Source organism: Barbatula barbatula, assembly GCF_947034865.1.
Source record: "Barbatula barbatula genome assembly, chromosome: 9".
In the NCBI taxonomy this organism is placed as follows: domain Eukaryota; kingdom Metazoa; phylum Chordata; class Actinopteri; order Cypriniformes; family Nemacheilidae; genus Barbatula; species Barbatula barbatula.
Genome location: NC_136772.1, coordinates 983,977 through 1,047,829, shown reverse-complemented (window position 1 = coordinate 1,047,829; position 63,853 = coordinate 983,977). Strand labels below are relative to the sequence as shown.

The 63,853-nt window shown below is 39.6% G+C and overlaps 8 protein-coding genes across 16 annotated transcripts; 5 read left to right on the top strand and 3 right to left on the bottom strand.

The window, feature by feature from the left end:
- Positions 1 to 3,653: 3,653 nt before the first annotated feature.
- bbs5 (Bardet-Biedl syndrome 5) lies at positions 3,654 to 7,768 on the top strand. Of its 2 annotated transcripts, none has more exons than XM_079464683.1 (12): positions 3,654 to 3,863; positions 4,314 to 4,396; positions 4,667 to 4,732; positions 5,096 to 5,145; positions 5,249 to 5,376; positions 5,843 to 5,978; positions 6,061 to 6,156; positions 6,228 to 6,290; positions 6,378 to 6,512; positions 6,700 to 6,783; positions 7,010 to 7,033; positions 7,220 to 7,768. In XM_079464683.1, exons 1-12 carry the CDS (start codon positions 3,802 to 3,804, stop codon positions 7,319 to 7,321), a joined length of 1,029 nt encoding a protein of 342 aa, XP_079320809.1. In that variant the 5' UTR covers positions 3,654 to 3,801; the 3' UTR covers positions 7,322 to 7,768. The 2 variants fall into 2 exon arrangements, with proteins under 2 accessions (XP_079320809.1, XP_079320810.1); XM_079464684.1 differs by lacking the exon at positions 3,654 to 3,863 and adding an exon at positions 4,047 to 4,200 and having other exon boundaries at positions 7,220 to 7,766.
- Positions 7,768 to 12,255, top strand: klhl41a (kelch-like family member 41a). Its single transcript, XM_079464681.1, has 6 exons — positions 7,768 to 9,808; positions 10,938 to 11,095; positions 11,174 to 11,281; positions 11,368 to 11,553; positions 11,648 to 11,794; positions 11,908 to 12,255. Exons 1-6 carry the CDS (start codon positions 8,717 to 8,719, stop codon positions 12,017 to 12,019), a joined length of 1,803 nt encoding a protein of 600 aa, XP_079320807.1. The 5' UTR covers positions 7,768 to 8,716; the 3' UTR covers positions 12,020 to 12,255.
- On the bottom strand, positions 12,173 to 17,927 carry fastkd1 (FAST kinase domains 1). Its single transcript, XM_079464680.1, has 15 exons — positions 17,618 to 17,927; positions 16,866 to 17,304; positions 16,470 to 16,538; positions 15,897 to 16,022; positions 15,322 to 15,720; positions 15,142 to 15,252; positions 14,788 to 14,919; positions 14,197 to 14,683; positions 13,957 to 14,071; positions 13,751 to 13,879; positions 13,414 to 13,545; positions 13,132 to 13,245; positions 12,895 to 13,039; positions 12,693 to 12,807; positions 12,173 to 12,547 (listed from the first exon to the last, which is right to left on the bottom strand). Exons 2-15 carry the CDS (start codon positions 17,198 to 17,200, stop codon positions 12,455 to 12,457), a joined length of 2,502 nt encoding a protein of 833 aa, XP_079320806.1. The 5' UTR covers positions 17,201 to 17,304; positions 17,618 to 17,927; the 3' UTR covers positions 12,173 to 12,454.
- Positions 17,928 to 18,154: 227 nt separating this feature from the next.
- Positions 18,155 to 22,659, bottom strand: cfap210 (cilia and flagella associated protein 210). Its single transcript, XM_079463654.1, has 9 exons — positions 22,416 to 22,659; positions 22,103 to 22,314; positions 20,848 to 21,021; positions 20,551 to 20,756; positions 20,298 to 20,454; positions 20,079 to 20,218; positions 19,251 to 19,443; positions 18,932 to 19,096; positions 18,155 to 18,853 (listed from the first exon to the last, which is right to left on the bottom strand). The coding sequence occupies exons 1-9, from the start codon at positions 22,480 to 22,482 to the stop codon at positions 18,500 to 18,502; spliced, it is 1,668 nt and encodes a 555-aa protein (XP_079319780.1). The 5' UTR covers positions 22,483 to 22,659; the 3' UTR covers positions 18,155 to 18,499.
- Positions 22,660 to 23,118: 459 nt separating this feature from the next.
- phgdh (phosphoglycerate dehydrogenase) lies at positions 23,119 to 30,074 on the top strand. The gene is made up of 12 exons (XM_079463833.1): positions 23,119 to 23,390; positions 24,175 to 24,326; positions 24,486 to 24,551; positions 24,959 to 25,013; positions 26,483 to 26,581; positions 26,663 to 26,795; positions 26,881 to 27,029; positions 27,137 to 27,289; positions 27,523 to 27,661; positions 28,196 to 28,323; positions 28,557 to 28,773; positions 29,146 to 30,074. Exons 1-12 carry the CDS (start codon positions 23,253 to 23,255, stop codon positions 29,298 to 29,300), a joined length of 1,584 nt encoding a protein of 527 aa, XP_079319959.1. The 5' UTR covers positions 23,119 to 23,252; the 3' UTR covers positions 29,301 to 30,074.
- A 225-nt stretch (positions 30,075 to 30,299) lies between these two features.
- LOC306898712 (thioredoxin domain-containing protein 6-like) lies at positions 30,300 to 37,862 on the top strand (the record flags this gene model as incomplete). The annotated part of the gene is made up of 18 exons (XM_079464456.1): positions 30,300 to 30,332; positions 30,425 to 30,482; positions 31,445 to 31,548; positions 31,632 to 31,703; positions 32,455 to 32,571; positions 32,652 to 32,727; positions 32,797 to 32,879; positions 33,106 to 33,198; positions 33,299 to 33,453; positions 34,089 to 34,291; positions 34,598 to 34,742; positions 35,019 to 35,126; positions 35,236 to 35,381; positions 35,588 to 35,729; positions 36,144 to 36,400; positions 36,484 to 36,582; positions 36,789 to 36,905; positions 37,843 to 37,862. 18 exons carry the CDS (start codon positions 30,300 to 30,302, stop codon positions 37,860 to 37,862), a joined length of 2,028 nt encoding a protein of 675 aa, XP_079320582.1.
- On the bottom strand, positions 37,775 to 48,073 carry LOC306898265 (SWI/SNF-related matrix-associated actin-dependent regulator of chromatin subfamily A-like protein 1). 8 transcript variants are annotated; one of them, XM_079463597.1, is made up of 18 exons: positions 47,549 to 48,060; positions 46,994 to 47,023; positions 45,885 to 46,152; positions 45,721 to 45,771; positions 45,378 to 45,638; positions 45,090 to 45,140; positions 44,675 to 44,855; positions 44,408 to 44,558; positions 43,654 to 43,815; positions 43,379 to 43,444; positions 42,675 to 42,815; positions 41,990 to 42,208; positions 41,623 to 41,693; positions 41,399 to 41,501; positions 40,611 to 40,793; positions 39,882 to 39,982; positions 38,672 to 38,768; positions 37,781 to 38,456 (listed from the first exon to the last, which is right to left on the bottom strand). In XM_079463597.1, the coding sequence occupies exons 1-18, from the start codon at positions 47,759 to 47,761 to the stop codon at positions 38,370 to 38,372; spliced, it is 2,436 nt and encodes an 811-aa protein (XP_079319723.1). In that variant the 5' UTR covers positions 47,762 to 48,060; the 3' UTR covers positions 37,781 to 38,369. The 8 variants fall into 8 exon arrangements, 7 of the variants coding, with proteins under 7 accessions (XP_079319725.1, XP_079319723.1, XP_079319728.1 ...); XM_079463599.1 differs by lacking the exon at positions 46,994 to 47,023 and having other exon boundaries at positions 37,775 to 38,456; positions 47,549 to 48,073; XM_079463602.1 differs by lacking the exon at positions 46,994 to 47,023 and having other exon boundaries at positions 45,885 to 46,090; positions 47,549 to 48,056.
- Positions 48,074 to 50,088: 2,015 nt separating this feature from the next.
- Positions 50,089 to 62,249, top strand: LOC306898548 (E3 ubiquitin-protein ligase MARCHF4-like; the record flags this gene model as incomplete). The annotated part of the gene is made up of 4 exons (XM_079464113.1): positions 50,089 to 50,421; positions 60,025 to 60,180; positions 60,264 to 60,456; positions 61,813 to 62,249. 4 exons carry the CDS (start codon positions 50,089 to 50,091, stop codon positions 62,247 to 62,249), a joined length of 1,119 nt encoding a protein of 372 aa, XP_079320239.1.
- Positions 62,250 to 63,853: the final 1,604 nt, after the last annotated feature.

The following is a 63,853-nucleotide window of genomic DNA, read 5'->3' as shown; positions in this document are numbered from 1 at the left end:
ATTTTTAACTTTTTGTTAGAAAACTGATTTTCTAGATAACTTTTATCTTATCTTAATAAGCTGAATTTTTACTTCATGGTGGTAGCATGTAGCTATGAGCAGCAGGCAACCCCCCAAGTGTGCAGAAATGGTTTGACCCTATTCGTAGGCAGCCAATGATATTGACCCGTTTAAACTGGAAACCGGCGTCTGAATCACGCGTTGTTTACGTGTATTCTACGTGTACTTGACGTGTATTTAACACGTGTTAAATACACGTAAAGTACACGTTAATTTTTCACGCGTAAAGTACACGTACTTAACGTGTTGTTGACGTGTTAAAATTCGAGCGTTTTTGACCCTATTGGCCTTCCATATGTATGCCTGAATACCAGTCACTCCTGCCTCGCTGCCTGGGACTGTTTTACGTGCCTGCCTGTAGCGCGATTATGTTATAACACGCATGCGCACTTTTGTATTTTGACAACGTCATCAACGAATATTTGTTACACAGCGTTTAAAGTCTTATTTTTATGTTGTTTATGCTATTTATTTCGCTGTGTTATCATCCTTGGGTCCATAATTTTGGGCTGCTTTCCTGTATTAAAATGTGATATATAAATACAGTTTCATTAAAGCTAAACGTATTAACTAAAAATGATAAAACCAATTATTACATTTAAAATGCTAAATATAATTTCAACACATTGTGGTGAACACAGACAGTATGGAAAAAACTTTTAATAGCTAGCAAGCAAAAGTATATTACAATTGTTAAATACATTTTCCCAAAAATAGCATAGAATGATACTATAATAGTTACATATGTAACATGAACCATATTTATGAACTCCCATCTGCTCAGAAAGGTCTGTGTTATACACATATTTATAAACTTATTTATTAAACTTAATTATTTATTCTTTTAAAAAATATTAATTGATATTTGGGGAACATTTTACGTTTAGTTTTCTAATTTGTTAAACATGAAATACATAAAGTTTTGATGTTTAGAATGTTAAACTGTTTCTCTACAAATGTTTTAATAAGGTAATGATTAGACAAACAAAGCAGTATATAATATGTGTTCAGTGCAAACAACTCATTTCAGTGTTAGACAACTTCAGTTTCATAGTTATTTTACAGTTCATAAAGCCATAGCTTTTGGAGCATTCATTTGTACTATTTAATACTACAAAACAATCCAACATAAGTAATGTAATGAGAGGAAGCAGTGAAGCAGAGTATACAATAAAGGCCTGTTTTAACAGATTGGATAACAAGCAGAATCAGAATGTATCACACCCCAGAAAATTCACACAACTTCTTAGAACAAAAGCATCAATCAGCCCCCAAACCCCCCACCCAAAGACAAACACCACCACTCATCCTCATGATGACATTGAATTGGAGAGGTCTGTGAAGTTAACACACTAATATATGAGAGAGATTTTCATAGTCAAGTAGTTTATTGTCATTTGTCCAGCGTGACAAAAGAGAGAATAAAACACACCAAGGACAGTGTGGCGAGCAGGGCGGGACGAGAGCCGTGAGGGATAAGCGCAAGGATCGGTCGCGTGCGTGCACCGCTCCGGAAGCATAAGAGAGGAGCGACATGAGTGTATGACCAGAGAGGACCAGGCCCGAACATGTTAAGTTGTAGTTATCTTCTTTTACGTCCGTGTTTATTGTTTATTTTATTTTATTTTATTAAAACGTTCGTCGGTTCCCGCCTCCTTCCTTCCTGTTTAATGTTCAATGATGAGACCAAACACGAGCGTGCGTTTCAGTAGTTGTTTTACTAGCGAACCCCGTAGCCCGGGACTGGCAGACCAGAACAATCAACTGTCGATCACAGCCCTTAACACTTCCCTTTTATGGACCTTTATTACAGAAAGTTTAACATTAAAGTGTAATAGATCTAACTTTAACAATGACATGTAGCCTACAGTAGGCTATATGAAAGATGCTACAAGTTACATAACATTTTGCAAACATATCTAGGCTATGACTGTTTTTAATAGTATTTACAATTAGCTAATTTTGCAAACTTTTGTCTGTAAATAAAATATTTAACTGTAGATTTAAGAAGTTCAGAATCTTTCAAACATTTCCAAGCAGCATAACATGCGAAAAAAACAGTGACAGGTAGCGAGGCAGGTGAATAAAACAGTGACAGGTAGCGAGGCAGGTGAATAAAACAGTGACAGGTAGCGAGGCAGGTGAATAAAACAGTGACAGGTAGCGAGGCAGGTGAATAAAACAGTGACAGGTAGCGAGGCAGGTGAATAAAACAGTGACAGGTAGCGAGGCAGGTGAATAAAACAGTGACAGGTAGCGAGGCAGGTGAATAAAACAGTGACAGGTAGCGAGGCAGGTGAATAAAACAGTGACAGGTAGCGAGGCAGGTGAATAAAACAGTGACAGGTAGCGAGGCAGGTGAATAAAACAGTGACAGGTAGCGAGGCAGGTGAATAAAACAGTGACAGGTAGCGAGGCAGGTGAATAAAACAGTGACAGGTAGCGAGGCAGGTGAATAAAACAGTGACAGGTAGCGAGGCAGGTGAATAAAACAGTGACAGGTAGCGAGGCAGGTGAATAAAACAGTGACAGGTAGCGAGGCAGGTGAATAAAACAGTGACAGGTAGCGAGGCAGGTGAATAAAACAGTGACAGGGGCAGGTGAATAAAACAGTGACAGTTAGCGAGGCAGGTGAATAAAACAGTGACAGGTAGCGAGGCAGGTGAATAAAACAGTGACAGGTAGCGAGGCAGGTGAATAAAACAGTGACAGGTAGCGAGGCAGGAGTAACGGGTCACGTGGCAGACTGAAGGGTCGCTAGGCAGCAAACGGGAAATGGAAAACCCGGAGCGGAGTGAACGGGTCTCTGGCGGTACGGATATGAGTCCATTCCACTTCACTCATACAGCATATCGCGCAGTTCCTATTGCGTGCGTGTTCCGGGTCTTCTTTTGTTCCTATTTGGCAGATTCGTTTCATCAAACGCTAACGGAAAGCTAAACTTTGATGCATAATAACAAGATGATTTTTAAAAGTCAGACACATTTTTTAATCTTGTACGTATAGTGCCGCTGTATGACTATATGCAGTATTTCATACCAAGGAACTTTAATGCACAAATACAATGTTCATAATAAATCACGAATAACGTTTGCACTTTAAGTAAACCCTTAGAAAGATAAACCAGAAACGGTGGATAGATCATTGCTTCTAAGATCGCAATATGTTCACATTGTTTTTAAAAAGAGAATCTTTACCACCAGCCCAGCCAAAACAAAGCAAAAAGTAAAAAACCAACGAATGAAATATTAAATAAAAGTTTTCAGGCGCCATTTAAAAAAGACAAATCGCCCTTACGAGAAATAATACGATAAAAAATGGTTTGATTAAACTGAGGGAAGAAGCAGCCGATCCTGCGCTTTACTTTAACGCACTACCCGTATAAAGAAAGTACATAAGAAAAAGTCACTTAGTGAAACAATAAATAATACGGAAGTGATTATATATGTTTATAATAATAATAATGATATATTTTAACTGTGAACTGAAAATATTTCTACAACATAGATGTGAATCAGAACAATATTTCTGGATCTAATGCGCATTTTACATATTGCACAATTCCATTTATAAACGCGTTCAGAATGAAGTTTGTCCCTCAGGTTCTACCGTACGCGTGTTTGCCGTACTGCCGTTACCGTGGTGACGCTCAGCATTAAATCCTCTTAACCGAGCGTTTGTTTTATTGAATTTAAATCTCTCTATATAGTTTAAAAACCTCTGTGCGCGTGTTTATTGATCATGGCGTCAGTGTTAGACGCTCTTTGGGAGGATAGAGACGTAAGATTTGACATCACCGCGCAGTAAGTCCTCGCGCTGTTTACGTTTAATAATGAAATTATTAGTTGCCATAAGCCATTTTACAATCTATAAATACATTTTCTGATATTTTACTGTGCACTGCGATAATTGTACAGCCTTGCTGAAAAACACTGTGTGGTTCCATCACATTTATTAAACATCAGCTGTTTATCATTAAAACCATTACAAACGTGTTTTTAGTCTCTTCTGTTGGTTCCCATCCTCCAGATGACATCCCTCCATCAGAACCCATCACATTACCCACAGAGACCATTATAGTTTCCAATAATAACCATTACACTCATTTATGTCTTGTTTTTCAGCAGGGATGGTTATATAGTATGTGTGTATATGTTCACATTAATCTTGCATGTTGATACAATGTTGATTTTCACTTTCATGCATCTCACAGCAGCCTGTTGGTCATTTAAGGCTTTTATGTATATTTTAAGGCAGATGAAAACCAGACCAGGTGAAGTTCTCATCGACTGCCTGGATTCAATAGAGGACACAAAGGGAAATAATGGCGATAGAGGTGCGAGAGCTTCACATTCAATGTTGCGGTTATTTTCACTTACTCGTTTAGCAGAAGCTTTTATCCAAATAATTTCATTGGTTACTGGAGGTCATTGCCATATTGACATCCCACCATTGACCAAAACATTAAACGCGCTCTCATTTGTAATTTCTCTGGATAAAAGCGGCTGCTAAATGCATCAATGTAATTGTGACCTTTGTGGGAAATGTCATTCATGTATGTCTGTATTGCTTTGCTTGTTCTAAAGAAATGAGTGTATTTTTATAGGTAGACTCCTGGTGACCAATTTAAGGATAATATGGCATTCACTGGCTCTGCCAAGAGTTAACTTGTGTGAGTATCTGAAGATTATTAAATAAGAATGTTGCTCGCTATTGAACTATATGGAATAAACCCTCCGATTCACTGTATCTACTACAGTAATCCTTCAATTAAAATAAATTCTTACACATTCGGTGCGTGATGATGATGTTACATCCAAACCACATTTGATCATTACCCATGATTCTGTATAAGTGATGTTGTATTATTATGTATTTAAAACAGCTGACAAAAGCGAAGCATTAGATAGCTTAACTACAGTGGACAGATGTAAAATTGATTTAAGAATTCTAACATGAGAGGGTTCAGTCAGTGTTAAAGCAGGATGAGCTGATCATGATCTGAATCGGCTTGTTATTGTGTGTTTATTAACAGCAGTGGGATACAACTGCATTATTAATATCACCACAAGGACGGCAAATTCAGTGAGATGCTATCATTCTTTGTTCAAGCTATTATTATTATTACAGTGGAATTGTTTTATTTCACCGCTCATCTGGATGATGTGAAATTGTACCTTTTTTACAGAAATTAAGAGGTCAGACGGAAGCGCTTTACATATTGACCAAATCAAATAACACAAGATTTGAGTTCATATTCACAAATGTGGTTCCCGGAAGTCCGAGGCTGTTTACATCTGTCATTGCTGTACACAGGTACTTTTGTTCTATTACTGCGACCCAGTTTAAAGGACTAGTTCACCTTCAAAATGAAAACTCTGTCATCATTTACATGCCCTCGTGTCATTTCATTTCCTTCTTTTGCAGAGCACAGAAGAAGATATTTTGAAAAATGTTGGTAACGGGAACAGCACAACCCCCCTATTGTGACCAATGCAAGTGAATGGGTGTTAACAACACTATTCAATATATCTTCTTGTGTTGTGCTGAAAAAAGAAAGGCATACAGGTTTGAAATGACCTGAAACAGAGGGTGAATAAATGGCGACAGAATTGTATTTTGTAGGTTACAAAATAGTTTCATTTATATACATGAAATATCATCCAAGATATCTTTATTCATTGAAAATAGAAAAGAATTGAAATGATTGCAGTGTCAGTAGAATGCATCAGAAAACGGAGTACAATGAGGTATATAAAACTGAAATTTGTGTGTGTCGTAGGGCTTATGAGACCTCGAAAATGTATCGTGATCTGAAGCTGAGAGGAGCTCTGATTCAGAACAAACAGTTGAGACTCCTGCCACAGGAACAGGTTTATGATAAAGTCAATGGAGTCTGGAACCTGTCCAGCGATCAGGTATTAATGTAGATCGTGTTTCTGCTCTTCTTCTTCATTAACAATCGCTTGTCGTGCCATTCAGCATTACGTTATGTTTTAGGGTAATCTTGGAACATTTTTTATCACCAACGTGAGGATCGTGTGGCATGCCAACATGAACGAGAGCTTCAACGTCAGCATTCCATATCTGCAGATTGTACGTTTCCTTAAAGATAATAGAATCACTCCTCGATAATGATTCGTGGGTAATTGAATCCTTTATTTCAGCGTTCCATACGGATTCGTGATTCCAAATTTGGACTCGCTCTTGTCATCGAGAGCTCTCAGCAAGTAAGTTCATGATGCACGTCTCTAGAAATATCTTGTGGTTGTCTACATGCATGTAACCAACTTTTATACACTTTTCTTTTTTTATAGACCGGAGGATATGTGCTGGGGTTTAAGATCGATCCGATGGACAAACTACAGGACGCAGTGAAGGAAATCAACTCGTTGCATAAGGTGTACTCGGCAAATCCCATTTTCGGTGTGGCATTTGAGATGGAGGAAAAGGTAGTCACACACATCTAACATGGTGACAACGTAGAACATTTTGTCACAGATTTATAAGCATTTGCCTTCAGCTTTAAAGTTCTTTGAATTCAAGGCATGAAACCAATGAACGAGAACTGTATTAATGACAAAATATATTAATAATAACCTTGAATTTATATGAATATTGACTAATATGTTTCGTTAGCCTCAGGCGCTGGAGGAACTGACTGTAGAACAACTTCCAGATGATGTAGAGATTGAACCAGATGAACACACAGATGCTTTTACTGTGAGTTTGACCTCATCTGTTACTCTCACACATCATGATGCTTTTACTCGTGTGTGTCTCAAAATAGATGATCACATAAGCCATGAAACACAATGTCCCACACACTTGTTGATTGGCTTCAAAAATATTTTTGTGTTGTGATGATTGTAGTTTATGGAGAGGAATGTTAGTTGTGACATGTTGTATTACACGTTTAACTCTTTACGTCTTCTTTTTTTGTGTCAAGGCTTACTTTGCAGATGGAAATAAGGTAATAGATTATAACTATTGATTTCTGAGTATTGAAAATGTTAAAGTAGTATAGCAGCTTGTAATACTAATAATTAAGAAGTTATGAGAGCCAAAATAAAATCTAATAGTAAACCCTTCGTTCATTCATCCAACCGTTCGAAACGTTTCAAGCCTTTTGTAGTGATGCATTATTTCTCTCTTTAAGCAACATGATCGTGAAGCGGTGTTCTCTGAGGAGCTGGGTCTGGCTATAGAGAAACTGAAGGATGGATTCACACTACAGGGACTCTGGGAAGTCATGGGATAAAACTGAGAACCCTGTTGTGACAATTAGACACACAGCTGTACAGTAAATATAGAAAATGCAACATTAAGTTTGTTAAAAAAAAACGTTATTTATGATAGTATATATTTGATAATATCAAGTTTACAAGTCAGATAGAAACCCCATGCAGGACCAAGTTAGGGGTACTTTGGATCATGTGTTAAAAATGCTGAATATCATTTGTACATTAGAAGCTTTTGTGCTGTAATAAAACGTTGTGTTTGTGTTGAGATGGACCTTAGCACTTGCTATTTATTGTCAGAGGAGCTCTTATGTCTCTTCTCTGTTGCTGTCCGGGTGCTTACAAAAGTAAAGAAGTTGGCAAAACCATTCAAATGAATAACAATCCAGACGTTTGCTCACCCACATTTGGCCCAAACCTACAGTATACACTGTTTTCTGTAGAATATAAAGAGATTTTGCTGAGAGACTGATGGTTTTTGGTATTAATGACATCAAAGCTATATTGTGATCCGATTATGGCAGTTTTGCTATGAGTGTGAATGGAATCTGTGAGATTTTAGGGGAATACGTAACAGTTTTATGATTATTTTTGTGTCATATAAATTTTGTGAAGTCCAGGATCCATCGAGATAAAACAAGTTTACTGAAGATTCTCAAATAAGTCAAAACAAAATACAACGGTTCAATGAAAGAAGAGAAAATAATAAAGCAAACATTTAAGTCCATCTTGGACTTTCTACTCCATTTGGAGCCAGTACACGTGGTTAAAGCTTGAAAAAAATATAAAAATCGTACATTCTTATAGACAACATTCTTATAGTTATTTAACATTCTGTCTAAAACGCTTCTTTATTGATGCCCGACGGAATTTATTTGTTTTTTGTTTCTTGTATTATGTGAACTGACTTCTAAATAATATAATTTGGTGCAAACCGTTTTTATTTTTACTATAAACTATCATTGTAATGGAAAGCTGGTTTTGTGTGAGTAGATGTTTCAAATTCTGTTCTGGTGTGAACAATCCCTTTCAATAGAAACCCTGACGTGGATGAGAGAGACACGAGTGAGTCACAGAACGAAGATGTATAAATGACATGAGGTAATGATGCCCACCCACCCCAAATCCCATGTACACCCCTTCCATCTGTTCCTCCCCTGACACCAAACTTTCATCTAGCTTTAACCAGATAAATGTCTGACCCCTGAGTGTGTCCAAGGTTCACAGTTGTCTTTTTCAGTCTGTGACAGCTGGCCGATGCTCTGTGTGTCCCGTTTGGTCAGTCCAAATTCTTTCTGGTACTATGGAGGGTCTAAATTTAGAGGGACGAGCTTAAATTGCAGAGGTCTTGTGTTGGGCTCAGTATTATTTCAGCAGAGACGAGAGGACAGAACGCATCTCTGAGAAGCTCTGCGATGGACCCCATGACTTTGAAAGAGGACCTGAAGCTCTTTCAGAGCACTCTTCTCCAGGACGGTCTGAAGGATCTTCTGAAGGAGAATAAATTTGTTGACTGCGTTCTGAAGGTTGGCGATAGGAGCCTTCCCTGTCACAGACTCATCATGGCCGCCTGTAGCCCTTATTTCAGAGAGCTTTACTTCTTTGAAGATGGATCCGAGAAAAAGGACTCCCACGAAGAAGTGGTGTTAGAGGACGTGGATCCTACGGTCATGGATATGGTGGTGAATTATCTGTATTCTGCCGAGATCGAGATCACGGACGACAACGTGCAAGACGTGTTCGCAGTCGCCAACAGATTTCAGATACCATCTGTGTTCACCATCTGTGTGAACTATCTACAAAACAAGCTATCGATGGGGAACTGCTTGGCCATCTTCAGAATGGGACTGGTCTTGAACTGCCCGAGACTCGCCATCTCCACCAGGGACTTCATAGCCGAACGCTTCGAGACTTTGGCCAACGAGGAGGAGTTTCTCGAGTTCAATGCCCCTGAACTCTTCGCTGTCATCGGATGTGATGCTCTCAACGTAGAGAAAGAAGAATTGGTGTTTGAGCTACTGATGAAATGGGTGCGTAAGAACAAGGAGAACCGGACGAAAGCTTTGGCCGATGCCTTCGACCACATCCGATTCCGTCTGATGCCGGAGAAATATTTCAAGGAGAAAGTAGAAAAGGATGACATCATAAAGGCCGACCCTGAGCTGGTGAAGAAGCTGAAGGACATCGAGGATGCCTTCGCCGGAAAACTGCCGCAAGCTAAAGACAAAGGAGAAGACGGAGAGGACGGAGAGGACGTGTTGCCCGGGTATCTGAATGACAACAAAAGATTGGGGATGTACGCCAGAGATCTCATCCTGATGATAAATGACACGGCGGCTGTGGCCTATGATGCTGATGAAAATGAATGTTTCCTAGCGGCGATAGCGGAGCAGATACCTCGAAATCACGTCAGCATCACGTCAAAGGACAACGTGCTGTACATCGCTGGAGGATTGTTCGTGGATGAAGAAAACAAGGATTCGCTGTTGCAGTGCTACTTTTATCAGGTTACACATTCATTTAATTATCCAAAACTAATTGATAACTTTAGATGTATTTGTTTATTTATTTATATGTACTCCTGTAAATCCTTGCTGTAATTTTGCAGCCGGTTTGCCGGTAACTTACTGTAGATTTAATCTTCAATTTTGTTTTAAACATGATTTTGCATAGTTCTCATATTTGCTTTCATAAAACAAGACGAATTTATCTTAGCTCACTTTTATTGTTATGTAAATGTAGCATAAGTTTGAAATATATTCACCAGAAAACAAAACAAAAATGCTTAGGATTGCAGTGTAATGTTAGTAATGAGACCAGTCTCTTCTTGCTCATTTTGAAATAAAAGTAGTAAAGTTGAACTCAAATTAAAAACAGTACTAATAGGAAAAATATTGAGTAGTAATCAAATCTACAGTAAGTTACTGGCATGTTTTACACTGTAACTATTAACCACATCAGTATAAGTCTTTTTTAATGCAAATGAAATGAAAATGAAACAAGAGGGGGAGTAAATGAAGATCTACGGTATATAAGAAAAACACTCTTTATTACAGTTTTAATTTCTATCATAGAAATCAGAAACGTTTGCTTAAAGCGATAGTTCACCCAAAAATCTAAATCCTGTCATCTTAACTCACCTTCCTGTCATTTCAAACCTGTTTGACTTGCTTTCTTCTGCCGAACACAAAAGTGAAGAAAGTGAATAACTGGAACCCATTCACTTGTGTTGGTTTTGCATCCGTACATTAGAAGTGAATGGGGTCCGGTGCTGTTCAGTTACCAACTTTCTTCAAAATATCTTTTGTGTCCTGCGGAAGAAAGACACCCAAACCGTTTAGTAATGACAGGAGGGTGAGTAAAGATGACAGAATTTAGATTTTTGGGTGAACGATCACTTACAGTCTCATCTGTTATCTTCTGAGTCTGAAATCAAAAAATGTCATTCATTCTACATTCATTTGACACCTCCAGACTCTTCCTGTATCATTTATTTCTGTTTTTATTTCTCCTGAACAATAGTAGGAGACGCATCTGAGACTAAGTTGATACCTAAAGGAAACAAAACTCCTGAACCAGTAACATTTTCTTCTGGGCAGGACGTCTGTTGGTCTCATATCTCTATATGTTTTGCAGTTGGACAAACATTCTCCAAACTGGATCGCTCTTCCTGCGATGCCGTCACCCAGATGTCTGTTTGCTATGGGAGAGTTTGAACATCTCTTGTTTGCAGTCGCTGGGAAAGATCTACAGAGCAATGAATCTCTCGACTCGGTGCTGTGTTACGATACAGAGTACGTTTCTCCGTTTCTTTTATACTGTATATCCCACCACATTCTCAAAATAACCAGATATTGTTGTGTTCCCGGCAGAAAGATGAAATGGCTGGAGACCAAAAAACTTCCCTTGAAGATCCACGGTCACTGTGCGGTCTCACAGAACGGACTCGTTTACTGTATAGGAGGAAAGACTGACGAAAAGTACCATTTTGAGTCTTTCTTTCATACATTCTATCTCATGTAAAGACTTCGACGTGACACTGCTTGTTTTTTTATCTTCGCAACAGTAAAACCATCAACAAGATGTTTGCATACAACCACAAGAAATCTGAATGGAAAGAGCTGGCGGCCATGACGACACCGAGAGCAATGTTTGGTGCTGTGGTGCACAAAGGAAAGATCATCGTTGTTGGAGGAGTAAATGAAGATGGCCTTTTATCTTCTTGTGAAGCCTATGACTTTGAAACAAACAAGTATGTCTAGCTGTTTTGTCATTTTGATGTATGAAATCTTTATTAGTTATGTAACTAATAAAATAATAGTTTTTATCATGTGATGATCTTACAGATGGGAGACGTTCTCAGAGTTTGCTCAGGAGAGAAGTTCTGTGAATGTGGTGAGCGCCAGCGGTGTGCTGTATGCTCTGGGTGGATTCACCATCAAAGAGAACGAGAATAAAGAATGCGTTCCTTCAGAAATCACAGACATCTGGCAGTACGTTTCTCTTTTAACATTACATTGTCTTTCTATTGCCATTCTTTGGTTTTCCAGCAAAAAATATAAATATGATTAAATAAATTGTCATTAAAACAATATTGCATCGACAGGTATGAAGAAGACAAGAAACTGTGGGCCGGGATGATAAGAGAGATGCGTTACGCTGCTGGAGCTTCATGTGTTTCTATGAGACTCAACGCAGCGAAGATGCCCAAACTTTAAGAGTTAAACCTCTGTTATCAATGTGTCTGAAATGTGCGACTGTATTTGATAGAAGCATAAACCGATTCAACATGAAATCAAAACAGATCTGATCATTTTCCAAAGCATTTGTCTTTTTGTAATATTTTAAGTAAAGAACTTGGAAACATTTCTAGAAGTGAGGATGTCAAATAGTTTTATTTGTCTGTGTTTATATATCTCTTTTATAAAAAAACAATAAATACATATTTTAATCCAAACACGCATATGATTTCATCACTGTAAATCAAAACAGTAACAATAATATTTCATAATGTATAACAAACGTTTTCTGAATTGATGAAGACTTGTATAAAACGCTATATGAATGAGTGTCTTTTGTTCGCAGCTCGGCTAAAAGATCACCTGATGTAGTCCTGTGAAACACACAGCATGATGTTTTGTGTAGATACGAACTCATGGTAATTCACTGAATATTTTCTTCCTCAAATAATCTCTCCATGCGTCTGGTGTGGAGAGCTCCATTGAATTCCATTCAAAGTGAGGAATCTGGGTGAGAGAACACAAATCATTAAATCAGTATCTACAGTATGAAGAAATAGCTTTAATGCCTACAAAAGCAGTAACCTTAGTCTGCCGTCTGATAATTCAAACAAGCAAGGTTTTGCAGAAGAGCTTTTTTCTTTCTACTGACCTGCAACACGTGATATCCTAAAATCTCCAGATGTCTCTTTCTCATCATGGCCTCGCCCTTCATCTGCCGAGAATTTCTGCAGAAGGATTTGAAGTCGAGGAAATCCAAGGCAACTCTAGACGGAAGAGGAGAAAATGAGACTAAATTCAATGTTTGTTTATTAACATGCATGCAATTTTAAGGAGTTTATTGTGACGCGTACCGGCGAGCACCAGGCGGCAGCTCCGCTCTCTCTCTGTCTGCAGATTTAGATTCCCATCTCACTTTTCCGTTCTCGCTGATGTGCAGCGGAGACGGCTCGCTGTACGGAATCGGCTGAAGGCGACGGTCCAGGACGAATTCGAAATCTGATTGGGGAAAAAAACGAGTTACTCTTCATCTTGCCGAAAAATCACTCATCCAAATGACCAATTGTAATTTGTGATGGTTTACAACGTACCGACGGTATAAAAGTACGGAGTCAAGGCTCCCACCCGGGCACAGCCGATGGAGCCCAGCACTTCACCGAGCATCTTATGAATCTGCTGCTGAGCTGCACTTACAGAGCTGTTGACTATACACCACAAGACAAACATGTTGTGCTTTAAAAGCAATTCATTATTTACAGATCAAACACCTCTACACAAGCAGTTTCAACCCATGAACTGGTCTCATGGTACAGAATGCTTTTCAATTCGAGTATTTAAAAAGCACTGCGTAGAAAGATGTGTGATTCGCTCACCTCTCTTCTGCAGTTGTGCGCAGTAGCGCTCGTGAAACCAAGGCACCTGAAACTCAGGACACTCCAGACACACGGCTCGATTCAGCTCCATCAGACGGAGACGCACACGCATGTTCAGAGCATCCGGCAGAGCTGACGGTACACAAAAGAACAACTTCAACAAGATGTAGATTTTTGTTTTCAGATGTTAGATTTCTTTTGTCTGATAAATCTGATCATGTCTGATAAACAAGCTGAATAAACAACACAGAACGGTCACTCGGGCAGTTTCTTGGTGTCTAAATCTTGATCAGAACGAGCTCATAAAAACCACATAAACTACAAAATGTCGACGTACTCTCCAGCTGGGCATCCAACTTGGCAAGAAAGTCCACAGTGAAGATCTCGCGGATCACATCCTCTTGGAAATAATCGGCCATGGCCAAAGCATAAGCCAGAAGAACCAGCAGATGTGGATCAAATGAACCTGTAAGATTCAGAAACGAGTTCAATACATTTATAAACGAAATGTTTGTGTTTCGAACAATGTGGACAAAATCTTACTTATATATGGAGTGAAATGTTGAACACAGACATCGAAAAACTCTTCTGCTGTTGGTGGGTCATAGTTCAGAACGGCGAAAGGCAACAGGGTGGCGTAAGTCGCTGAATAATGAAACTGTTCAGAAAATAACACACACATTCATTTTCTAAACAATTCACTTTAACAACGAAATAATGTGATATGCTGTAAGTATATACATACAAATAAATCAAAATAAAATACAATTCGAGTCATCTGACCTTGTCTATATTTGCGATGGTCACAGCAGCGATGCGGTCCAGCACGGTGTCACAGTGGTAGTTGATTCTGGTGAGATAAACGGCCAGCTCGGGTACATTGGTCCAGGATATCTGATCTATGAGTCTCCTTGTGGTGACCATCGACGCCTCCAGCAGCATCTCCTCAAACCATTCGCCCGATAAATACTTCACCTCCTCCAGCAGCGCGTCCAGCCGGTCGAACTGATAAAGACGCTCGTGTCCGCAGCGGTTCAGACTCTGAAGGAGCCGCACGTATCTGCTGGGGGTGTTGTGACGGTACGACGGGTCGTTGCGGATCCACTTGGCCACGACCATGGCGAAGGTGTTGAGGTCGTTGAGGTTGCACTGAGGAATCACGGCAATGACCCGGGACAGGACGCCCTCATCGAGACGGGGAGAAGGGAGCATGGACAGAACCCTAGTTAGCATGGTCACCTCATAAGGGTACACACTGCCCTGCAGATAACTAGGGGTGACAGGAACATGCTCGGATCAAAGACGGGTTAAGATTTCAACGTGCAACAGAAATTATTTCTTGTCAAAATTCTACGATAATTTCTCAACACTCACTGCAGGAGTTTGATTCTCAATCTGGAGAAGATCTCAGGATTTTGGCAGTGTAGAAGAATGAGAGTCTGCGTGATCCGAGCGATCTCAACAGCCCGATACGTCTCCAGATTCTTGAAGATTACTCCTGCCATCCTGGTTTAAAGATTTTGTTTTTAATTCAAGTGTTTTTCTAACGTGAAGCTGTTTATGCACCAATACCAGTTTTCAATTATTTCTCAAATTCTTTTGGTTTCATCCATTTAGGTATAATTGAAAAACAAAATAATTATCCGAGATATTCATTGGATTACTAAGAAACGCATGTTAAAAAACAGTCCTGTGATGGTGGATATAATCGTGGATGACTTCTCTTACTTGTTGATCAGTTGAAGGTTCCTGCATTGCATCTCTTCCATCGTCTCCAACACGCCAAGAGCCTGATGGGCATTCAGCTCGTCAGCCAATAGCAACGCAGTACTCTCTAACCTGCAACGCCAATCCAACGTCACAAAAACTGCACTGACAAACTGCACAAGATAAAAGACGCTTCCTCACCCCTCTCTGATTCCCTGTCCTGCCATGGGTCCTAAAGAAGCGAAGAGTTTGGTGAAGGTGGCCGGGTCTGCGCTGGTGTCCACCAGCTCCATCAGTCTCCGTTTAGCGGCCAGTCGGAAGTCACAGTTATTAAACTGCAGGGACTGATAGAGACCCAGAACGATGCTGATGTGTTCTGCGTCCAGATGAGGAATGTTCTGCAGCAGAATCCGGTTACATTTCTCCAGCAGCGGCCGGTGGATGTGTCGGATGTTTCGGAGGAACTGCACCACCCTTCTGGGGTTGTTGAAATGAAGCGGGTCCATGCGGTCCAGAAGGGTGTCGGCTTTTAAAATCAGAGCATCCCGTAACGGTGGCGACACTAGAGACGATATGCTGACCATTAATGTGGTGAGCACTCTGTGAAGACAAAGATGATGAAACTAATTCACATGTTTGGAGTATAACTTTGTATAGGAAGAAGTGACGTTCTTTACGCATATGTATTTAGTTTGAACCCATTTGGTTTTCTTTTTCAATTGAAGACAACAGGAAAACTTTGGATGTGGTTGACAGGAGGGTTACAGAAAACACACCTGGCGTCTTGAATGGAGTTCAGCCTCTGACTCACAATGTCAGTAATCTGTCCCATCAGCGGACTGTGCTGGAGAAACTGATCACTCAGACAGACGGCAAATTTTGAAAGCGTGGGCATCTGGAACCTGTGAAGCAGACCACGAGAAAATCTCTTTAATATCTCTATTACTTCTACTAGACATCAATGAGATTACATGGACAGCGAATGGAAATTTAAGCTTAAATCTCATCTGCGTCTCAGATGTTTCTCCTGAGAAAAAGAGTCAAAAATATGACAAATGCGTCTGTCATTTGAATTTGGAAAGAGATGTCAACAATGGGTCAAACTGAGCTCAGTCAATATTAGTGAAGATCTCAATATAAACTCAAACATTTCTCATCACATTTCCTCAAATCCAGATTATTGACCTCAATTATTGACCTCTCATTTGATTCTCTTTGAATTTCTCCTATTTTAGCTAATCTTCTGAGCTGTGCATGACTTGAGAAACAAGGTTTATCATTAGTAGAGGACATTTGTCTTTACAAACACGAGTGGAAGTTTTATTGCAGTGGCTGTTTTTCTCGTGTACCTGTCGAGTCTGTTCCAGGCCTCGGTCACCAACTGCTGAATGAGAGAGTCGTGTTGTTCCACATTCAGCCTTAAACCAGAAGACACAAATGGAATCAAGCAAAGCAATCCAGCAGCATGTATTTTTGCACATGTCAAGAAATGACACACTTTTCATCACACAACCAGTAGAGTTGCAAAAGGATGATCAATATCTGAAAGCACTATAGAATTTCTTGAAGGTGTAGTGTAGATAATGTATCCATCTATTCTCGCTCACATGGTTGTAAAGAAGATATTTCAAGAAATGTCTCGGTGTTCTTGTACAATGGAAGTCAATGGCGTTCAGTGTTGTTTGATTATCAACCTTCTACGAAATCTCTTCTTTTGTGCAGAAAGAAAGTTTCTCACAGCATACCTGAGAACATCATACAGCATGTCCACAACCGACACGTCATCCATGAGACTGATCTTGTTTTCAGCCAGAACTCGAAGCGTCAGGAACTGGGGGTGGTTCCGCACGAGCTCGACCGTCCGGAGCATCTGCGGTCTCTCTCTCTGAAACTGCCACAGAAGTCCAATAGCACAGCCCACGTGACTGGCCGAGAGTTTGGCTTTGTTCCGGCCGACCACATCAAACACCTGGTCCTCGGTAGAACACACCTGCAGCTGGTCCAGGACCTGGCCCCGGGACACAGCCCCGCTGTGAAATAGCCTGCGGGAATGGACCCCAAAGGACCGGAGCCCGAACATGACAGAGGACGGCCAGAGTCAGGAGGTTCTCCGCATACCCGATAGATTTCCAGCGACCTTATAAATCAGCTCAAGGTGACTGAAGCGTGCCAGGACAGATGCATCTATGAAGGAAATTGCAACATGAAGAATGCAGTTTAATTCTCTTACACAGTGTTCTGGACAGTGATGTACATTTTGTATTTTACCAACCCAACCAGAACTCTTCTGTGCTTTTAAATGTGCATTATGTTGGATTATTTTCTGTTTTTAAGCCATAAAGAGTTGTTTGTTTTTAGTTGCCCAGGCAAAGCATCTCAGTAGACATAAGGAAGCATCACACTCAAGAGTCAGATCATCTCGACCGAGCTGAAGTCAAAGGGTTGTATCGTCTAACTTCACGAGTTAATAGAGCAGAAGAAATATAAGATAGTATACCTTTAACAAGTTGCCATTCATCCAGTATCGCGTGTAAACAGAATCCTGAAAGACTGTTATCAAAGCACGAGTGACCTGTGCCGCGCAGACCCATGTGTTGCACGTGCGCATGCGCAGACGAGATTCCCGCTTGTGGACGGAAAGGAGCAGCGGCTGCGGCTTGAGTTTGTTTTCCACATACACGTGAGGGCACAATGTATACGTCATGTATGTCTTTTAACAGAAACACGTGAATAAGAAATAACAGCTAAAGTTTGTTAACATCTAGGCTGCTTGTTTCTGGCTTCACTTCCTGTTTAATGACGCGAACAGCCAAAAGTCACGGATGTCAAAATAAAAGCTGCGAACGTGTTGCGTACTGTAGGTGCTTGATGGACACAGAAAATAGTACAAATTGTGTTTATATCACTTTGAATATAACTATAGATGAATAAAATCAAATGAGGGCAAATGTATTTCTGAACATATATATAAATGACAATAATATGTAACATATTTTGTATATTTTTTTAATGTAATGAAAACATGCAATATTTTACTTATCTTAAATGATCTTTATTTCTTCTCAATAAAACACAACACACGTACAAATTTACTCCAAGAAAACATTTAGCTATTTTTGAATTTTATTTTTCAGGTCCAAGACGTAGCGAGTAAAATAATAACAGTCTCCCTTTAATCACATTTCTAGGAAGAACCTTTTCCGGTAGATTTATCTGAAGTAACTGTGCACAAAATTCACAAACATTCAGACTGGTGCTCCTCTGTAAAAATAAATCTGACTTGCAATTCTTCAATTAAAAAAACAATCAATATTCTGATAACAATGCAACCAATACCATTTATTTTTCATGAAACATGTATTATTGCAATGATGTTGAATTACCAGGTAAATCCTAACCTTTTCTTGGATTGATGAATGTTAGTGGTCTCATTCAGCTCTTTTATGTTTTGAGTGGTCTCGCTCACATATTTGGGCATCTGAACATCTGACTCATCATGGACTAGATAACTGGGTCTAAGCCCACCGTATACGGGCCCCAGACCACCACCGATGCCCTCTTTTGCAGCCTTTGTGAGGGGGAAGGTGTTTCTTCCAGCCTTCTCTGCTGTTTCAATCACATGTTTGGCATATCTCTGAAACTGAAGTTCCTCCTCAATGACGAGAGCTTTGTTCTTCACGGCGAAGTTCTGTTCTTCTTTTCTTGTGCGATGATTTCTTGCACGTTTTTCAGCCTTCGCATGAGCAAAATCACAATTAGAATGCTTAAAGTAGAAAGAAAAACAGATGAAAATATAAAGAGTCACACCCACCATGTCATGTATGTACGTGTCCTGTAATGCCTTTCCTTCTTCTCGAGCCTTTTGAGCTTTAAGTTCTTGCTTTTCCATGAAGATTCGATCCGCTTCCCTCTTCGCATTGAGCATCTCCAGCTCTCTCTCTCTCTCCTCCTCTGCTTTTCTCTCTTGTTCCTGCTTCTAAAATTACAGTTCAGATTATATTTCCATTAAAATAATTTTTAAGACATTTATTATGTTTTGCTTCTCCTTCAAATACATTTCCGAATGCAGCGGATAAACGGATTAAAGCATGATGTGTGAAGTTTTATTTAATTTGGATAAACATGTTTACTGTGATCTCTCTGTGTTCAGTGATGGAGTTCAACATGGCTGCGTGTTTGGCCTCTTTCTTTTGCTGTTCTCTGATCTGTCTGGCCTCACGCTCTGCAACCGCCTTGGCGATTCCCTCGTCTTCGTTGTTGGTTTGTTCCTGCTTCTGTTTAGCTAATTTCTCAATAATGGCTTCTCTGTGTCTCTGAAGCTCTCTGAAACAAACAGAAACACAGAAGACGTCTTCTGAAAAAGCAAGAAAGAATGAATTCTTCAATTTCGTTCCCACACATTTCTGACCACAGACCTTTGTGGTCAATTGTTGTTTTGTTTCGTAGAAATCATTTTATAGAGATAGCATGGCAGACTTCAATTTCTATGTCATGTTTTAATCTTCTGAATTAACAAATTTAAATCATATAAGTATACATTGGTGTACAAATAAGACCCAGCATCAAAGAAGGCTCAAAAACAAGAGCATCCATTTGATGATGCAATATTTGTGAGTTAACCAAAAGAAAGAACAAAACTAAATATGACTGTAAGATTTATTTCATCTTACAATTTCTAAACATTTTCCACATAATCAAGGGTGTAACTAAAACAACTAAAACATTGGTGTTAATTGAAATAAAATAGAATAGGGGCAATACATTTGAAATAAAAAAGTTAAAATGAAGTAAACCTATAACAATATAAAATACATATGAAAATGACAAAGTCACAATACAAAACATAATATTAAATATTAGTACAACTACAATAAAACTAAGAAGCTTTACCTGTAACATACTGTACATTTACAGCGATATTAACCCTTATAAGTATCGTCATAAGGACATTGCAGTACCTATAGATCTCCTCCTGCTTCTCTTTCCTCAATTTCATCACAGTTTTTTTATGGCTGGCGAGTTGTTTCTGCTTCTCCTCCTCGTCCTCTTGTCTCTGGGTCTCGGCGGCTCGTATGGCTTCTCGGTTGGCCAGATGTTCCTGACGGAGAACAGAAACATTCATTTCAACATTCAATCTCATCTGAACGAACAGTGGATGTTGTATGTGAGAGTCGTACACGATGAGCCTTCATCATGTTTCTCTTCTCCTCCTCTTTTTTCTGCTCAGTCGTGGCCCGATCCCAAAGATGAAGCTGTCGGAGTCGCTCAATTTCCCAAGCCTCCTTTCTCACCTCCTGCTTCTCCTGTTTCTTCTTCACTTCATGATCCTTAATCCTAAACAAACAGAAAGTGTCAGGCATCTTTAAAGGGACATTTAAAATATCCTTGTTTAGAAAATGTGTGATGCAGCAGTGCATCAAAAGTTCTTACTGTTGTTTTAAACTCTCCGCGACAGCCAGTTGTTCTTGTTTTCTCTGCAGGGATTTCTGTTGTTCCTCCTGTAGAGCCTGTTCATCTCTGTTCGCCATCCCCGCCAAGATAACTTTATCTACGTCTTTACCGGCTTTCTGTTTTCTGTGCTTGAGCTCAATCTGAGCCTCTCTTTCCTTCAGAACCTCTGCCAGCAGTAAAGCACGCTAAATACACCAGAGGAGAGATTTTATTACAACACGCTCATCTCAGATAAAACACTCCAGAATAATCGGTAAGAAAGTGTGAGACACAAACATGGAATTCTTTGACTCTGTCGGTCTGGTGGTACTGCTGGGTTTTAGATTTCTCGATGGCCTCCTTTCGTATCTGAGCCTGATAGTTTGCTTCTTCAATATCAGTCAGCACCCTCTCCTCTTCCTCAATCGCCTCTCGAATCCTTTTCGCCTCTAGCCTTTTCTGCCGTTGTCCCTGTAGGAAAAATGCATCAGGGTCGTTTTCTCTATCAATTAAGTGTTGTATATTTACATATTATTATATTTGGCTTTGCTCAGTTTTCAATGCAGCTGCAAATGCTTTGGAAAGACACGTTTGCATTTTTTGTCATTCCAATAAATGAAGAGAGAGAGAAAGAGAGAGAGCTCTGTTGTCATTTTTAATGTGACAAATTACTGTGACTTATTAACTTTGTAATTTAAAAAATCTATTTAAAGAGATGTGAACAACGGATGGGACATCGAGGATGCATCTGACCACACAATACAGATGCAAATCTGTAATAAAATAGTTTATTTAAATACTGTTATACTGTGAAAAGCCTTTACATGGATGTTTTGCTTTGACTCTATCGCTCTTATGAATCTGAAAAGTTGTCACCTTTAGCTTACTCCCAAGAACTAAATAAGACTAAAGAGTTCAAACACATGCAGCTCCATCTTCTCTTCTGCACTAACAACACAGTAAACACTAACAGTAAACATCACTGTAAAAACATCCATAAGTCTCTTGACAACAATGTTTATAATATGGAAATGTGTGTACCGTGTACAATTGTCTATAATGTATTGTATATTAAGTTAATGTATGTATATTGTGTAAAGTGTGTATGTTGTTGTTTATGTATATTGTACATGTTCCATATCTTGTTGCTCGTACTGCCATGGCACAGAGTCTTGTACCTAACAATTTCACCATGCATACCTAAGTCACTTGCACTATTTTAGTCTAAATTATTATCTGTTCATATCCACCTGTACATTAATGTTCATAGTATATAGCCATCTGTATATATTCTTCATAGTATATACTACTGTCATATTTTCATAGAACATACCTACTGCAAAATATTTGTATAGTCCATGTATTATATTCTCTCATATTGTATTCTGTATTCATTCTAACTGTACATCCTGCACTTGCTAACTGCACTTCTGGTTAGACCTAAACTACATTTCCTTACACTGTACTTGCATATGTGTAATGACAATAAAGTTGAATCTAATGTAAACCTGATGTGTGACAATAAAGAGATTTGATTTGAGTTTATACTCACAGCGATGGTGTTAGACCAGTGTTTGACCACTTCTTTAGAGCGCATGTGTAGCTCCTCCCTCTGTTCTCGAGCTTCAATTAAACTCTGATTGTGTTTATTTACTCCGTTCACACTGTCCTGAATCCGCAACCAATCCGATTTAGATAAAACGGCCACTTGTCGAAGGTCTGGAGGTCGATTTGCTTCTATTTTCTCCATATCTGATTTCATACCTATATTAAATTGTATTTAACAACATATATCACATGTAAATGTTGCGTTTTTATATGTTTTTGTGCTCTGGACGTGTTAAGTAGGCTACAGTAAATGTTACCTTGTTTACCCGATCCTTTCCTCCGGCCGTACTGAACCACACCAGCTGTTATCGAGGCTGCTGACATTGAAACCGCCTTTTGATAATATGATTTATTTATAAATAATAAATGTTATTATTCCTTCTTTCCTTCAAGAAGAACTTGGGAACATTTGCGAGCTCACGTCCCTGCGTTGCCCGGCAACCATTTACACTTTTGTTGCAGTGTTACCCTGGCAACGACCCCGAGCTCGACGCGTCGTGTGAATCCTTAAAGAGCCAGCGGTCTTTATAAAGTGACAAAGACGTAACAGTGCTTTTCATATAAAGGATTTATCAAAGAAAATATAACGAGCATTATTGAATGATTTAAAAGCATAATCAATATCGCAATTCAAAATGAGAAATAAAATAGATAGACAGAAATGTAAAGAAAATTCAATATATATATATATATATATATATATATAAGAGTACCTTACAACCCCAAAATACAAAACCACTAAAAGATGATGAGGTGCGGAAACAACATAAAACAACACAAAACAAATGTCTCACCAGTTATACTCAAGTTCAAAACATTCACGAGTATCTTCAATCGAAACAATGTAAACTTTTAATGTGACAAACATATAAAGCGTGTTTTTAATGAACAAACAAATGATATTTCACAATTTTACTAATTGAAACCTTGTTAGATAAATAAGTCGTTGACATTCACTTCGCGGACTGAAGGGAACTTCGGAGAGGGCGTCGTGACGTATGAGGGGCGGAGTTTAACCTGCAGCTCGAAAAGACGTGACGCAGCATCATAAGTTTGATTCATTCGGTTCGATAAGTTTGTTTGATTGAGAAGTCATGGCTCCGGTGTCTGTAAAGAGCGTTTTGATCAGTGAAAGCGTCGATCCGTGTTGCAAAACGATCCTGCAGGAAAACGGCATAGAAGTGACGGAGAAACACCCGATGACTAAAGAGGAGTTGATGAAAGAGATTCAGGTAAATGATTCTTTAAATGATTCACTTCAGAAGTTCTCGCGCTTTGAAAAGCCTTCGTTCACATCAGCAATAGGTGAAAAACATCCATGTTTGTAAGTCTTTGGTGTGTGTTGGGAAGTAGGTTTGTGTGTGACTGTTTCACCCCCCCCCCGAAGAATCTGATGCAACAGCAGCCTGTTCCAGTACCTGCGCGCGTGAATGCATGGAATCAATTTATTCATGGACGAACGAATGCATGCATGCATGGATCAATTTATTCATGGGCGAACGAATGCATGCATGGATCAATTTATTCATGAACGAACGAATGCATGCATGGATCAATTTATTCATGAACGAACGAATGCATGCATGGATCAATTTATTCATGAACGAACGAATGCATGCATGGATCAATTTATTCATGAACGCATGCATGCATGGATCAATTTATTAATGGACGAACAAATGCATGCATGGATCAATTTATTCATGCACTTGGCAGACGCTTTTATCCAACATAACTTATGTTGCAAACCGATTACAACATGCATTTTATCAATATGTGCATTCCCTGGGATCGAATCTATGACCTTGTTTACTACTATAGTGTTTTTAAACCTCAACCATAGTAAATCCTTAAATATACTGCAGCTTACACAGATGATACTGTCAACATGGATGAAGCACCTTTTCAGTATGATATAACTTGAATCAACATCGCTTAAAAGGGTTTGCAAGTGACTGTACATATTTCAAACCCTGTTTGTCATTTTTGTTTATGTCCCGACTCTTTCTTTCGCAGAAATATGATGGTTTAGTTGTCCGATCTGCCACCAAAGTCACGGCTGACATCATCAATGCTGGAAGTAAGCTGAAGATCATTGGGCGGGCCGGAACCGGAGTAGACAATGTGGATGTGGATGCAGCAACTAAAAGAGGAGTCATTGTGATGAAGTAATGAAGCATCCTCTATATTGTGTGTGCTTTCATCAATTACTCACCTCTGTGTTCTATGACTCTTTTCTTTCTTCTGTGGAGCACACATTTTCACTTCTGGTTTTCATGTTGTTAATTTGCAGTTAAAGCTTGTTCATTTTGTCTTTTATTTTACAGCACTCCCAGTGGAAACACCATCAGTGCTGCTGAGCTGACTTGTGCTCTTATCATGAGTTTGTCAAGGTAAAATACACTAGCGTTATATGACATAAACTCTATTAAGATTACTCTGTAATGTTGTAGTGTGGTATATTGAGTACCACAGTTTAGGATATAGTAAATATTATATATTTGGGGTTACTATGGTTTTACTACGAAAGCAAAAACGATGACTTAACTTAAACCATGGTAAATTTTCGTAATGGATTTGAAAAAAATATTTTATTCAAGGATGGAAGCTGATAACTGATGAACAGAGCCCCGTTTCTCATTTGACATACAGTAAAAATCCTTAAAGCAGCTGCAAATAAATCAAGTTTAAATTTAATGTTTATGTGGGTTGAATCACTTCATGTAAAATATTTGTTTTAGTACAGAATTTCTGTCCCTATTAAATTCCTACAATAAATGGTATTTTCTGCATATTTTAGACATATTCCACAGGCTGATATGTCAATGAAGGATGGAAAATGGGATCGTAAAAAGGTAAAGCTCACCTGTCTTCCCTCCAGTTGTATTCTGGGATACAGTTGCAATTACACATTTTGGCAAAATGATTGCGTCATCTGTGTTTTAAAACAGAAATATAGCTTACTGTGCACATACTAGAGAAATCTGGGTCCAGATTCACAAAACCGTTCTTGCGAACAGTGATTTCTTCTAATCCTCTAGATGTCATAGCCACTTCTCTGTTTGAAAATGTTATTGACACGATTGGTCCTTGTGTGCATTCCATAATTATTAATTTATTAACTAAGTAAACAAAGATATCTCATGCTAATTTAATTCAAAATTTAACAGGAATTTGTATTTTCTTACATTGGCTTCCTGTTCAATTTGGAGTTCAATTTAAAATGATGGTGATGGTGTTCAGAGCACTGCATGGTCAAGTTCCCGTATTCATAAACTCCAGCAGGAATCTGAGATCCTCAAATCAGTTCCTGCTAGTTGTTCGATATTCTAGATTGAAGACAAGAGGTGATTGTGCATTTGAAGTAGTTGCACCTATGCTGTGGAATGCTCTTCCGTTAAATGTAAGATCTGTGGACTTATTAAAACATGTTTCAACTTGCTTTTGTCTAAACGGTTTGACCTTTGTTCTATTATTCATTTTATAATATTGATGTAAAGTACTTTGTGACACTGCTCTTGAAAGGTGCTATAGAAGTAAATATTACTTGCATTACTTACTTAAAGTCCCAGTGAAATGAAAAATAACAATACCTATTTTTTTCATGAAATATTGCAGCGTTTATTGTAAATAGTTCATCAGTGTGTGTCATTCTCTTTTTCGTGTCCCCTCCTAATCTTTAGTTAAACTCTGAAAATGCACTTCCTTCCTGTAATGACCATCCATCTTAAAGGACGTATGTTGGACGGTTTGGGTGGAGCATCCTTTAACTCCTCCCCTTCAACTCTCAGTCTGCTGCCAATTTTGAAATGCAACAGCTGTTTTTATCCAATCAAATCGCAGTGAAAGAATTTTCTCATTCAAAATTCCATTTAACTCGGAAATGCGTCAAAATATGGAAGAAAAAACAATCGCAACTTTAAGACAAAATATTTAATCGTTCTTAAGATAAATTATAGTGCGATTCTCAAACATTTCTTAAAAAGGTAATAAAAAATATTTTCTAAAGAACATTTTTATTTTTGTTGAATAAAGTGATATGCTTTGTCAATGATTGCACATGATGATATTTGCGACAGCTTTTTCGAGAATATAAATCTTACGCAAAAGACGTTTTTTGGGGGGAATACGTAACTTTTCTAACTTGCTTCTTAAATTAGGATTTGTGGAAAAAAAATCTTCTGAAGAATGTTTCGTGAATCCGGCCCCTGGTATTCCAAACAAAAGCTTTCTCTGTGTGTGTTAACTCAGTCGTCATTAATCATTTGTGATCGCTGAATGTCTCGCATCACACCGACTGAGTGTTTTGTTGGTGCTTTGGCAGTTCATGGGCACTGAGCTCTACGGCAAAGTTCTTGGAATCGCGGGACTCGGAAGAATCGGCAAAGAGGTGGCGACAAGAATGCAGTCGTTCGGCATGAGGGTAAGACACACATTCTCCTCAAATGGTGTTTCCTCTGAATGTCATGGTTACACTAAAAGGTTTCCGTTCCATCTCTAACAGACGATTGGTTACGACCCCATAACCCCTGCGGACGTTTCTGCCGGCTGGGGGGTGGAGCAGATGTCTCTGGAGCAGCTTTGGCCGCAGTGTGATTACATCACGGTCCACACTCCCCTCATGCCCGCCACCACAGGTACATGCCACCACAACCTGAAGGGTTTCTTTTCACACGCTAGACTTCCTCTCGAGTAACATCTGTACTTTGGTGTGCTTCGCAGGTCTTCTCAACGATGACACGTTCGCCAAATGTAAGAAAGGTGTGAAGGTGGTCAACTGTGCTCGTGGGGGGATCATCGATGAAGCCGCTCTGCTTCGGGCTCTGCAGTCGGGACAATGTGGAGGAGCGGGTCTGGATGTATTCGTGGAGGTGAGAGCTTGTCCACCACATCCATTAGTTTCAGCTTCTCTCTTTTGATTTAAAGCAACAAACAAAACAATACACACGGAAATGCTATTGACTTTTATTGATTTCAGGAGCCTCCAAAGGATCAGGCTCTGGTGAATCACCCGAACGTCATCAGCTGTCCTCATCTGGGCGCCAGCACTAAAGAAGCTCAGGCCAGATGTGGGAGGGACATCGCTCTACAGATTGTGGACTTGGTCAGAGGAAAAGCTTTAGTGGGAGCTGTGAGTTCTGAAGTTCATTTGTTTTTTTAATAGCTGTATAGAAGTGTGCATAAGAGGGAAGTGTTCAGCGCTTGGGGGTCTCTGGAATTGGAGGACCACTGATTTAACCAAACCAATATGAACAAATATAGATAATTACAACATCCACCCCCCCCAAAAATAACCGTAAATAAAGGACAAAATAACATGACGTTCTTTAGTGATACTATGTGTTGTTTGTTTTTAACCTGCAGGTGAACGCTCAGGTGTTGGCCGGGACGTTCTCTCCCGGCTCTCATCAGTGGATCAGATTGGGAGAATCTCTGGGTCGAGTGTTGAAAGCCTGCACGGCTTCTAAAGCTCTGTACAGTCAGCTCCATGTTACATCACTTGGTATATAAATAATTGAAACCATGAAACCAAAAATGAAAATTCTGATGTCATAATGCGTTTTCGATTTCACTCACAGACCAGTCGGTGTTTGACGTCAAAGTACCGCGAGAGCAGACTGTCATTCTTAGGCCCTTTATATGTATTAGTTCAAAATGAGATGTTTTCATCAAATCGTGTTTTTTATTGTGCATTCCAGTTAAATATCAATCAAACTGGAGTTGGTTTGTTTTGATTCAAGACATAATAACTCAAAAAATACAGCTAACTAACACAATAAAGAACATAAAAACAGAGTTCTCTCATCTCATTTTAGAACCAAACTCTTCATATATATATATATATAGCCAAAATTAGAAACCTATACTCTTTATATTGCAAACCAGTCAATAAGCATGCTCTAAATATTTTACTCTATTTTTCATGACTTTAGAATTGAAACTCAGGATCTATACGAATTGAAATCAATAAGCCGAATGGGAATTGATAAAAAACAAACGATACCAAACGCTAATGGTAATATTATCTGTTGTCCAGGAGAATGCTTGAAGACGTCCACTGGGTTTCTGAGTTCAGCAGCTGTTGTTGGTCTTTTAAGCGAAAGTCCTAAGAATGGACCCAACCTGGTGAACGCTCTACTCCTCGCAGCAGACACAGGAATTACTGTAAGACTACCTCACATAACATCTCTCTGCACTATATGTGTATATACATAGTGAACTATCAACGGAAACAAAATCCTTTTTTCAATATGATTCTGTCGGAGGTTGTGACACCAGTCGGACACAGATGTCACTGTAGAGATCAAATATATAATGAATGTTTGGAACATCTCCCAGCCCTATGACCAGAAGAGACACGTGGTGGTGTATTTTGACTCTGTCTCACAAACCTGCAGGTGAAGACGTCTCATGAGGAGTCTGGTGTTCGTGAGGCCTGTGTGGTGGAGGTCTCTGTGAACAGCATTCGCTATAAAGCCGTGGGGTCGGTACAGGCCGGTGTCCCGGTGCTGCTGGAGCTGAACGAAAGTGTGTTTCGACAGCCCGTTCCTCTGAGCGGACATTTGATCTTCTTCAAGGCCACGACTTCCAGTAAACTCCTGCTCTCTGTAACGGGTAAAGACACACAACACCCTTCAGTAGTTTAATAGAAATATCTAATGCTGCCTTTTGGTGATGACGATTGTAAATACGAGTTCTGAGCACACGAGTGGGAAACTCTGCATTAAAAGCGAACAGACCCCATGAGTTCATAAGCAATTATCAATAGTAATGAATCATTTTGCGAAGTAATTTTGGTGTCTACAGCTTTTCATGTGTTCCAACTTAAAGCATAATAATGACTATAAGGTCCAAGTTTCTCAGACGACTTTGTCATTGACGGACTTATGATGAAAAAAACATTCTTATATGCATCTATCATTTTTGTCTTTATGGTAACACAATAGTAGTGGTATCAAAGTTTCTTCATGAAGTGTTTGTTTCCAGGAGTTTTGGCTGCTGCAGGTGTGGAGCTGGAGGCGTTCAGTGCCTCTACTGCCGTCAGTGGCGATCAGTGGTACTGCATGGGAATCTCATCACTGCTCCCTGATATTGGTGCTTTAAAGTCTTTGGTTAAAGAAGCTGTACAGCTCACCGTCTGAATACCGGTGAAGAATCCTGACAGAAAATCACTTTAGATTTCAGTATCTTAAGCTCCAGCCGGCTTGGGTTGAATGCATTATTCCCTGTTTAAGGTTCTCTATTTAGTAATCCACTTGTCTGTATTGCAGAAATGCAAATGTGCATTAATACTTGAACAACTAGTTGCTGTTTGCACTGGTAGGCGTCATCCTTTTTTGTTTACATTCCACAAGACATGTGCCATATGTGTGACTAATAGATTCATGGAGTTTGATTACTGCTTGTTTACTAAATAAATCAACTAAATATACACACATTTGTCATTTTCATCATGCTCCGTTAACAAATATAATGATTATAATTTTGACCATGTTTAGTATTTTTAAAAAGCTTGTGTCAGATTATTCTCCTGTTAACAAGGATTCATTACGTCAGAGGATTCATATGCCACTGTTTATGGTTTTCTTTTTAAATGATTTGTTCAACATTCCTTAACTTCCATGTGTGTTATTTCACAGAGTTAACGTCTTTCTTTACTAATATTGAAAACATTTCTTAATACTTGAAAATGTAGACAAAATATGTGCCCGAACACAGTGTATTTCTTTTACAATTTAAAAGTAAAGTCCATGTGTGTCCTAAATTGCTTTGAGTGCCTGTTTTATTGTGAATATGAATAATAATGCATTTATTAATAATGACAACAACAACAACATGGACAGTTAATATTTATGAAGTATTTTTCAAACTATTTGTAACCTGTCTAGTAACAATACAGACATGAAATAACAGCTTAATGAAGCGAACATCTGGTCAAGCTGCCTTACACACACTGTCCAGCAGATGGCGGAGGTGACGCGGATGATACGCTGTTGCCAAGCAACGAGAACGCAAACAGCTCGCTCTGCGCATGTGCAGATGTTTGTCCAGTGCAGAAAGTTTTTTAAGCAAAATAACCAACGAGTGACATTTAGACCACAAACCTCTTCTGATCTGATCTGATCTGATCTGACTGTGTCATGGCTGGTAAAAAGAAGGAGATTAGTTTACAGGTTTGTACTGTATCAGTGTTAAACTCAATTTGAGTTTTGCATCGTTTCCACTCCAGATGGCAAGAAATAATCTTATTTTGTTTTATTTTCAGGTCAATATTAATGACGATGATCAATGGGGTGAAGTTTTGGCAACGAAGGGCTTAACAGGTGTGTGAGTGTATATTACTGTACGTCTGTTGCAAAAATGATGTTTTTGGTTGACCACAAATAACCCAAAATATAGTTAAACCACAGTTAACCATTGTACCACACTTACATGAGAAATAAAGTTCAGTAAAGGTCACAGTAACCCTCCTAAATATACGTCAAGCTCCTTTTCAACAATCCAAAAGTGTGCTTAAACGTAAATGAAGTTCAATTCTATTTTCTTAGTTTATACTGTATGTGGTATATTTACTGCAATGACCATAACAACAATATAAACATGTCAGTTTATAAGACAAAAAACTCTTAGAAGTATTTAATAGGCTACTCAATAACAGACAATAATAGCCACGTATACATAAAGTATAATGAAGTATTTAGACATCTCAAGTAAGTCAAAAGTATGCAAAGAAAAACTACTCAAGCAGCGAGTTACTAATTACTTTGGATCTGATCATTGACAGTACTAATAATATTAATATTGATGCCAATGCTTTTATATTAACATTTATATTATATTTTAATTAATATGTTAATTATTATATTATTATCATAAGCAGATATCCTTGCAACATACACAGAGAGACTAAAGAATAGACAAACATCATCTAGCTCATCCATCTAGATTCAATGTCAACATAACTTATTTGGAATAATAGACAATGTCAAACTAAAGTGAACCAAGTTTTGCATCGAACGAACATCTGCACTTATATGAAATACAAACTTATTATAGTAAAACTGTGGTTATACAAAAGGTAATCCACCACCGTGTCTGCGACGCGTTTACTATAATAAACCCAGGGTTCATATTCATGATGGTGTGCTTTAGGTGAACAGACGATGAAAGGTCACATTGCTGTAGAGTCAGTACGACACACGGCTCAGAGAATCATCTGTCTGAAGACCACACTGATGTGTTGTTTTCTGTATAATCGATATACGTTGTATTTTGTGTCCGTCAGTGGTGGATGTGTACCAGAGGTGGTGCGGCCCCTGTCGTGCCGTCGTCAGTCTCTTCAGGAAAATAAAGAATGAGTTGGGAGACGACCTGCTGCATTTCGCCACGGTAGGACAAGCCGTCTAGAGATGAGATTTCACACGAACAATCACATGTCCACATTTCTGCCATGTTGTCTTATCATCCCGCAGGCCGAGGCGGATGGGATTGATGCTCTGGAGAAGTACAGAGGGAAATGTGAACCAACCTTTCTGTTCTATGCGGTACGTTTTTAAACTGCACGTCTTCGTGGGATCTATTTTAAACCAATTATTCGTGATTTGATAGCCAGCGTATAATAAACAGGTCAATCTCTTAATATCTAATGAGCATTCAAATTTAAAAGAGTGTAAAAATGATAAAGATAATAAAAGCCTTTTTGCATTGTGACAATGCCCCCGAATGTAAACAAACATTTATAAAGGTTTTGTAAATGAGTTGTGTTTGCCCTTTTGGTTGAGTAGTCTATTAAAGACTTTTCTCACATTGCACATAGTGATCATAGAAAAAGTACTTCAAGTGCACTTGATGGGTATATTTCAAGTATAAATGAGTATTAATACCTAAATAGGCACATTGTATGCATTGTATAAAGTGCAAAAATAATATAGAAATGGTGAGGTTAAGAAAACTTACTAAACTAGTAGTTCACAGAGAGCATACTTCAAAGTGTAGCCTAGTTAGATAATAAATGTGCTACGATAAAAGTTTCATGAGCAAAGAAATGTGCTACAAGTGTTGAACTAGTAGTTCACTTATAGTATAGGTGCAGTACGAACTATAAAACTGTAACTAGTTGATTTAATACTTTAATACTAAAGTGGGCCAGTTTCCTGATATAGTACACTAACAAGTATCGCAGTGTACTTAAAAATAGGTCAAGTTGAACTGAATTTGAGTAAATTGAGCTTGAAGCATACTGAACATACGTTTGCTGTGATGGTTAAAGTCAGTGTTCATGATGGTTTGTTGTAGGGTGGTGAGATGGTGGCGGTCCTGCGAGGGCCAAACGCTCCTCTCCTGCAGAGAACCATACAGGAAGAACTGAATCAAGAGAAGAACGTGCTGGAACATGGAGCCGCGCGCAGACCGGTCAGAACATCAACGGAGTTCACTGTGAACAACACATTTATCTGTTCAAAGACATGACAGAGATGACCTTTGTGTTTCAGCTGAAAGATGAAGGTTTAGTCGAAGATGAAGAGTCGATTGAAGATGAAGATCACATGAATGATGAAGATGTGTTTGGTACTCATTAAACTCACTGTCTCTCGCCCCTGTTCACTGGATTGAGCTGAACTCTTCTTTCTGTTTTAGTTCCTGCCGATAAGTCGTTCACGGTGGCGATAATAAAACCAGACGTGGTTGCACACGGCAGAAGCCATGAGATCATTATGAAGGTACCAAAGTCATCACTGATGTGAAGATGAGAAACGCTGTATCATTTCCATCACAATAACAAGCTCAGTTTGATTAAGTATACTTAAGTAAAGTCTATTTTTAAGCATACTTACTGGTTGATTCGTAAGCGTGCTATTTCAGCACTACTTTAGTTTGTGTACTTCAGTAACAGCGCCCCTCTTTTTTCAAGGGCTAGCATCTCATACCATGTTTTTATTTGTACAGATTCAGGATGCAGGATTTGTCATTTTGGCCCACGAGGAGAAAACGTTGACGGAAGCAGAAGCTCAAGACTTCTATCAGCACAAATCAAACGAGGTAACATCAGGTGTCATTACAAGATTCTTAACAAGTGTTTATTGGGTCAGTGATGATGTGTTTTGGCAGAACAGCTCATTGTCTGCTTGTATATTTCCAGTCTTACTTTCAGGAGCTCGTCCGGTTTATGTCGAGCGGTCCGTCTCATGTGCTGGTCATTTGTAAAGCGGACGGTGGTGGTGACGTCATTCCAGCCTGGCGGGAATTCATCGGACCACCGGACATGGAGGAGGCCAAGAGAAAAAAGCCGGACAGGTGCCTGATTACCACAGACTGTATATAGAAACACATTAGACACAATAAAATCACCTGTCCCCCTAAATATAATTCAAATTAAACAGCAATATATATATACAGTATAGATTGTTTAAGAAAAAAAAATTTAAATGCCCAAAACAATATAAATACTTTCACAGAAGCAAATGTCATTTCTACACATAAATGGTTCACAACATAACACACATTTTGAAATGTCCAAATATAATTTTTTTCTCAAATTCTCATAACCATTTTGCAAAAAAGTACACTGTAAGTATATCATAACATTTTTGTACTGAATTTATGAAGTAATTTTACTTTTCAAATAAATTTGATTTCATGTAATTACATTAATGCAATATATAATAAGTTTATTCGGACGCTCTGTCGATGGGCTGAGCTCTTTTCAGGCGTAAGTTCGTAGTTAAAAGAAGATTTCTAGACGTTTTCTGCATCGCCGTTCCATATTGTGCTCGCAGATTTCAGCACTATCAGTTTTAGCACAAGCACATCCTGTGGCCTTCTGCCCCCCCCCACACACACACCCTGCCCTGCCTGAGGACCCACAGAGAGACCATCTGTTCCTCCCTCTCTCCATCCATCTTTCTCATTGGCCGTGGTCTGTTCTTCAGCTTGCGGGCGCAGTACGGCACCGCGAGCGTTTTCAACGCCCTGCACGGCAGCCACGACAGAGAGGTGGCCAGCAGGGAGCTGGCGTTCTTCTTCCCAAACTTCAGGATGGCGGACCCAGGATCGGAGCAGGCCGGGCCGGAACAGGAGCATGTGGAGAGGACGCTGGCGCTCATCCGCCCAGACGCTGCCAGGGAAAACAGAGGCATGTGCCAACATTACGTCTGCGTTCGCCTCACACACAATCCATGAGTGTTTTAATACCAAACCGTGCGGTGAAGACTGATGCACACAAGCTGATTTACACACACGACTGAAGGCATCTTAGACGAGATCTCAGTTATTTCTTCTAGACATCTCACATGAAAAAATGATCAAAAATCTCACAAATGTCATTGGAGTTAGAGTGAGCTCGGTTTGGTCAATTTGTCAATATCTCAAACGCATTTACTCAAATCCAGATTATTAGACATACGGATGTAGTGTATAGTAACATCCGTATCTTTTCCAGAGGAGATCTTGGCCAGGATATACGCCGCAGGTTTCACGGTGGCTATGCAGAAAGAGGTGATGCTGTCTGAAGAACAGGTGAGACAGTTTTACAGCTCTCACCAGGACGAAGAATACTTCCCCAACCTACTTGACAACATGACCAGGTAACCAGGTGCACAAAACCTCCTTAAAGGGAAAGTTCCCTCCTTAACAATTCTGTCTTCATTTATTCTCTCTGTGTGGTTGAAAATCTGTATGCGAGTTATTCTTCAGTGAAACACAATGAAACATGCGTCCCAACAATGCAAGTCAATGAGGTTCAGTGCTTTTTGTTATCAACGTTCTTCAAAAGATCTTTTCTGCAGAAGAAAGAAAGTCATACAGGTTTGGTGTAATAGAGAAATTCCAGAATAAAGAGCGACTGGTGTTGTTGTTGACAGAGGGCCGGTGTTGGCATTGGCTCTCGTGAAAGAAGGAGCCGTGGAACACTGGAGAAACATTCTGGGACCCAAAGATCTCGTCCGGGCTAAAACTGAAGAACCCGAGTGGTAAAACCTAATCGGCTCGGCTTGTTTAAATCGGATCATCTCTGTGTGTTTGTGCGTGTGATGCATCTGTTAAGGTTATGATGGTTTCTCTCTGTGTGTGCGTCTGAAGTCTGCGAGCTCAGTGTTCTTCAGAGAGCTCAGATATAAATCAGCTGCATGGCAGTGGAAGTTCAGAGGAGGCCGAGAGAGAGATCGGCTTCTTCTTCCCTCCAGAACAAACGCTGGCCGTCATCAAACCTGACACTCAACACAAAGGTCTGCGTTCAATCGATCAATAAAAACAGCTGCTTGACTTGCGTTTATTACTAAAAACCTTGAAGCACAATGGCTCATACAGAGAAACCCGGTTAATATAGAAAGCATAACCTTTAGCTCTGGTTGAATAAAATGCAATATTATAAGGAGATGGGAAACATCGTACCGGACGAGTCTTTCATTGCGTTCGTTCTGTTCTTTATCAGAGGTAATCCTGGACGAGATTCGGGCCAGATTCACAGTTTCTCGTCTGAAGGACACGGTTCTGTCCAGAGAGATGGCGGAAGAATTTTATAAAGAACACAGAGATGAACCCTTCTTTGGCCAACTGGTCGATTACATGTGTCGGTGAGTTTTAACCAAACCCTGCTATCAAAAAAGACAAGTATGCACTGCAAAAAATTACTTTCTCACTTAGTATTTTTCGTCTTGTTTTCCAGTACAAATGTCTAAAAATTCTAAAATCGAGATGCATTTTCTTAATGAACAAAACGACCCGTCTTGCTTTTAGACAAAAAATATGAAACCATAAAATCTTTTACCCCATTGGCAGATTTGTTACTTGTTTTAAGCACAAATTCACTGAAATTTCATATTTTTTTCTTAAATCAACAAAAGGCATATTGATTCAAGAATTTGTACTGGAAAACAAGACGAAAATACTAAGTCAGAAAGTAATTTTTTGCCGTGTACTCGTCACGGTTAACAAGAGCGGGACGCTGTTATTCAAGCATGTAGATAATATGGGTTATGTTCAAACAGCGGTCCGTGTACGATTCTGGTTTTGACCAAAGAGAACGCTGTGGATGAATGGAGAGCAGCGATGGGCCCGACGGATCCCGGTGAGGCGAGAGAAACGGCCCCGGAGTCTCTGAGAGCTCGCTTCGCTAAAGACATCTTACAGAACGCCGTCCACGGCTCCTCAAACGCAACACACGCACAAGACAAGATCCGGTTCATCTTTGGAGAAATCAGCTCAGAGAGCGAGCTTGTCCATGATGCCGCGTCTCCTGCTTTAGGTGCTCATGATATAACACCTGTGAGGTGTATGTACATCCCGATAGATGTTGGTTTTGTATTGTGAACGTTCGTTTGTCTGTAGAAGCAGAGGAGAGCTTTGCAGAACTCAAAAACCTCCAAACGTCAAGATCTCCATCCTTTCATGACCTGAGGAATCAGACGGAAGGGAAAAATACCGGAAGTAAGTGCACAAGAAACAAACAAATGACTGAAAGGATGATTATTGAAGGAGGACTTTCCTCCTTATGACACTTTATTCCTCTTTTCTTTCATTGTTTGAGTAAATACTGTATACATTTAAATTCACATCAAATGTTCATAAAGGTGATGTAACCTCGTGCTAAAAAGTCTCATGCGAACACGAAATCTCTTCTCATGCTTGTCTAGAAGCAGAAGGCGGTGATGAAGTGACAGCGAGCCAGCAAACATCACCCGAGATCACGGCCGTCTCAGATCAGACAGGAACACCAGAGACGCCCGGCGGAAGCCAACACGACGACACCGGTCTGAGTGTCAATGTTTGATTTCATAGATGTTCTGCAGGTTAACGCAGTGATTTGTGACACATGAGACAAAACATGCAACAAATGCAATAAACACTGAAGTGACGAATCTGAAACCGTTTGCATTTTGAGCTCAGTATTGAGTCTCAATGACAGATTTATCTTTATTTAGAAATAGAAGATGAAGGTAAATACGTTTAACACATCTAAACATACGTGACCCTTGACCCCAAATACGAAAAGTCATAAGTAGCACGGTACATGTCTGGAAATAGCCGACAATTCATTGTGTGGGTCAAAATGGTTGTTTTTTCTTTTATGCCAAAAGTCATTAGGATATTAAGAAAAGATGGTGTTCCATTAAGATATCTTGTAAATTTCCTACCCTAAATATATACATCAAAAATTGTGCGTGGTGTGCAGATTTTATAGGCAGATACACGCCTATAAACATCACCGCTGCCGCTCTTTGAGAATTACCCTTTCCAGTTCAGAATTTCAGCTTTCGGGTTCATCTACCCTTCACGAGGTCATTACAACGGTTAGCCAATAGATGGGTTAAAACAAACCCGTTCCTTCTTAGCAACAGTCTGCTACAGCGCCACCGATGGAAAACTCTAATGGCACAGATTTACAAATACTTATATCTCTGCCTAATATTGTCCTTACAAATCATACATCAATAGAAAGCTTATTTATTCAGCGTTCTCAATTAAAATAACTGACCCTTGGTTTCATGGTCCAGGGTCACCAAAAGATTTTCTGTCATTTCTCAAGTGTCATGAATCAGTGCTGTTACACAAACTACAGACAGTATTTTAAAATGATATGAAACATGACAAAGAAAAATCTGAAAGCACGCAAGACTTTGATAAATCATCTTGAATGTTTTATTGATTCAGTGATGTGAACGTGACGTTTGTCCTCTTGTGTTACAGGTGATACAACAAATGAATAACATCTGCTGGATGTGTTTTGACACCTGACTGATTCATATGACTACAATATATTTGGAGATGACAATAACTACAAAACTTGTTGAAATAAATGATCCTTTTGAAACTAAATGTTAGTAAAGTTTGTACTTGATTCTGAAGGTAATCAATCACTGTACGACTTGTTATTAGATTCAGTTATTATAGTCTTTACGATTCTCATCTCTGCTGCTGATGTTATGGATTCTTTTGTCTTTTTTTTAACCGTTTGAGGATTGTGGATGTGTTTATTATGTATTGTTAATAAACTCTTCCACATCAAAAACTCAGAAATCATGTCTTGATTTATTTAGTACAAGAGTTTAGACATTTGACACGTCTTATTTGTGTAGATAGATTCAGCATATAGACAAACGGGAAACAATTGTTACTCCTTATTGTGCGCACAGATTCCATGATATTGTATTAACTGAGGAAAATAAATAAATCGGTCACATCACGGAAATATGTTTTTTACTGAATCTGTGTTCTTACTGATCTTCATCGATTAATGCAAGCATCTCGTCTTCATCAAAAGACCTCTGGAACATCTCAGTGATGGTCAACTGTTGAGGGTCCTGACAACAAGAGAAGCAAGTGGAATATATCATTTTCTGTCATGTTTAACAGTTTTATCATTTAAGACAAGTTTAGTAGATGAAAATAGACACCTTGTGTGATCCTGAAATCATCTAGAAATGTTTGAAAAACAAGCAAACTCTTGTCTAACGTATATACTGTAGAATGTGGTTAATAATGACCAGATCTGATTTTTGGACCGTTCCATACTGACCTTACTGTGGAAACTGGCAGATTCAGCTTTCTCTGAAATATTGGATTCAGACAAGCCCACCTGCTCTAAAACATTCATTTTATTTTGAATCATCGGCCTGGAAGAGAGAAGCGAACCATGAATGAAATGACACATCAAACATCTTTCGGTCTTAAGATGATCTGGGCCAAATGATAAAAGGGAAGAACACGAGTAAAAAGAACAGACAGCCGGACCTCCGCCTGACCGCAGGAGTTTTTGTGTTCTACCGGTTTATACGGAGTGTCTGCAGATATAAGCAACATTCATTTAAGACCATTTTAATGTCACTTTATATGAAATTTAAGACTAAACTTGCGATTTACATACACATTCTAATACATATATATATATATAAATTACGTTTTGTATTACACATACTGTTTTTTTCTGTGAAATACTGACAGAATTTAAAAATAAAAATATTGTTTTAAGTTTGTTTATATTTGCACAAAATAAAAAAGGAAAACTGGTTTTCAGAAGACTTAAATATTCTTAGATGTATTTAGTAAAAATAAATACAAACCAGGCTAAAGTGAATCTGAGATGATGAGCATCAAGTTTAATTTCAAGCATTCATTTCACTATGATTTCAATCTTTGACATGGCCTTACTCACTCACTATTAAATATATCAACGTTATATTCTTACAGTATGTTCTTTACATAAGATGATTTTATGTACAAAACAGCAAAACATTCAAATATACTTTAGATGGGTTTTCACAGACTTTTAACAGATTTCTAACTATTGCGGGGAGAAAATCTTTCGGTCTGATCGATGATTTGAAACAGTTTTTCTGTCCATCAGACTGAACGATTGTTTTGCACAAATGTAAGCAGAATATTTGAGACCCTTGAAGCTGAATGTAATACATATGAAGACTTTTAAAGGCCTTATATTAGAAAAATTTAAGACTTTTTAAGGATCCGTGGCCCTGTTAAAGACTGAAGTAGCAAAATGTTTAACCTGTAGCGGCACTACATGATTTAAAGCTGTAGTTCACTTGCATATTTGCCTCCATTGACTTTCCGTAGCAGGAATAAAAATACTGTGAAAAGTGAAATTTTGAAATGAACTACTCCTTTAAAGGACCGACTCGGATCATGTCGACAACATAAATAAAGTCAATTAAAGTATCTCTGGAATTCCTGTAGAAAGGGCAAAAATATGAAATGTAGATTTCACAAACCACAGGTAGTCGTCTGCAGTGCCTTTAGCCACCAGGTAATGAATGTCCACATTACTGGTTTGTCCAATCCTGTGCACACGGTCTTCAGCTTGAATCAACACCTGGAAACACAAACACATCATTGATGACGTCGAAATTAAAACTGAATAGTTTGACTTAATATTGCATAAAGGAAATTATAGTCTGTTTAATATTTGACTTGTGTTTCTCTCCTTAATCTTAAATGTGTGATTCCCTGTGATAACCACTGTGTGTGTGTGTGTGTTAGTACCTGAGCATATTGTGTGTTTTCACCTTTTTAGTTTTTACTTGTATATCTTTAAATGTTTTGCTTAGAGTCAATATGTTTCATGTAGAGCTGTTTTGTAACAATGAACATTGTAAATAGCGCTATATAAATAAACCTGACTTGATGTCATGTCTTACAGGTTTTCCTTGAGTTTTTATCAGACTCAAACGTCCAACAATTTCTGCTTTTCATACTCCATCTGAAATGTCACTTATTCTACAGAAGTCAAGGTTCTAGTTTATACTCGAATGTGAAGGCTTGCTCGATGATGGCATGCAACAAAAAACTTCCTCCGTGCCTTTCAGATCGGACCCACAAAAAGAAAATTCAAGCAATTTAGATATAGTATCAAAATATGTGTCTGCCTTTGCTAGGCCTGTAAGTCACAATATTTCAAATATATTTTTTCTCACTGCTCAGAATGTTTAATGAATTCTCACTCCGGGGTTCCAGAAGAGCTCAGCGAACACCACAAGATCAGCGGAGTGCAGCGTCAGGCCCATGTTAGCGGCGGTGATGGAGAGAACCGCCACACAACTCTTTGTGCTTAACTGAAATCTATCACACAGCTGCTGTCGCTGTTCGGACGGCGTCGATCCGTCGATACGAATATAATTGATTCCCTGCACAAAACAACAGAGTAAACACAGAACCATTAAAGGCAGAACGCATGATTCTGTTCAGAAACACTTTTTTATCCAACGTCATTTTCATCCCACTGCGCACCCAGACTTATATATTCATGCAGACATCATATGCCCTCACGTCCGCTGTTTCAATATAGAGAGAATGGCGGAGAAGCAGCAAAAAAACTACTTACCGGAGGAACCTTCAACGTGTAAATATAAAAAACGAAAGAAATTATTTGAAAAAGCCACGAAAACTCAAACTAACATCAGTGCAGCTTTTACACGGTGGAGACAGCTCCGGGAGGAAAAAGGTATTAACGCCGATACCATGTTTGCTCTGTTTCTTTTGGAAAGGTATCTACATGATTCGATAAAAATGTATTGGTGTTTTCGCATGGAGGGTGGGATCATGATTTCAGTGCTAGCAGGCTACAGTTAGCACCTTGAGTCATGCGTTCTGCCTTTACCCACATCCAAAACCCACAGCCAGGACCCCACAATAAATCTGTTCCTCAACAAACTATAATCACATGCAAATTTATAGTATATAGGAGTATATTTCAGTCTGGACCGGACTATGGCTGATGACAAACACAAACCTTCTCGCAGAGTTCTTTGGTCACGCTGTCCAGCACCAGCTTGTGATGAGCAAAGACCAGAAACTTCTCTCGTCCGCACTCCAACATGTCAGAAATATATTCCCTGAGACACAAGTTCAACACACGCTTCACTTCACAATCATCATTTTACAAACCAAACGTAAAAAAAACATGATGATGAAAACAGTGTTTGCCAAACAAGTAAACGTGTTCTTAAAACATACATGATGGCTTTGATTTTGGCATCTGCAGTGTGGTTGAAGAAGACCAGAAGAGCTTCTTTCTCTTGACTTTTCTGCAAGTTCATGAATGTTCAGTGAAGAGCGATATAAACACGAGTCCAAGTCAACACATTCACAGAGCAATGATGCTAATATAATGCACACCAAAAGCGAGCAATTGCGTTCCACCCTCTTTAATTCTCGCGTGAATTAAACGCTTACTTCGCGGTCGGTGTGAACCCAGAGTTACAGGTGAACTGTGTCGTTTTTAGTGGTGAAATAATCTTCCAGTAAATGAAAATACTGCATTCAGTAATATTATGACACCACTAAAAAAAGTGCTCAATGTTTATATGTAGATTCGTCTTACATTGCGGCATCCTTTGGCGAGCTCTTTGGCAGCGGCGTTGAGGGCGGCCTTGGTGCGGGAGTTGATGCCGTCTGTCGTCACGGTAACCACCTTGCGTTGTTTGGCGGGGAGCTGCGAGAGCACCTCTGATTTCAGACGTCTCAGCATGATGGACTCCTCCAGAAACAGCTTCAATTCGTTCAGATTACAGGAGCCGGAATAATCCCACCCCCACTGAAGCTGAACACACACGATGACATCTCAGTTATTTCTCCTAAACGTCAATGACATTCAATCAAGAGCAAATGGAAACTTGCTGAAGTTTCATGTACGTCACAAACGTTTCCGTCATGAGAGTTTGAGAAGAGATTGCAACAATGTGTTGACTCGTCTGCCGTTCATATCGAGATTAAAGATCTCAAACATTTCTCATCACATCTGAAATCCAGATGATTTGACCTCTACAATCATTTACACCTCCAGACTCTTCGTGCCTTTCAACAATTACACTCTTGTTTTGTATTTCTCCTCAATTTTGGGAGAAACATTTGAAACTAAGTTGATACTCAAATGAACAGAGAAAGCCATCCAATCCCCTGAGCTGTGAAAGAACAATTTATTACTTGACGAATGTAACGGTGTCATTTAGATTCATACAGATTTGTGATAACATTAGATTGAAACTCTAGAGATTTCATCCGTTTACCTGCTTGGCATCACAGTAGCGTGTCCCAAAGTCATGGAAGCGTGGGAAGAGAGAAGATCTCACAGCCTGAATCTGAGTGTAGAGCTCAGCGGGTCGGGACATGGCCGGCGTTCCTGACAGCAGGATGACTCTCTTAGCAGCCTGATCCATCAACACCAGACATCACAAACAAACAAATCACATAAAGATTGCATCAGTGCTCAACCGTCTGGTTTTTATTTTAGATTACATTCAACTTTATTGTCATTACACATATGCAAGTACAGTGTAAGGAAATGTAGTTTAGGTCTAACCAGAAGTGCTGTTAGCAAGTGCAGGATATACAGTTAGAATAAATACAGAATACAATATTATACAGTTATGATTTGTTTTTTTACAGTAGGTATGTTCTATGAAAATATGACAGTAGGTATTTACTATGAACAATATATACAGATGACTATATACTATGAACATTAACACTATGAACACTATGAACATTTGCTAAGCGATGTGCTATATGGCGTGAATACGCATTGGCAGATGTCGATAATTTATACGTTCATGTTAATAATTTGTGATGTGATTGCAATTTTGGACAGATCATAAGCGCTAAGCCATCGTGAACCCTATAGTGACCCAAGTTAGAACAGCAGGTTTGAGTGCTGAACACGAAGAGCCAAACAGTTGACAATTGTTTAGTGTTTGTTTAAAGTTCAGCAAACCTTCAGCAGAGGAAGAGCCGCCCTGCAGCGAGCCGTCTTCACGTTCTTCAGAAAGTGAGACTCGTCCTGTGTGTAAAAATCAAGAGTTACAGCCTTCAAGTCCAGACATGTGAAGGTTGAAGGAGATGTCAGGAAGAGATTGATTGTTTTATTCTATTTAAACTTGAACGTTTCAGGTCTGAACACTACACTGACGCCGTGTTGTGTATTGTTTTTATTCCTTGGGTTTCTCTGCACACTATGTTTTCCAGAAGACTCCGCCAGAGATATCTCACCATAATGATGACATTGAACGGGCTGGACGGCTGCTGTTTGTCCATCTTACTGAGCAGATCGTAGCTGACGATGTTGATGAGACCCGAGTGGAGGCTGTCTTTGCCTTTAACCACCACATTAATACTGTCAGCGCCCACGGACGGCAGCCATCGGCGGAAAGCCTGCGAGACACAGAGAGAGAATGTTCAGTGTAGCTTATTCGTCTTTTAAGAGTCTAAGGGGGTTGAGTTATGTGCTCATGGCGGTAAACGGTGTGACTTTAAAATACACCCTTGTGAATCCCCGCTGGGTGAGACTTGTCCTTCCTCAAGGGTGTCGCTGTGCAAAACATGAATGAATAAATCAATATTTCACATCGGGGATCTGTTAAAACGTTCTTGAAACGGATGGCAGCTGACGCTTTCAGGAGTGAGGATGACGAGATGTCTCTTATTAATAAAATGGCAAACATGTGCTTATATTTCTACCCTGTAGCTCCCAAACGCTTCTTCTGCCCAAAACAGTAACTACTGGATAAAGAGATCGATTTCAAAATAAATAAATTCAATTTTATTTGATTGTGAAATATATGCTGGTAATATCATTTCTTTAATACATTTCAAATAGATTTTAGAAAAAGAAATATCGTATCGCATTATTTAGCACGCTATCCCATATCGCATTTTTCCTCAATATCGCACAGCCCTATTCCGAATTCAAGACGGGACAAATTTCAACATAGCGAGACATTTCTTGTGAAGTGAGGGGCGTTACCTCGGCCCATGTGAAGCGTACTGAGGATGGGGCGACCACAAGCAACGGCCACTCCCTCCTGTAGTATGCGGCGATACAGATGGCCTGAACCGTTTTACCCAAACCCATGTCATCAGCCAACAGCAGACGGCCATCTCTGGACACTGCGAAACTAACACACATTATCACACTTTCTCATTTAATATCTAATTCTCTATATTTCTCGAACATATCATGTAAGAGTGATTTGAATCTTTTGCGTGTGTACTAAGAACACAAAAGTCATACTTGACTCCATCTCTCTGGAAGGGCATGAGGCTGCGTGTGAGCTCTGGATCTACACCGGAGAGATCGGCTTCAGGAGGAGCAGGTCTGGACTCGCTCTCCTCAAACTGAGAGGAGAAGGACTGGATCACAGCCAGAGGTAAAGGTTCAATCTCCACCGCCGACAGCTTGCTGAGTGAAGTCACTGTTCACAAGAGAACAAATGATGACCTTCATGAAGCGACCTCGCACATCCACCTTAAACTCTCTCCACGGTCAAACGACAGTGATGGAGATCAAGCTAGGCATCTCAATCCTATAAACGCTCCACAAACAGCACATGACGTTCGTACAGCATGCAATGACGACTGTACTTACACTCTTCAAAAACACACAAGAGTCAGAATTCATTTAAACGGACAAAGTGAAGGCGACTCACTGAGTTTTCCATAGTCCTCCAGCAAGAAACTCCACTTTCTGCTCTTCGTGTCTAATCACAACCAAAACAAAAGCACATAACAAGTCAAGTGTCCGGAACTTTCCATGTCCTATACAAGTTGTTTTAAAACATTAGAGGCATGATTTTTGTGTCTAGAACTACTGGAAATGTCTACTCTTCGCAACCCTTTGGCAGTAACAGCTTTTGCGAAAACAAAGCTACAAACTCTCTTTGGAACCCCAACCATAAGTGCCTCTCTTTACTTTTATACATTTCTGTTACGCTCACCGTAACACTTAGATGGCATCTGCTTGAAGATTCCAATGACATCAGCCTGGTATCCGATATCCACCTCCAATCGAGAGCGAGACACCAGAACACACTTCCCCGTGATGGTGGCACCTGGTTTCTGCCAGCCCTGACAGAGTCTCATCAAAGCCGCCATCGCGGCTCCGTCTTTGGGTCGACTGCTGGATGCTGAAATGTTCAGCCCTTCCATCCCGTCCAGAGGTTTCAGAGAGACGGAGGGGAAACTAGCAGCCTGATCCACTGTAACACAACCAAACACCATTGAACTCGCCGTTAAACCAGAGGAGAACATGTCCTACACGTGACAAGAAAAACCACATACTCAGCATCTGATGGTGCTCAAGACTGAAGTTCCACATCTTTGTCGCAGGATCTGTGATGGCACAAATAATACATTTACATTCGCAATTCATCTTTTTGTTCCATGGAACTCTGTATGAACTGACATGAGATGAGTGAACTCGACCGCGTGTCGTCTATACTCACCATAATTCTTGGAAGGAATGCTTTTAAACACGGTAATGAGATCGGCGTAATAACCGACCTCCACTCTGAACCGGTCGTCTGAATGAGACACACATCTTCCTTTAACACACACCAGAGGTTTCTTAGCAGGAACACCGGAGGCTGTTTCAGGGGCTCTAGAAGACCTCTTCTCTCCTGTCGATGCTTTGACTGTCTGTCCGTAAAAGCTAGAGGATGCAGAGGCAGTTTTGGGCGCCGGAGGAACAAATGGACCTTTATTGTCAATCAGCTGACCAAGCAAAGACAAAAACAAATATCATAGACGGACAATTTCCACCAAGTCTACCAAAAATGAGCCAAATCCAGATTATTTTACTCTACAATCTACAAATTCATTTGACATCCCCATACAGCGCACTTCATGGATTTCAACAACTCTCATCTATTTCTACTGTTTTTCTCTATTTCTGCAAAACTATAGGAGAAACACATGAGACTAAACTGATATCTAAATAAAACAAACTGAGCAATGAAATTTCCCCAAAACAATACATACGGTGCAAAACATCCAAAAACAATCCAGAAATTGTATTTGTAGCCAATAATGTCGTAGTCAGTGTGCTTATTTAGCTCTTGTGTCAGAAATCGGCAATTAACCAAAAATCAGTCATTGGTCATCACTACGCATGGGCCGAATACGCCTCCAAAGTATACCGCGTGTGAAACCAATAAAATGGGCCATTACACCGTTCCCAAGGAATCAGCTCATCGAAGACAGAACGTGTAGGATTCTATGCTGTTTTTTGTTTATGCTTAGTTTGTTGTTTGCTCATCTGCGTTTAATTTAGCGATGTACAATCATTTATCGGCCATATCTGTATAGGACGATAAATAGTCATTTTTAATGTTATTGGCCGATAATACAATTCAGGCCGATATATTATAGCTTCTGAATCATACGCTTGCACGCTGCTCGCAGTTCAAATCAAGCACAGTTGTGTCTTTCTGTCCTGATCATTCACTTACTGATATTAGCAAAACATTGTTGATGTAGTAGGTACAGTATGTAGATACAGTATTTATGAACGTGTGAATTATAGGAAATAAAGCATATTGTTTGAGTCACACACCTGTTTTTCTGGGTTGCTCTGGAAGAACATCTATAATTGGATTGTGGAGTAAAAAATTAAAGTTTGAAGGTTAAATATTTAACTAGTGTAAATAAAGCTTGGCACATGATGAAAAGAGAGTTTTCTACAGTCAATGTTTTCATATAAAAGCAGTTCTCCACTTTTTGCCTTTTGTTTCAGTCTTAGGAAATGTCAAAAATAATACCTACATTCTGTATATCGGCAAATATATCGGCGTTCAATGTTAAAGAATCATCGTTATAGTTATCGGCCAAAATTGACATACCAGTGCATCCCTAGTTTAATTGATTTAATATCAATTAATATTTATAAATGCATGCAAGCTCAATGATTAAAAAGAATGTACAAAACGACTAGAAAGGTCTGTGAGCCACTGATTTAACATGACATTGTTTACTACTGGTCCACAAAAATAAAGCATAATGTGTTTACACTTCGTAAAGCTGTAATCGCGACACACCCATACCGTGATGTGTTCGGTTATCGTGCCAAGCCTCGAGCGTTCTTAAACACGTGACGGTTTCTGGTACCCACCTGCTTTGCATCTTTCACGGCTGCGCGTGCATGTGTCCGGTCGGATGTAAACACCTGCTTTGTGTTTGCTGTGTTACTGTAAGACACAGAAGGGGATTGTGGGGGTTTATTTGGAGCAGATCCCTGCGCGAGTCTCTCAGCTCTTCTGGCCAGAGCTCTCCGTCGGTTCTCCTCAATGAGTCTCCGCTGCTCCGGAGTTAAACTCACAGACATTACTGCACTTCTTCTTACTCGAACCCCTTACAAACTTTACATATTCAACCTTTAACCTCTCACGGATGAGCAACAGCTCGTGTTATGTTACGTGTGCTCTGTAAGGTCCGCTTCTGTCGCTGATATCCACAGCAGCCGATCGCATCAAAATACGGGAAAACTTGAAAAGTAAAGCGAAATTATGGTATTAAATTCAATCGATTAATACATGATCGTGTCAAGACAATCTAAAGAAATGATATCGGTTAGCGAGCTAAACTTTGCGACAACTTCAAATGACGCGGCGCGCGACAGGACGTGACGACAAGACGTACGTGCTTGTTGAAATGTGATCGACGTTAACGTTCTCCAATGGGAAGACAGGATGTGAGACCGTAGGCGGGATCTAGGGATTGACACGCCTGGGGTTATGCTGCGTGATTTAATGATATTGACTTTATACACAAATTATATAAATAGAGAAGTGCGGTGGAAATTAGTTTTTTTATGTATTTAAAAAAATAGAATGTACAAAGTAATGAACAATACATTATAGAGTTATTTATTATAGTAGGTAAATATCATATACATACAACGAAGTGTATATATATATATATATATATATATATATATATATATATATATATATATATATATATATATATATATGTCATCACATTGGAACAAATGCATCCCTAAAAGCTCTGAAAACATTTTAATTTATTTAATGTCATTTTTTCTAGTACTTTTCTTTCAGTCTCTCTGGCAGTGTTATGAAGCAATGTTATATTGTGTAAAAAATAAAATAAAGAAGATATTGTTGGAGAATTATAAGCGTCTATGTCATAAAGCAAGTCTTTATAGCAACTGTCGGTCTTATTCTATTTATGAACATTGTATTAAACGTCATACTTCTCATTACACACGTTATTGCCTCCCTGCCATTAAACTTCACATTGCAGAAGTTTCAGCAAATATAAATCAAAAATTAAACAGTTGAATGAAATAAACATCAATAAAAAACCAGCAACATTTACAAAACATCTCACGTTGGACCAGTGGGGTCATTGAGTTCATTACAGCTACAAGTATGATTATATTATATTTACCCTTAATTAATTAAATGTTATTTATGAATACACTCTATATTTGTCAGAGGATGTTGCTATGCGGTTGCTAAGGTGTCTTAAATGGTTTCGGCGTTTTGCAGTTGTCAAAGTGTTTTTATCAGTTATAACAATTCCCCTCATACTCGTTGGTTTATAACCTAGAACATTTACACGCACATATAATGTATACATAAGGTACACTATTTCAAGAATTAGGTTTAGAAGTTTGGTACACACATTGACAAAAGCATCTTCCGAATGCATCGCGATCAAACAACACATCGACTGAAGTGACGCGAAGGGAAACTCAGACTAAAATCACGAGAAGTGAAGTTGCCCATCATCCTCATCATCCTCATCATCATCATCATGCGGTCCCTCCTCCTGCATCCCTTCGCGCCGCGTGACGTGTTCTGCTTGGGAGCTGTCCCGGGAAGCGGAGTGCTGAAAGCGCCGCATCCGACACCGTCCGCCGGGCTCTCGTGGATGTGGAGGGAAGGGGTCTCGCGGCTGCGTGGATCATGTCTCCCTGATGAATTATCCCGAGGGATCACGCAACTCGACGCGTAGACGATGCGCAGCGTCTGACAGCCCGGACGCATCCGCAGATCGAACACGCGGCACTGAGAGAGCACATTCACTAGAACCGCAGCAGAATAACGGATCAAAAAACCAACCGACGGCAGAAACACCTGCAGATATGTTTGGAATTGCCATTGCACGCTTTCGCCTGAGGCAGCGCTTTAACCTTTAGGTGCAGGAGCTCTTCATACCTGCAGAAGCTCTACAGAATCTAAAGGTGAACCGCATGGAGAATGATTTCAAGTAATGCAGAAGCTTCAGGACTCGTGTGACATGCGACTTGCAAGCATTCGGTCTCGTCTTTATATTTAGGAGAACAGGTGCCCGATGACAAACTCAACAGGGATGCATTGATGTCTTGAATAATCGTATGGCTTTCGACACCTGTTTGCTGACCTTTCTAACCTCTGGGATGAATGTTTGATGAACCCACTGAGAATAATTGAATTGGAAGCTAAATGAGGACACGGCATTTGACTGAAGCGTGCACTTGAAGGGCCGACAAGTTTGTGTTGAAGGGCCGACAAGTTTGTGGAATACCATGGCCTTCATGCATTCATTCTTCAATCGAGACTAAAAGGGGCCCCAAAACTTCGGCGCACAAATCCAGAATTCTGGACTACTTTTTCCTACTTGGTTGAACTGGGGGGTCACGGCATGCTGAAAAGCCGCTGTTGCGTTTTATTCAGTGACCTAAAGGTGTTTCTGCTCCGGCCACAGGCTAATACGAGCCCCATGAGCGGACAAACGGCCAGAATCGCTCCTTATGCCTCACATAATAACAATAGCCTACGTGCCCACCGGCTTCGAAACTGGAGTACCCCGTCCACAGAGGACGCCATAGGGCCAGAGGTACCTGCAGACGGGTCGGGGTGGACAGGTGCCGTGGCGGATGAGTTCTTAAAGGACCGCAGGGATGACAGATTCTCCTTCATCAGTTATGCTGAAGGCACTCCTGTATGTAGGATATGCTTTCAAGGGCCGGAACAGGTATTAAACAAGCACGCAGCATCAAATGTGACCGATTTACACAACAACAAAAATGTTAGAATGTGGCATAAACATAAAAACAAGATTGAAGATGCTTGTCAGAACCATGGTTGCTTTTCTAAGCATTTAGATTTCTGCTCTTCTTTGGATACTGAGATGAACCTAACTAGAAACATGTGTTCGCTCGCTCTGACTTTGACTTTGTATTCCATATCACTTTCACGAAAAAACACTAAATACAACCAAGAGAACCATTTAAGTTCCACAAAGTTTAAAACGTTGCGCTGCTCAAAGCAATCCAGAAACAAGTAGTTGACCTAAAACTATGAAACAAAATGTAACGTGAATTAACCTTTTTCCTAAAGGACCCAACGCCGCGAACATCGTTTTTGATCTTGAGCTTCTTTAAGGAGAAGTCAGAGAACCTTTATTTTTCTAATGAACCCCATCATTGTAAGGTCTCACCCTTTCATTTGCCACTGGAGTATTTACCTTTCTTAAAGCTTGTTGTTTTAGGAGGAAAACTGTGGCTCCGAGCAGAGCTCATGAATGATTCATGTACATATGCAAATCGCTTTCAGCTTGAAATACCGCCGCAGCATCATCACCCAAAGGGAAGGTGATTCACCAGCATTTACAACAGAAAGATGTTTATTTCACACTTGTTTGAGTGATACGCGGGAGGTAGTGCCAAGTCACAGTAAATGAAAAACTGGGGCAAGAACCACAGCAAACAAAGCGAGTCAAAGTAGCTCGTGTGTTACCTGAGATGTGAAGGTAACGTGAGCAGAGAGAGATCCATTACCATCATCCTGAGAGGGTTGGTCGGTGCAATGCCAAAACATAAAATTTCTTGAATATTTCTAGAGACTTGGACTAGTTGTCACTAAAGTCCAATCCCACAAATGTAGGTCGGGGGATAAATGCGATATTTCATTCATTCATTCTATAAAATTACGTTAACAATCGACATCTGCACTGACCCGTGTTTGCTTTAAAGAGACACTGTTAAAAAAAGTTGTTTAGGAAATATGTGCCGTTTAAAACTGACAGATATACGATGACAAAATTGTTTGCATTATAGCAGAGTTTTGTGTATTGATGACCCTTAAATAACACGTATCAACATAAAATGTAACATAAAACACTCATTTATGGGAACATCCTTTTACTGTTTTTCATTGTAAATCTTACAGTAGTTAATTTGATAAAAATGATATTTTACTCTACATATGTGTTCTGGTGGAATATTATAAAGATTTTCACATACAGTACACAGTAAAAAATATGTAGAAATTACAGTAGTACTGGCATCAGTTTGTTCAAAGATAAATGCTCATTAACGTTAACAAGTCTTTATCCTTAGAGAAAGAAACTATAAAATTACAGCTTCATGCAAAGCATTCTGGGAACCTAAATTAGAAAAAGGTTTATGTGGATTTCTGCTTGGCATTATCGTTTTTTTCTGTAAGGATAAAGACTTGTTTAATGTTTAATATTCATCTATCTTTTAACAAACTGTAAATTAGATAAAAATAAATCTACAGTAAGTTACCGGAAACTAACTGCCTAACTACAGCAAAAAATGTTTACAGTGTATTTTATGTATTTAACATTATTGGACAATAAAATCTTTTTTACTGTAGCATTTCAAATAACGAACGTTTTTGATATAGCCCTATGTGACAACTAGCCCCGGTCTCCCTTTATAACTATGATTTTATGTCACAACATCTGTCTGCAATAATGATGTGATCTTTTTTAAATACCTTTTAATTTAGTCCCTTTGGATAAAAGCGTCTGCTAAATGACTAAATGTAAATGTAATTTCGCTGAAAACGAATCGTCTCACTGTGACAACTTGCCCCAAATCGTGTGTATCTGTTTTCTCGGCAATAACGTTGAAAATATTCCTTCCGTACTCGACAATTCAAGACTCAAATGATAAAGAAAGTGGCGTGTGTGTATCTTATATACCCGGTTTATAATTCAGAGAAGTCCCTCTTCAGTGTTTTTACTACCAGATGCTCACATCTTCAGTTGAGATTTGAACTCAGTCGTTGTGTTCATCCAGTCATGAGATTGTTAGCCTACAGCAGACAGTCTGATCTCTTTAAAAAACCTTGACTTTAAGTGTAAAGTACAGAATTATATGTGTAAGACCCAAGGGAATGATGGCACACAATTGTTTCAGTCAGTGAGCGATCGAATCTTCTCTTTTGTGTGATGAGATGAAGTTGAACTGATGTCTTGCAGACACAGCTGGTTTGAAATGAAGGCCCGTATGAGTTGTATTCTCCGTCTTGAAACCTCTCGGGCTGATTCATTCTTGTTTTCTGCTGATTCGACAGGCCCTGGTTCACTGAGAGGGTGGCAGATGCTGTTGAAACAGTAACATTGAGTCACATCACTCAGTAATTCAGTGGTTCTGTATCTTTCAGATGTCTTCTCAACGTGATCTCACAGGAATACACTATTTTATGAGTCGGCTTTTGTACGTATGAATGTTGGATGTAAAGTATACAAAACACGCCTCTAAACCCGCGACCGACCGAAAGCAGATCAGACTAAAACCTACAAGTGAGACTGAAAGAACTCATACGTGTAAAAGAGTTTTGCCATGAGATTGTGTCGTTCTTAGAGTCTTGACTTGTGGATTCACACAGCAAGGTGTGTGCGATTGATGACATGAGTTAAAGGGACAGTTCACTCAGAAATCAATCAAATCTGTCGTCATTTATTCTCTCTCACGTGGTTGTGAATCTGTCTGTGAGTCTTTCTTCAGTGGAAGATATTTAGAGAAACGTGTTGGTGGATTTGTGTTCATTCAATGGAAGTCAATGGGGTTCAGTGTTGTTTGGTCAATAACATTCTTCAAAATATCTTCTTTTGCGTTCTGTAGAAGACTATACCTTTAGAATTTAATGTACATTTCCGTCAAAGAGAGAGAGAGCAGGGCAAGCGCACACATGCACATATCTGGCTTATTATCTTTGGACAGTCCATAGGTGTAGTGATTTTATATTTAAACCAAAATATTTTGTTAAAAAAGATTGTTCTCTACGATTGATATGTTTTTATTCCCATGGGGTCCTCAATTTTGGTCCCCAACGTGACTTGAGTCCCCATGTGTTGGTGTGCATTCAGGTTTAGGTCCCTACCGGGATATAAAAATAAGGCCACACGCACACGCACGCACGCACGCACACACACACACACACACACACACACACACACACACACACACACGCTTTTGCACCAGAGGACCTTCACTTCAGTCTTTGTTCTACACCGCCAGCAGACAGAGACATTTCAGATGAAGCTTTGTGGAGTGTTCACCGCGTGTGAGAGAACGACAGGCCAGGATTTCACTACGGACTGGAGAAATAAAAGACATGTTTGGGATTTCATCCGGAGAACCTTAAGGCGCTTTTAAAATAGTATTAAATATGGTCGCAAGAAACTTGAATGTACATTTAATATGTCTTCAAACCGTTACTGAAGAAACAGTCTCGGGGTTTCTCAGAGTTAAGGTTCTGTTAGTTCGACATAGTTTTGACATTAAGAGGACTTATAACCTCAACAGGACACCTTTTAGGTGTTTATCGGACAAAACTATTTGTCGGAAAGCCAAATCTAATGTATTTTAACACCCAGTATCTTTTATCCGTAAACATATTTATCAACGCAATCTGGTTCTTGTGGCGTCTGGGGGGGACTTTTATCGTTGCTTCGCCATCTCGTACAATGCGTTTGCTTTAGCAAAATTAGACTTTGCGCCTGTAATTTTAGGGTATTTTAGCGGTACCTTTCTCTGGTATCCGGTTATAAACATATACATTACTATACACACGTGGTATGTATATCGAGAACCACGAACTGCCTTGAGACTGGGTTGGCTCTTGTGATGTATTTTTTTGCCAAACCGCTTTAATTCTTATGAAAGCTGAGCTTTGATTTACACCCTCAACACATACAGATACATTTTTATTACATCTTTAATGCCATATTTGAATGAAAGGGCAAAGACGTCAATGTTCCAAAGCTGGACATCACTTTTGGCCACTACTGTTGAATAAAATCATCTGTTTAATAAAACGTCTGTGCTTACTCATACATCTTGAGTGTTACCTCTCTCCAGAAGTCCATGTGGTGAATATCAAGCCACTTAATTGAAAATGTAGGAAACAAATTCATGAATGTGTGACCGGTGCAGTTTCATGTCGAATAAGAGACCGAGAGTGAATTCATGACCAAAGCTGCTCATCACAAAAAGGCGAGAAAAACCAGCGAAATATTCCCACTGACACAGAGATCATTTGTAATAAGTGAGAAAGATTCATTCAACACTTTCATTTTTGCTCAGTACATTTGGAGGCCGACTTCAGTAAGTTACATTTATTACAAATCAAATGCCTTCCACACTTTCTCTTTCTCTTTAATGGCTAAAGCGGATAAAGCATCAGACATGCTAGACAGTCTCTCTCTCTCTCTCTCTCTCTCTCTCTCTCTCTCTCTCTCTCTCTCTCGCTCGCTCAGGTCTACACGCCACTTCTCTGCCACATTAAATTCACATCACATTGAATAGAGGTCTGAATACTCAGTGTCCCTCCAGCAAACCAGCGACGGAAAATGGTTTTCAGAATTGCTTCAGGCTGTCTTTTGTTGTGCAGGACATTTGTGTATCATTAAGAGTCAAAGGATGATCCTCTCCCAGCACATATTCCCTTATTTATCACAGATTCAATTCATTTGGCCTCTTTAGTGCGGCACAGATGCGGCTGGAAAGCAGAAGTAGTTCGTAAAAGTAGCAGAATCTTAAAGCTTCTTACAAGACAGAGGTAGAAATTTGATCGTATCATTACACATAAAAAACTTAACGTAAGAAACGTGCTTCATCTATTAAACTTCAAATAAGAACGTAAAGGCTACTTTTACTCTACTAAGCATACTATACTTATTCTGATGCTTGTCTCTTGATAGTATTCTTTAAAAAAGTATAGTATACTGTAGTATGCTTGAAGTATAGACTGTTTCATCGGACGCACGCGCCTGGCCTGAAGTTAACTTTCGGTCTGTGTTTGGTTATAGTATAACAATTTATTTCAAATTAAACATGCATTAATACGTATAAATATTTTAATGTTTTAATTTTCATTCTGACGATCTTTCAATATTATTCAATAACTCCAAACAACATCACTACAAAAGCACAGGTATGATGCTTTTAAAAATGTAAAAAAATGAAAAGCTTTCGAGCGGTTAAAAATTGTCTCTCTGGCGTATATTTGAATGTCTTGTTTCTTTGGTAGTCCTCCGTGTGGTGTGTCTTCATCTGTCTTGAAATAGCCGCGTGCCCATATTTAATCAGGCCAGCTAACTGAGTGACACGTCTTCTCTCCTTCTTCAAGTGTCTCTGTGAGACCCCCGTCTCCATCCTCCGTCATTGCTCAGATTTGATCTATTTCTGAGTCATACTTATTCATAATTCAGAACGGCAGACGCTTCACACAGTTTTACGGGGGACTGCCAATCTGACTGATGTACTTTAGCTCTGTACCTAGAATGGACAATCCCCTGCCAACATAAGAATTGTGACATACATCCACCTGATGCCCACCGGAAAGGAAGCCGAACACCTTTAAGACCTGACGGGTCTTAATATAATATAAGTACTTCAAGTTCATTTTATTATGTATAGTTGTTGTGCATAGTTCAAGTTTGTTTTTAAGTTCATTTATGTAGTACAAATATGAAGTATATAAAGTATAAAAATGAAGTATATCAGTGAGTCAATATATCAATGTACTACACTGCAATAAATTAGGATTTACTAAATTTTTGGTGTTATTTGCTAAAGTTTTTGCACACAGCATAAAAAAAAACTATAATATTAGTATACTTCTTTTAAACAAAAAAAATGAGAACGTACACTTTACACTTTTAATCTACATTTTAGTATCAGTGTACATATAAATTCACTTCGAACGCTTTTACACCATCACGCCGAAACGTTCTCGTTGCTTAATCGATCCACTCCGTGCCGATCTGGACCAGCCGGTACGTAAATGGTTTCATTTTCCATGAATTTGCTAACGGAAATCTTTAGAATGAAAAACACAAACGCATCACGCGCTGCCTTAAGTATCACAAGAGACTGAACTAAGTCTCTGCACGCATTCGATAAGCACGATTCAGTGCGTACGGTTAGACAACCGTGCCGAAAATTCAGTTTGTAACCGTTCCATTTTTTAGAAAACCGTAACAGTTTATAAATAAAAAAGTATGCCAATGTACCAGTATTTAAATACACTTGATATGAGCATTCTTCCTACGTGAAGTATACTAACACCGTTTCTACACCGGACGCAGCGCGACACACGGCATCGTGCCGCATCCGGTGTGGACACGGTGTTAGAATGTAGGCCTACTGTGCAACTTGAAGTGTACTTATTGTGAATCAACAACTTCTTTACTTCTGTATACACTACACATGTTGCCGTCGTTACGTGTAGAATGCTTTTAGGCTTAAATTAACATTTGATCCAAAGTGAGTTGGAGTGCATGCAATCTCCACGTTTGATCAGTTCTCGTGTTCCCTATAAATCAAACCTCCTGTGAACTACAGAAACACTGAACCCATGTTTGTACAGAAGTGAGCTCTGGAAACAGCGTGGATCGGTGTGATCGTGGAGTAAGAGAAACAGATTGTCACAGTTGTAATGAGACTCATATTTCTGTCCTGAGAACTGGGAGGTGGATTAGGCTGCAGGTTTGGACGCGCTCCCCGTCGCCTCCTGTGCCGCTTTCATCCCATTGGCTGTTCCTGGTCTCCTCATACTGTCCGGCCAACTCACTCCCACTATGTCCATCTGCAGACGGGTACCAACCCTCCCTTTCTATTTCCTCTGATGCTGTGACGGTGCGACTGCTCCTCTCGGCTGAAGGAGAATCAGGGGTCGTGTTTACGCAATAGTGCTGATCAGCTGAGTTTCAGGCGGCTTTTACCGTCGTATTCAGTCCAGAGGGAAAGAAAATATAACAGGATTTCTTTATAACTCCTAGACACCAATATGATTTACTAGAGACAATATATGAGAGACCTACTGAAAGGTTCTCACTTGTGTCTCATTTAAGTATCAATTTAGTCTCACGTTTCTCCTAAAAATGAGAAATAAAAGAGGGACAAATGAGATTGTAACTGGTGAAACAAATGAAAAGTATGGAGGTGTAAATCAGTCTGGATTTGAGTAAATGTGATGAGAAATGTTTGAGTTCATATTGAGATCTTCAATAATATTGAGTTTTAATTGCAGACGAGACAAACCTGAGCTCAGTTTGACACATTGTTGACGTCTCTTCTCAAACTTTGTGAGATTTCTGACTCTTTTTCACAAAGAGTGAAAGATGAGACTTTTCCATTTGCTCTCCATTGAATCTAATTGATATCTATGAGAAATGATTGAGATATTAACGAGTCTTCAGACTGTTGCTTGTCATTTAAAGTCAAAGACCTCCCTTTCTCATGAAGTTGACTGTATGTCAGTATTTTCACGGTGTGTCATGCATTCTGACTTCTTTATAATGTTAAACGAGTTGTCTTCACGGGCTAAACATGGTCAACTTGTCAACACACTAGTTGGACGTATGACGTAGTATTTCTGTGCTCGAAACACTCCTCCAGTGTTCGTACAGGTTCCGGAAAGTTTTTTTCCAACATGAAAATTCATAACGTAACAGCTTTTCCTGGTCCCTTATTGGACAATTATTGGAGAGCGTGGGCAGGAGAGAGAGAGAGGTTCGCAAAGTTCAGCTGTGATATAACAATGGTATATAAACGGTGGATATAACGCTGGATTTGGAGATCGTTTGAAACTGATAGATGGAGCGGCGGTCCCAGCGTTAAAAGATGTCGGACATGAACCACGTGTCGTAAGTGAGTTAACTTCCTCTAGATAGTCAAGTTCGATCATCTTCTCGTCACTCAGCCAGAGCCCACGAGGATCCCCGGCGAGCCCGAACCGAGGACCTCACTAAACCATCCGCTTGGTAGTAGCGATGGGCGGTTTGCACAAAGGTCAGGGACTTAATCGACGCGGACTCGCCTACTGGGAAGTCCTTGTTCATGGGAAACAGTTGCAATCCCCGGTGCCGATCACGAGCACGGTTCAGCGTGCCGCCCCCGACATCTAAGACCTGTGAATTTGTGAATGTGTTTTCTTGGCAATGTGTGCGCACGAGCTTTAGATCCGCCCCACACGCGTCACATGTTTTCGGAAATGATCGTACAGCTGTATCTGTCTTTTATAAATGTGATCAAACTAAAGGCTCTGCGGATATTTGAAGGATGCGATACTATTCTGTAAATACTCAAGATTAACATGAGATATACAGAAACTGTCTGAGGTACGGCCACTTTAAAGTATAAATGAGCTTCTGCTGAGCAATAACACGAGCAGTGTTCTCAGACCTGACAACATGTGAAACGTCTGTCGTCAGACGTGTGTTTTGTGGTCAGGAAGCATGAAACATTGAGGGACATTGTTGAGCTGGACCTGTTCATGTGTCTGTTCTTCAGCTACGCTTCGCAAGCACGACATCGATACGCGTCCGTTTAACACTGCCGACCCGAGCTTCTCGTACACAAAACTCACTTTGAAAAAACTCAAACTTTGAATAAACACAAAATCAGCACACCTGAAGACCGATAGGTGCGTAGGAACAACACTGACAAACGGATGAGATCCCGCACAGTACCAGTACTTGCACAAATATTTATTAGTTAATACAACGTTTCGGTTTCGTGCGAAATATGTAATAAATATTAGTGAAAGTAATATACTTACAATAACTATATAAAGCATAATAAAATATTTATAATTATAAATTTAATTAAAATAAATGAAATATAAAATAAATTCTTTATTGATTTATTTAGTCATTTATTCATTTGTTATAAGCAAACACAGAGCAGAAGTTAACTTTGGGTCACTTTGTGCGTCCGATTCGGAGACAGAAATGATTCCTCTGTGGCATCGCTGTGAAGAACGTCTTTTAACGTTAACAATGTGCCGTCGGTATTAAAACACAATTGACTAGTTTAATATTGTAAATAGTTTAAAAGTATACTAAGGAACACCCCTCAAAAATATTGTTATTTCAAGCCATCATTGGGTCAAATATGGACAAACCCAAAGGTTGGGTTAAATTTACACAGAATGATGTTAAAACAACCCATGATAGGTTCATTTATAACCCGGCTGTGGGGTTTGTTCATTTTTGACCCAACGATGAAACAACACAACATATTGATTTTAAATTTTAAAAGTGTTTTTATTCATGTGGGTTTGAGGCTTCCTGAAGATCCAACATCTGATAAACAGTCTTCAATAGAGACGCCCTGTTCCTTTTGAAATGTTAAACTGTAAACTGCGCACATAACACAATTTAAAAGAGAGAAGATTTTACAAAGAAGAGAGAAGCAAACACAGGTGATTCTGAACAGAGGTTTCTGATCTCTGAATCATCTGTGTCCCATGTGTGCTGACCTCATGCTGTGTTAGTGTGATGTCACAGCCCGTGTGTGTGTGTGTGTGTGTGCAGGGTGAGCTGTTGAGCCCGTGTCGATGTAGCGGGTCGGTCCGCAGCACCCATCAGCCGTGTCTGATCAAATGGATCAGCGAGAGAGGATCATGGACCTGTGAACTGTGTTACTATAAGTATCACGTCATCGCCATCAGCACCAAGAACCCACTGCAGGTAAAACATCATCGCTTAATGACGAAGAATCAATAGAAATGATTGTATTCCTGAAATACATGCTCTTCTCTCTCTCTCTCTAGTGGCAAGCTATTTCTCTCACGGTCATAGAGAAGGTTCAGATCGCAGCAGCTATCTTGGGTTCATTGTTTCTGATCGCCAGTATCTCGTGGCTGGTGTGGTCTTCTCTCAGCCCGTCAGCCAAATGGCAACGACAGGACCTACTGTTTCAGATCTGTTACGGGATGTACGGCTTTATGGACATCGTCTGCATCGGTACGTGTGGACTCAAAGTTCACCTTGAGCGTCATTCAGTTTAGTTTCAAATGATGCATCGGAGAGAAGGTTTCGGTCACATTGACCGTCCCTGTGAGAATTCCTGCAGTTGACAGATATTTCTACAGTTTCATGAAGTGTGAAATAAATCATTCAGTACAACGAAACACAGAAACACTGAGGATATAAACCTCATCTGAACTCTCACACTGTATTTGTTATATTACACTTCCTCCCCTGATATCAAATCCCTCATCTCTCATACACACTGACTTTATAAAAAAAGTTTAGGTTAGACGCATGAAAGAAATTATGGAGTCTTTTATAGTCTTAAGATGAGTTTCGAGAGAGCGTCTGGAGAAATGGATGAACGGTACATGATTTATGAAATCGTGATGAATTAGCTTTGAAAGAAACGTGGCATGTAATGCTATGTAAGCCCGCGAACGATATCGGACTTTGTCAATTGATTTGGTAGCGTAATGCTAACTGTCTTACGTGTTTAAAACAGTCATACAGTCGTCGTTTATAAAGTAAACTACGTTCACGCTTTTTTAGGTAAGAGTAATCGTGATCCATAATAACAGAACAACAGAAAAGGGACGGGACATTAGTTTAAATATGAATTTCTCTGGATTTGCACATTCTTGGGAACATTCGGGATGATGTTTGTACACAACTGCATGAAATATATCACACTGTGCAAGTGATTTATTATTATTCCATATTGTGGCATTAACGCTTGATGTGAGATGAACTGTACTTATTCACAAAACAAACGTAACAACAAAATGCCCTCCTGTCTCAAACTAAAGACAACACAAACTCCCATCAAGAGCAACAGATTCAAATATCAAATCAATAATTCATGAATCAAACAGAAACTCACATGAATGAGACAGGAAATACACGACATTAAAAATGAGCCTTTGAATTCCCCGTGTTCTCTACCAAACGCAAATCCTCGTATTGAAAACACACGCCCAACCTCGCATGCACACGCATATCGGCGTAAACAGAATTGAAGGAAAAGGCGGAGAAATCAATGAAGGATGTATAAATCAATTTGTTTGTCTTTGTCCTAGCGGCGTATATAAAACAAATTCATCAGCAGCAGACTTTGGCTCTGTACCAAAACTAAGTGAGCTGCCTACGTAGACAGCATTTCAAGATAGCGCACTAGACGTGCAATACATTGTAGATTAATTGATACTCAAGATATTAGAGTTATGAAGAATAAAATATAAATAGAATAAATAGAAACACAAACACGAGGGGAAATCATGAAAACTGTATATTACTATAGCTGTGTTTATGTCAGAACTTATTTAATTTTGCACATGAATTTCCCCGCAGCTTTAATTGTCCACGAGGGACCCTCCGTCTTCCGAATATTCCATCGATGGCAGGCCGTCAACCAACAGTGGAAAGTTCTGAATTACGACAAGAAGAGAGACAGTGAGGAGACAAAAAAGACTGAGGAATTGAGCGGATCGCAGCTTCCCCAGAGAGAGCAAACCGGAGAGGAAATATCCCCGTCTCCATCTTCTCTGATGGCCGCGGCGGAGACGCCGACCGACACCATCACGAACACCGACGTGACCCTGCAGGACTCCACTGGTTCTTACCCGACCGACAACGACGGGGCGGCTCTGCCTGACCAACACTCTCCATATAGCCTCCTGCATTTACTGAGTCACTTACGAGCGCACGAGCCGCGCGGACCGCCCGCCAACAGTCCCAGTAACACCATCAAACCTAGAGAACTGGTTATGAGAGTGACCACTGTCTGAACACCCACCGGAGGCCTTACGATGGGACGTCACAAAGAGACGACAAGCACAGCGCTTTAACTCTTTTCTACGACGCCGAGATGAGAATGACCAATGCTGACACATACTCAAAATACAGTTTTACAATCCATTGATAGCAAATGGATGCAAAGATGGATTTGACTATTACAAAGAATGCATTTAAAGGAACAGTTCACAGAAGGAAAGCTCTTTCGGCTGAAATCCGTACCTTTTGCCTTTCTATCGTCATCTGTGTTTGAAACATAAAACTACAGGTGACTTTACGTACTTGTTTTTGAAGTCAAGTGATGTCAAACTGTGCAAAAGTCCGTCACCCATCTCATCGTGTGAGACTTGCTCAGTACACAGATTTGTGTTTCCAACTAAAAAGGTGATGGTTTGCAGCTTTAAAAACCTTTAACTTAAAGTTCTTACGACTTCACAAAAGGTTTGGGCTGTCATGACATATGATGTTTTTTCAATGGGCGAACTGTTCCTTTAAATGAACATCAGTACACAATATCCGCTCAAAGTTACAATCTGAATATGTGCTGTATCTTGACATTACTGTCAGAGGATTATAAAAGTGGAATAGCTACAGTATCAGAAATCTCAAAATTCTGTCAAACGCTAAACGAACAGAAGGCTGAATAAAGATAAAGGTGCAAAATTTTACTCTATAAAACACGTGGAAAGATGATCAGCGTGAGAGATAAAAACACGTTTACAATAACATGAACCCTTTCACTGTCTTTAAATTATGACTGGCAGCTGTCAATCATCAATGGACGACAGCGTCCGCGTTGGTGAGCTCAATCAGTTGAAAAGCACAGCCTCTCTCTCTCTCTCTCTCTCTCTCTCACCCTTTTTATGCTTGCTGGTAATGCATGTTTTCATATTCATGGCCATCTTGTGAGGACACCCATCATCTCAGACGAAGATCTGGTCATTGACCTCTTCAGTCAAGGTGACATCTAAAATACGGCTTCACTTTAACATCAGTTTACTCCAGGGCCATTATTCCTGTGATCAGTGTATACAATACAATTTTAAACATTTATATTTAACCTTGTTTCATGCAAAAAAAAAACATTGAGTTTGAATTTAAAGGCCAAAGTATTGAATTGGTTTTGAGTTTTGTTTACTGACCCTCGTGTTGTTCTAGACCTCTGAAACACAGACAGTATTGTATTCAGAATGTGGATGGAGACATTTATTAAGCGCTAATAATGGAGCACACAAACACATGGACTTTATTTTTCAAGCCATATGCTAACTATTCTGAGGAATGGATTCAAAAGAAACCGGTGCCTTTGGATTGTGCGAGGACATCTATGGTTCTTATATGAGCAACTGTGACGCGATACGTTAGAATATACAAAAGCACAAATGAGATTCTCAGCTCAAGGTGAGATTGTTTTGGATTTGGAATGACATGAGGGTACGGTAAATACATGACCACAATTTGAAGTGAAATTTCCTAGACTTTCTGTCTCCGTTGTATTGTTTCCCTGTTACAGTTTATATTTCTATCGGATGTATCGACTTTTACATTGTGTGCTGAGATCCATATTTTTGTCATGTTGCTACTTCATGATACGGAA

Excerpts from the sequence above, each read along its gene's own strand:
- bbs5 (XM_079464683.1), top strand. The coding sequence starts at position 3,802 with ATGGCGTCAGTGTTAGACGCTCTTTGGGAGGATAGAGACGTAAGATTT. Across the intron at positions 5,377-5,842 it reads TCTGTCATTGCTGTACACAG|GGCTTATGAGACCTCGAAAA; the intron begins GTACTTTTGTTC and ends TGTGTGTCGTAG. Across the intron at positions 6,157-6,227 it reads GCATTCCATATCTGCAGATT|CGTTCCATACGGATTCGTGA; the intron begins GTACGTTTCCTT and ends CCTTTATTTCAG.
- klhl41a (XM_079464681.1), top strand. The coding sequence starts at position 8,717 with ATGGACCCCATGACTTTGAAAGAGGACCTGAAGCTCTTTCAGAGCACT. Across the intron at positions 9,809-10,937 it reads TGCAGTGCTACTTTTATCAG|TTGGACAAACATTCTCCAAA; the intron begins GTTACACATTCA and ends TATGTTTTGCAG. Across the intron at positions 11,795-11,907 it reads GAAATCACAGACATCTGGCA|GTATGAAGAAGACAAGAAAC; the intron begins GTACGTTTCTCT and ends TTGCATCGACAG.
- fastkd1 (XM_079464680.1), bottom strand. The coding sequence starts at position 17,200 with ATGTTCGGGCTCCGGTCCTTTGGGGTCCATTCCCGCAGGCTATTTCAC. Across the intron at positions 16,539-16,865 it reads ATGCTGTATGATGTTCTCAG|GCTGAATGTGGAACAACACG; the intron begins GTATGCTGTGAG and ends TTCTGGTTTAAG. Across the intron at positions 16,023-16,469 it reads GCCTGGAACAGACTCGACAG|GTTCCAGATGCCCACGCTTT; the intron begins GTACACGAGAAA and ends TCTGCTTCACAG.
- cfap210 (XM_079463654.1), bottom strand. The coding sequence starts at position 22,482 with ATGTCAGCAGCCTCGATAACAGCTGGTGTGGTTCAGTACGGCCGGAGG. Across the intron at positions 22,315-22,415 it reads GAAAGGATCGGGTAAACAAG|GTATGAAATCAGATATGGAG; the intron begins GTAACATTTACT and ends AATTTAATATAG. Across the intron at positions 20,219-20,297 it reads ACATGATGAAGGCTCATCGT|GAACATCTGGCCAACCGAGA; the intron begins GTACGACTCTCA and ends GTTCTCCGTCAG.
- phgdh (XM_079463833.1), top strand. The coding sequence starts at position 23,253 with ATGGCTCCGGTGTCTGTAAAGAGCGTTTTGATCAGTGAAAGCGTCGAT. Across the intron at positions 24,552-24,958 it reads CTTATCATGAGTTTGTCAAG|ACATATTCCACAGGCTGATA; the intron begins GTAAAATACACT and ends TGCATATTTTAG. Across the intron at positions 27,662-28,195 it reads GCTCCATGTTACATCACTTG|GAGAATGCTTGAAGACGTCC; the intron begins GTATATAAATAA and ends TCTGTTGTCCAG.
- LOC306898265 (XM_079463596.1), bottom strand. The coding sequence starts at position 47,761 with ATGTCTGTGAGTTTAACTCCGGAGCAGCGGAGACTCATTGAGGAGAAC. Across the intron at positions 43,816-44,407 it reads TACGCTTCACATGGGCCGAG|GCTTTCCGCCGATGGCTGCC; the intron begins GTAACGCCCCTC and ends TGTGTCTCGCAG. Across the intron at positions 43,445-43,653 it reads CGTTCAATGTCATCATTATG|GACGAGTCTCACTTTCTGAA; the intron begins GTGAGATATCTC and ends TTTTACACACAG.